This window comes from Pollicipes pollicipes, unplaced genomic scaffold (assembly GCF_011947565.3).
Source record: "Pollicipes pollicipes isolate AB1234 unplaced genomic scaffold, Ppol_2.1 Scaffold_4881;HRSCAF=5763_pilon_pilon_pilon, whole genome shotgun sequence".
Classification (NCBI taxonomy): domain Eukaryota; kingdom Metazoa; phylum Arthropoda; class Thecostraca; order Pollicipedomorpha; family Pollicipedidae; genus Pollicipes; species Pollicipes pollicipes.
The window spans coordinates 48448181-48514543 of NW_023596576.1; the positions used below are offsets into that span (position 1 = coordinate 48448181).

General features: G+C 50.7%; 2 protein-coding genes across 2 annotated transcripts; both read left to right on the forward strand.

Moving 5' to 3' along the window:
* Positions 1 to 6328: 6328 nt before the first annotated feature.
* On the forward strand, positions 6329 to 29003 carry LOC119100515 (sodium-coupled monocarboxylate transporter 1). Its single transcript, XM_037223602.1, has 12 exons — positions 6329 to 6441; positions 15098 to 15313; positions 16166 to 16313; positions 17061 to 17235; positions 19784 to 19962; positions 20356 to 20472; positions 20794 to 20923; positions 26113 to 26320; positions 26707 to 26861; positions 27154 to 27350; positions 28342 to 28442; positions 28826 to 29003. The coding sequence occupies exons 2-12, from the start codon at positions 15112 to 15114 to the stop codon at positions 28987 to 28989; spliced, it is 1776 nt and encodes a 591-aa protein (XP_037079497.1). The 5' UTR covers positions 6329 to 6441; positions 15098 to 15111; the 3' UTR covers positions 28990 to 29003.
* Positions 29004 to 50491: 21488 nt separating this feature from the next.
* On the forward strand, positions 50492 to 60474 carry LOC119100793 (uncharacterized). Its single transcript, XM_037223930.1, has 4 exons — positions 50492 to 50715; positions 56418 to 56555; positions 59559 to 59762; positions 60143 to 60474. The coding sequence occupies exons 2-3, from the start codon at positions 56426 to 56428 to the stop codon at positions 59756 to 59758; spliced, it is 330 nt and encodes a 109-aa protein (XP_037079825.1). The 5' UTR covers positions 50492 to 50715; positions 56418 to 56425; the 3' UTR covers positions 59759 to 59762; positions 60143 to 60474.
* Positions 60475 to 66363: the final 5889 nt, after the last annotated feature.

The following is a 66363-nucleotide window of genomic DNA, read 5'->3' on the forward strand; positions in this document are numbered from 1 at the left end:
CGAGCGCGATCGGGTGTGGTGAGTGCATTGGTGCACTTCTGTGCAACGAGGACGACCCTCCGTCGCATGAAGTGATGGGTCTCGTAAAAGTGCGGGACAACGGCGGGCTGCTCATCCTGTCAGCGTCGACGTACGCGATCGTCACGCCAGCTGAACGGCATTTGGCCGTTTTGCATAAGTGTGGTAAGATGGACCGAGCGAACCTGTCACTGAGTATCCAGTGCAGTGTCCTGGCGCAGTTAACGACTGAACGCAGCCACGAACTGTTCCCTGGTGTGGAAGACCACATGTTCGAGCCGCCGGCGGATGAGTGTCATGCTGTGGTAATGGCAAAGCAGATCGTGGCCAGGTATCTGCGTGTCCGCCTCCATGCCTATGGACAAAATGCTACAGTGAGTGGAATGCTCCGCACCCATGTGAAGCACAACCTGTACAAGCAGATGCTCTTTGCGCACCAGTAGTCAAATACATCAGTAAATACCTGTTCTGGTGACCGCAAGTAGATTTACTAGTTACATAGTTGTGGGGCTGTAAGGTGTGTGGACATGCAAGTCCTGCGCGTTAGCATTGTTAGTAGTACGGTGTGCATACTCTGAACAACATAATATACTATGCGTAGCTTTGGGGCTGTAATGTGTGTCGACGTGTAAATCCTGTGCATTAACGTTGTCAATAGTACAGTGTACATATTTTGAATAACATGATATACTATGCGCATATCTCGGTGCCTACACAGCTCGCAGGAGTACCGAGCCGACGGTGCTGGACATAGCTTATATTCTTGTAACGTACCAAATCGAGACATGAGCTCTGGTCTTATCTGAGTGTGGATGGGGACAGACCTATTCTCTCACGCAGGTGAACAGCATGCATGCGGTGCGTACAAAGCGATAACCATAGCCTGAACTCCAGCAACCCACCGGGGCAGTTACTTCGCCCATAAACGAAGACGTAAGAATGTCCTCCATCTCCCAACAGACTGATGCAAATGATGACACCGGCGTCGGTCGGAGTGCCGCCAGCGAAAATATTCGCGCTTTCCAACGATTTTGGGTCGTCGATCCGACCTGGGAGAACCCAACTGTCGGACACATTTAAAGCTGGATACAGTTGACTAACCTTCATGACAATTATCTTGCTCGGCTTTGCTTCTGACTGTCTCAAGCCGAAGCCACAAGCCAGGAGAGGGTGATACGACTGACCCGGCCCCTCTGCCCGCTGGAATGTTGCAAAGGACCACATACGGATGAGGGTTAAGAACAACTGCTTCCAGCGTTATCGTTGTGGCATATTTTCTGTCTTAGAAGGACGATCTGTTTTCCTCTGAGACCAGATATTACCCTGCCCCCCCCCCCCATTTTTGCTATGACGCAAAATTGCAAAATCAGTATATCTATATTAATCTGTCAAGCCGCTACCCATGCCCTTGGAGCAACCTTTGCCGTGCCGTATTGCGTAAAGTTGATGTCTTAAACAGCCCCAGAATTTTCAAGGCTCTCGCTCCCATCATTTCCAAAGTACACGCCTCCGAAGGCCGGCCATCCGCCATAGGATTATCATTGCGAAGCTAACTCTTGCCCCTCTCCGCGTGGTAGCGCTAGTGTCGCAAGACGGGAACAATCGGGCGGTCGCCGCGCCAATGGGAGTAGGATGTCTAGACTTGTATAGGTCAATGATCCCATGTCACATCAAATTGCTATCACCGCATTATCCTTCTTCGGTATACAAGTGTCCATAAGTAACATTATGTGATGGAAAAGAAATCATTCCCATAAAAGTGATCAGATATGGATTTTTGCAGCTGTTCCATCACATGCTTTGAAGTCCAGGCCCAATAATTTGCTGCATGAGTCCAATTATATCAAAGGCATCATGAAGGCTAGTTCTTCCCTTGAGAATTGATAAGGACTACATCACTGGGAGTTGGTTTCCTTTTGTTGTTTTTTTTATCTGCCAGAGGCTGTGATAAAATTGGCGGGGACAGGCGCCTGACGGAGAGGCATGAAAAGAGGGCGCTGGTGTCTTTACAGTGAAAAGAACCGTCAGAACGACTGGGTTGCTGTGCAGAGATGTTGGGACAAATATATGTGCCAACATGCCACAAGTCATCAGTATTGTGATTTGCGCATGCTGTTTAGAAAACGGATGCTGCGACCAGGTCTTTTATTTATGCCCCGTTATTGGTGTTGTTAGAATAAGAACATCGTGTGGCTGCACTTGGCAATGATGAAATAATGCTGGGACGTTTTATTCGTGCATAAATAACGATGCTCTGTTTGAGTTAGACGTTATTTAGCCATTTTGCAACTGTTGCTTTCCTTTCCATGGCTGTCATGTTAAAACTTCTTCATTTTTGAATATCATAAAATATGCATTTTAAACAGGAAATGACCGGAGTGGTAGCTATTTACGCAGCATGTTCAAACTCGACTTTCTTAGCCTGCCCATGGATATTGAATGTGTTTCAAATGTCAGAGAAGGTTGTGACAAACAACAGGCTTTGATCACTCCCGGCCCATTCTGACCTGTAGATGGCTCATTATTGACTGTGGCGGGGCCCATTCTGGCCCTTAGAGCGGTCATTCTGGCCTTAAAGGGAATGCTCCACATTTGCATGGCGTTTTGAACTGAAATAGCCATCTTGAGGACACTTTGATGCAGTTCACGGATATGTCTTTTTTAGGACCCAAAACGCTCTGGTTCCGGAGTTACACGCTCGCGAAGTACAAAAAGGCTTATTTACAGTCAACTTCAAAATCGCCTTCTGCTTATTGACGCCATAAAAATGGCATTAGATCCCCGTGACATTACAGGCTTTTTTTGTTTATGGTTAAAACAGCATGGCTGCTGACACATTCACAAAGGCGATGATGCTGTACATGCGGTACAGTCTGCGGAAGATGATTGGCTGTCAGTAAAATTTTGCTGCTGAATACGTGTCGCGAACACAAGCGTGAGCAATTTTGGGTTGTGCGACACTCGTCGTGAACGGGTCATTTTCCTTATTTCTAGGCCACAGGCCAATATAATAAAAAAGAACGCCATTGTCTGCAAAAAAAGGTACGGCACCCCCAAAAAATGGGCATTCTCCCAAAGTTATAAAAAAGACGCGATGGCAAATCTGTCTTTTTCTCCTGATAGCTGTTTTTTCTTCTACTAACGTATCTCTTACAGACAGCTTGGTCGGCGCCTTGTGTACCGGAGCACAGAACCTTGCACGGGGTTATGGGTTAGCAAGGCATTATTAAATTGGGGAAACATTACAGTAATTTAAGACATATATTTATCTAAGTATTTCACACATAGGGTACGACAAATTTAAATATTGAACACAAAATTGTGTTTTACAAGAAGAACCTCTTGAGCCCCGTTACCATGAACCCCCGTTGGGATTTTGTTTTGAAGGGGGTGACGGTGAAGTCCGGTGTTGTGACTGGAGATCTGTGCGGAAATTGTGAGAAAACCTGCAATTTGATTGTCCCGGGAGCTGTGCAAATATGAGATCACACTTATTTGACAAGAGTGTGAATCGGGGGCCCCGGTGCGTGTGATCACTGGTGGTGTGTGCCAGTGGCTTGCATTGGTATTGATGTGATGGGGAGTGTGCGTGCGAGGTTTGTTCTTCTGAGAGAGGACATTGTTTCGGTATTCTTTAGTCTGCTGACTCCTAACACGATGTGATATATTGATGCCTGATATACGGATGCCTATTGATATTGATGCCTGCCTCTACCTTTATGTTTGTGTTTGAACATGATAAAGGAATGCTGGCGAAGTGAGAGAAACGCTAATACTTATATTGCAAGGGTGTACAGAGGCAAGTACTGGTACTGGTACTTCATTATAATCTTGCCAATATTGTAAACCTATTGAGGTATTACAGCATGTAATTAATCCACTGCATGTCATATCAGCAATTCATTTTGGCAGTAGGGACTGGTGTGTGCAGCTCATTAATGGACATGCTCAGTGCAGGCTCACATATGGCTTTGCAAAATTGTCTTTCCTTAAAGAATTCTGAAAATATAGAGCTTTATTGTTACTGATGCACATTGCACTGTCTTTACAAATATTGTATGCAGGCGAGCATTGGTCCTGAGTAATCAATGTCATAGCCACTACAACTTGCGTGGGATGCTGTGTGCTGAGAAAGGTGGAGCAGTATTGCTGTTGGTTGGTTGGTTGGAGCAGTATATTGTTGGACAGCACTTAATAAAATGTTTATCATGAGCCTGGTGTACACTGGCAGCTTCATCACTTCCTTGCATCTTGTCCATCCAACCATAACTACATGCATTTGTCATGTCTCCAGCCTTGTGCAAGGTCAGTATGTTTGCAGTGTCATTTCATCACATGTAAAAATGTTCTCTTATTCTTTAGTAAAGCAGCCTGATGGCTGCAGTATGTTGCATGACCATGGAAGTGAAAGCTGTGTTTGCATCTTTCTCACCTGCGTTTTCTGGATTGCCGAAGTAGGCTGAGCAAGTGATGCCACTTTTTGGTCGTCTGCTTTGCTGAAAGTCATTTGCATATTGTATGAGTTTTTGGCCAGTCGTACGTCAGATGGAAAGCCAACTCAAGAGTGCATGCTTGGCCCATCTTTTCATGCTGGAACTTATTATGAAAGCGGCATGGATTGCAGTAGAAGAACCATATTATTGTTCATTATGCCATGCCACAGAACAGCACCGAGATAGTGCCAAAACGAGGTTATTGACCAGTGCCATTACACGATGTACCACATTGGGTGAGTGCTCTCTGTCAAGCCTATGAGATAGCAGCTTTTAATTTATAAATGGCTGGTGAAAATTTATTTGACAATACCAAAGGACTGTCTGCTGCAAGAATGTCATTGCACTACAATGGTTATACCAGGGTTAACTATTGCATGAACAATCCTAAACAAACGAAAAACATTCTTGGTAGCCCAACCTTACCATCTTTACTACAGCAATAGCAATGCTTTGATAATCAATGCATGGCAACTTTACCAATGTATTAATTTTCACATGACACCCATTTCCAGCTACAAACAATAAGGGCAGTGACTACTGTACACATCACATGATATCAATGTGAGGACTACAGCACTGCGCACAACGATGGGTCGACAATAAAGTATTGACAAAATCATCAACAGGAAAGCAGCAACAGCAGCAGCACGGCATATCGTGCTTTGATATTAATAATCTGTCATAAAAGCTGGCGATCGCTACGTTGCGCATGTCAAACAGTCCACAAAAACTTTTCTTACGACCAGCACCAAAATAAAAATTCACAAATAACTCACCCACCCATCCCCCCCCACCCCCCCCCCACACACACACACAGACACATCCCCGCGACGAGAATGGCCGGTTGGCGTCAGCTTTCGTGTGTTTCGAGGTATTCTTTAGGTCTGGCTGCCAAATGCTGCCAGGTTTTGCTGTCGTCACAAGCCCATTTCATGACGCCATCAAACAATGACGTAATGGGGCCCATTTTTACGAACTTCGAAATTTTGCTACTTAGCGTCGTTTTTGAACATTGAAAGCTTACAGAGAGTTACAAGGAAGCATTTCCCATGATATCTGATCCCTAGCTCAATATCTTCAAATGTGGAACATTCCCTTTAAGAGGGTATATTCTGGCCTGTGGATGGCCTATTGTGACCTGCAGAACATGTATTAGTACTGTCGGCAGTTTAACTCCGTTATGACTTCTTAAGGACCCATTCGGGTCTCTAGCAGCCAATTACCCAATGTTAAGAGGGCCCATTTCGGCGTTTCGGCATTGAGAGCCAATCGAGGGCCGCTTTATCTGGAAGTCGCGTTTACAAACGTCAGATATGACCACCTCGACCATATTATTTTTATGGGTCTTGATCACCGCATGACGTACGGAACGGCAGTGTTTTAACTATGTTATTATGACGTCATGAATGCCAAGGTGACTGAAATATCCCCGATATGCCTTTCCCAATTTGCGCCGGCGTATAGCTGAGAACCTGGAGGGGCTAAGGTCTTAAGAAAGGCAGAACTGTAAACAGTACCCAAAAGTCTTCAAGATAGCTATTTCAGTTCAAAACCCCATACAAATATGGTGCACTCTCTTTAATGGATAAGCCCCTCTTTTTCTGAACTTGATGCGCGCGAACCTGTCTAGACTCTTTCGTGCGGACTATCTTAAGACTACCCAGACGTTCACGACGCCGTGCAAACCTCACGCGAATACCGCCAGTCCTGGACCCACGCCAGCCGTGCACGGGCCGCCCGCAGGCCGCGCGTGAAACCGTGGTCAGCGGTGCCGCGCCAGACGCACAGTTCTGTGACTGGGTGCGACCGTGGAGGGCGTGAGCTGCACCCTGAGGAGACGACGGCGAGGGCGGACTGAAAACTGACTGCGAGCGAGTGGTGAGGCGGATACAGCCGAGAGGAACTCCAGGAGGCTCGGCAGTGCCAGGTGAGGCAAGCTGACGAAGGGGAAGAACTGCAGGTCACTTGACATTGTCATGTGAGGAGGGGCAGGCGGAAGACAGAGCCCCCAGTGACCTGGCGCTGCCAAGTGAGAGGGGCAGACGGTGAAAGGGAAGGCGTTGTGCAGCGGCCGGCGCTCAGCTTCAGCTGGGCAATGGCGGTCGGGCTAGAAACCCCAGCCAGGCAGTTCTCAGCTAGCCACGCCACCACCGACGATGTGACGTGAGACGTGTTTAAAAGGATTTTGGTTTCCATCCAGGCCCTCAGTTGTGAGGACATCATCTCACTCTTTGACTAGTAGCCCAGATTCTAGCCCGCTGTCTGCATTCTTGCCCGCGGTCCACAGAGGAGCCGCTTGTGGTTTACGTTGTAGCCGCCGCCGTCCACAGGGCTGCCGCCTGCGGTCCACATCCTCGACCAAGGTCCACCTTCTAGTTGCTCGCGGTCCACGTTCTCGCCCGCGGTCCACATTCTAGCAGCCCGCGATCCACATTCTCGCCGCCCACGTTCCACGGTTTGGCCGCTCGCGGTCCACAGTTTGGTCGCTCGCGGTCCGCAGACTGGCCGCCCGCGGTCCACAGTTTGGTCGCTCACGGTCCACAGTTTGACCACTCGCGGTCTACAGTTTGGTCGTTCACGGTCCACAGCTTGGCCGCTCGCGGTCCACAGTTTGGCCGCCAACGGTCCGCAGCTTGGCCGCTCACGGTCCACAGTTTGGCCGCTTACGGTCCACATCCCGTTTGCACGATGCTACTGCCCGAGGGTCAAGGACAGGTTTTGCAGCTTATTATGCCGCGCACGCTTCTCCGTCCCTTCACAACTGCGCAAGATGAGTAGAGTCACGAGAAGACCACTGACCTCTCGCTGGTGTTTTTCTCGTGCTACGCCGGTCTGTCGTTGTAGGGACCGAGGAGATGACTACACGTCTCCTGATATTTTTGCTCGTTTGGATGTCAAGAGACCAGGCGTGATCATCAGACTGGGTTTTGACACGTGGGAATCAATTTTCGCAAGCCCCTTTGCTTGAACAACGCGCGCAACATTGGAGAGGGGCATGCTCCCGCAGCCTCGCTCCCATGCCTGCGCCCATACTCGGTTACATTCGTTGCTACACCACCAGCCGAGCACGAAACTCACATCTCGGCCCCACATCAGCTCCCTCCCCGGCTGTGGGTAACGCCGGTGGACGCGTCTGCAGAGCAGGGCCTCACTGACGACAGCTGAGGACCGGCGCGTGCGACCGGCGGTCGCGTCGTACGGCGCCGCCGTCGGCCTGACCCGGTTAGAACCGGTCCCATGGCCCGCCGCTGGACCGGACAGCTGTAACGTCGGGACGCCGGCCTCCCGCCGTAAGCCAAGATGCTATCCGTTCAGCGCGCCGGGGCGCCACGGGAGATCGGGTATTTGTGTAATAGAGCTCTCGAAAGCCAAAAGATGGTGTCATCGAGGCGGCACCGATCGAAGGAACATCGGCCGACGGATGGGGACGACACCTATCCCCGGTGAACGGGTGATAGCGCGCTCAGAAGCCGTGGGACATATGCAGTCTGGCAAGTCTTAATGCTATCGACCACGGCCAGGTGTTTTTCCACTTTCCCTGGTCAAGGTGCCTCGCTGGCCATCACTTCTGTGGAGCAAATCGGATTAAAGTTGACATAAACAGGTCAGGGTCACGCGAAAAGCGGTACCGGAGCATCAGCGCAGGGCCTAATCGAATATGGGTCGACGCATATCAGCGCAAGCAAGCGACGGCAAAGGCATCCCACAGACAAGAACGGGACTTGCACCCTTCCAAACTCACCGATTTCCACAAACAGTCGGGCCCTCTGTTGTTTGTGCTCATGAAAAATGGGGAGACATAAGCTCTGTTCACAACACACAACCCGCGCCAGCTGCCTAGGTGACTTTCATGGGCGATTCCAGGTTCGCCTTACTGGCAAGTGGAACAATGCGATAAAATTCATTTCAAAAATATTCTTCCTTATTGTGAAACTAAAATGTTCAGATGTTCTTCCGTAGTAGCTGTCCAGCAAAATGTGTTGCCTAAAACTCCCCTTAATTCCACTCTCCGCACCACCCTGGGCCCACTTCCGCCCCTGCGCGTCCGCGCTGGTCACCATCGTCCGATAGTGGCCAGATTGTAAGCTACCTAGACGGGTCACGTTTTCGATCGATCTCTGAGGAAAATGAAAGGGTAGCCCAAAGAATGCGATAGACTACGGATGACACGGAGAAAACTTTGCGTGTATATTACGGTATCTCGCTGCGAAAGCAGCGGTTATGAAACAAGAGGAGCAACGTTTGTCTGCGTTGTAGGTACCATTTGGTTTGCAACGTGATTGCAAGTGATCGTGTGGCACGCAATTTAACACGCGCTCTGGGGGGGGCTCAAACTGCCCCCCCCCCCCCCAAGGGTTTTCGGGAATGGTTTCCGAATGGCGCAGCGTAGCCGCGCCAAATTCTGCATAACTGTAGGCAATTGAATAGCGGATCGTATGGCATCATAAATTTAGACGTACCTTGTAAGGTCGCTGCCTTTTGGCAGGTCAGTCGGGCAATGGTTTTAGCGTGCGGAATTTCTGGTGAAAAGGCAACGCAACAATTAAATGAACAAATTGCATTGATCTAAAGTCAGGTATGAAGTTCAGACTGAGGTCAAAATCAACCTGTTATATTACCCCGGGCTTTCCGTATGGGGTAGTTTCTGGTGCTCATTTCGAATGTATTCATAACAGGAACCGCATTATACACCTTTCATAGACTTTTTAAAGTTTAGAATAGGGCACTGACCTAAAATGATCTTGGTCAACATTTTGTTTTTACCTCCTACCTAGTTTCACCTACCACCAACCACCTACCTAGTCTTTGTTGCCTATCCAGCTGCAAAACTCAAAGTGGTCTTGTATGGTTTTTGCCACAATGGCCTTCAAAACGTAAAATAAGGTCACTGACCTTAGATGAACATGATACTTTTTATTTAGTACAGTTATCTGGGCTCCAGGGGCCTTTTGGAAACTTAACTGAAATTTCACCTTGTTTGCCATACTTGACCTGAAGGTCATGCCTTAGGAGCCTCAAACTTTGACCTAAGTGCGTTTACGTACAGGTCAACACACCCTCTGAATTTGGTGTCTCTGGCTCTCTTAGTTCCTGATATCTCAGGAGGGTCAACTTGGCCTCCGCACCCGAGCGAAGGGTATCCAACCGGCCACCCGGCCGCCTGTTGAAGATAATTTTGAACTAATCAATGGGTTACTTACCTCAATTAATTGCCTGTTGTGCTGACATTGGTGTCAGGCTGTTGATCACATAAACAGGGGATGGTGATTGGCTTTTTATATGGTATGCACCTTCCTTGGTGCTCAAATAGCAGTTAGGTGGTGTTCAAAGGCGAGGCTTCTGTTGAAATTAGGACATTTCTGAAACATCAGCTTAACAGACGACTTGCAGTTTTCTAGGATTTGCTACTGGGACCATGTATGGAGCATCGGGGACCCCCCCCCCCCCCCCCCCCCCCACACACACAGCTTACTTGGCGCTTACTTACACCTTTTAAGCATCCACTTCGTACCTTAGACATACCGCACGGAAATAATTTTTCAGGTGGGAATTCGAACTCTACACACACATCCAGCATCACCGACCCTCCCCCACACACCTCGCATCCCTTCGGAAGCAGCGTGCCCACGCACTCCGAACTCGACACCGCGACAACAGCTGGTTTAGAGATAAAATATTGTTGGGTAATAGCCCGGGACGTAAGAACCCAACAGTGAGCACAATCACGACAGCATTTGATGTGAAGAACGTAATATATTGGTGCATTAGTACAGTACTTGTCACATAAAATGAAGCTCTATCCGTCAAAATAAGCACAAAGTCATCCCCATGGTTCACTCTACGCGAGCAAATCCGCGCCCTTAGCGCTGACAACAAATCATGGCCGCTGCCTAGCATTATTAGCACATTTCATGGTTGGCTGCAATATCACAATTGAAACCCCTCGAGATGAAAGTTGTGGAAAATAAATTACTTAAATTTTTTGGTCGTGAGCTACATGTTGTTTCAACTTATCTGAAAGTTCCTTTACTGTAATCAATTAACTTCATCATGCGTAAAATCCAGTAAGAGCTAACAAATACACCAAACAAGTTACCAACCAAAGGTTAGGTAAGGTAGCTTAAATAAGCTGTGCGTTGTGAATGGGGCTACAGTCATCTCCCTCTGCTCTCCAACTGCGATTACGGGCGGATTACGGGCGGATCCGAGTGCGGGCCGACTTAGTTAGGGACAATCAAGAATCGATAAAGCATGGAACAAGGGGTTCCGAAGAGTGCATTAGGTGCCTATAGCCGTGCCTCGACAGGACGAGATGGCCTCACCGCTCATCAACTGGCGACGGCATCTGGCCCCGCGGACGAACACCGGCGACAACATGCACGTGCGAGTCCGCAGGCTGTTGCCCCCCCACCCCCCACACCCATACTTACCGGACTTCGGACGGCTAGCGCTCAAAACGCGTCCCTTGATCCCTCCCCACCGGGCAGGCGCGCGCTACGGATACCTGTTTCCTCCCGTGTAGTTGAGAAGGGGGGGGGGGCGGCACTAGCCGTGCGACCCTCCCAGCTCGGAACTGTCTGGGGCGTTCTCCCATTATTGAAGGGGGGGAGATGTGTCACGCGGTTTGGCGCTGGGCCAGCGTGAAGCGACGAACTGGCACGTCAATGTGTGAGTGATTTTTGTACACACAGGTGGCGGACTGCGTTTTAAAGCTTTAGTACGAAAGTGAGGCTGTAGGTGACTTAGCCAGGCGGCGATAGGGCACTATCGCCCAGCGTTGGATCGCACTGGGTCCGAGGACGTTGACGCGCGCTTCGGCGGGGCGGCTCACATGTCAGCCTGCTCCGAGGCTATCTCGATTTTGCCATTGGGGGCGGCTACGCGGAGGCACAGCGACTCGTCATGGCCTTCGCCGGTCCCGCGTGGCGGCCTGGCGTGGCGCACGGGCCACGCCTACATGCTCCTGAGGGTGCTCTTTGGATATGGTGTTGGTCTGTTTTCGAGTTGGACGGTTTACGACTTCTGGTTCTTTTAATTTCTCCCAATAGCTCGGGGCGACCGGACCCTCGCGGAAACCCATCCAGCGCATACGTACAGGTTCCTTAAACGAGCACTGGTGCACTCCCTTTTCCATGTTTTTTTTTTCTTTTGTATTGTTTGACCCGGCTCTATTCACTGACTGGCCTGTGCATGATGTTCATGCTCGGTTGGCAAGAGCCCCTCTCGTCCTGTGGGGATTTGCTATGGACACGGGAGGCTTGGTGCGGGGGAGTATGACACGCCGTGGGGGGGGGGGGGTGCCTTGCAAAGCTCACTCCGGCAGCTTCGCACTCCGCAGAAGCGCCTGAGGCGACGCCTAAGTGCTGGACGAGACGCTGCCTAAGGCGCGTGCGAGGCAGTGGAAAGCTGCGAGCGGTGGGCGTGGCCGAAGGAATGGTGTGCCGCCCTACCGTGGACGAGACGCGGGGAGCGTTGTCCGAATAGAGAGACGTCACTCTGGAAGTCAGGTGGGGCAGCCAATCGTCGTCTAGCTTCAGACATATGGTGCCTGCCCAGTAGCTGCATCGGAGCCAAGGTGATAAACTAGCTTGGTATGTTTTAAATAGGGCACTCACGTGGTTTCACTAGGTGTTTAAAATGCGTTAAATGAATGTAACTTAGCTCAACGAGGACTTTCGCAAACGGGTCAATTATAATAACAACGCGCTGGAAAGGGTAAAGGGTACCACCCGTGTGCAAACCAAGAATGAATGGGATGACGTGGGCGCCAGCCGATGTGTATGCTTGAAGCGAGTGTGTTGGTGAGTGTGGTGGATGCATGAAGTCCGTGTGTATTGGTTAAGGCCGAGGGACTCCCAGGGTTGTTATCTGGCGGGCCCTTGCCAATGTAATTCACCAGTTGTGTGAGATCTCTGCCAAGCTTAGGGTATTATCAATGCATCTGGTTCCGTTTTTGCCCCGTCGAAATATTATTATTAGCTTAAAGGTGCAGGTGGGGTACCGTGGTTAAGGGCACACAGCCATGGACGGGGGGACAGCCGTTCGTGGTGTCTGACCGGACCTGACCTCGCTCTTGTGGAGAGGCATGGCAGCGGCAGCCAGCGGCGCACAAACATCCAGCCGCGGCCCGGCAGCGGCAGCAGCGTACGCATCCAGCACAGACCCCCCCCCCCCCCCCGCCTACTTTCAAAGTAAGCCTGACTGAGCATCGACTATCGACTTCTCGGAGTCTAATCTATCTACATTTATTTACTCTGAGAACACTAGGTGACCTTCCAAGCCACACTAATGACGATAAACGGCCCATATCGAGAGTAAGACTTCACATTTGAAAATCAAAGTAATTACAACAGCACCACTCTGTTCCTTGCCTTCTTACGATGGCAGCAATTTCTAAGTTATTGGGTCTGGGTCAACCGAACGAACCCCACGTGGTGATACACCATCATAGCTGGGATGTTCACTGGAGTGCGTGACATGCCGTCCCACTACGGGCGGTACCCGTACTGAACACGGTGGAGTGATTGGGGAAAAACAATGAGGAAAACCCGGAAAATTGATGCACAGTGATATCGCCTTAGCTACTCAATTGTACCAATCTTTAGTTTGGACCAATTTTTTACCTTTGAGGTCGAGCTTAGTCGTGGGTGTCACTATTTTGGGAGTTTGTTAGGGAAGGTTTAGCCATTTCCCCTGCTCAGGCCACTCTCCTTCCAACTTAAAGCAACTATTAACACACACGCACACGCACACGCATACGCACACACACACACACACGCATACACACACATATATATTATGTATATATATATATATATATATATATCCAAAGCCGGCTGTCCCCAGCACAGTCAGAGGTAGGACCAGGCACCGTGCTAGGTGCCTCAGTTGTGATGCTGGTGGCTAGTGCTGTGCTGGGCCGGCAGAGCTGCCTCGGGGCCGGCAGAGCTGCCTCGGGGCCGGCACAGCTGCGATGGCACGGTGACATTGCTGCTGCCTGCCGTCCAGTGTCCTCCCCCCCCCCCCCTCGGCTGTCCCGCCAGTGGCGCTGTCTAAGCTACCATCGGACGGCGAGCATTGGGGAGCCGCCGGTTTCTCTAGTAGAGGCGTCCGCGCGGTATTTAAACGGAGTCGGACCGGCGTAAACGTACCGCCACCACGACGCAGTACGATCCATTTTTTTGGCGCTGAAATCCTGGTCCTCAATCGATGTTTCGGTCAAAAGTTGGGGAAGAAGGATGTGTTGGCTTGTCATGCATGAACCCGACTCGAGCGTCGTACACAGGTCTGCAGAAAGCTGTAAACGCGCTGCGAATAAGACCGCTGCGTCCGCCACGGTGCCCGAAACAGAAAATGCACCGGCCACCTGTTGTCGGTCCATGTGCGGACTGCGTAATATCAAACAAACCGATGACCATCAACTCTGAAGAATGTCCTGTAGCCCGTCCTCTGCTCCCCCCCCCCCCCCCGTATTCTTCCGCCCGCTGAGGAGAGTCTGCCATCATGGGCGCCTGTTTCCCAGGTCTTGGGAAAAGTGGCGTACTTGCAAAATAGTAAATTCGGCAAATGGTGGAATTCCCTCCCCAAGTCGGGGCTCGCACCACTATTGGGGGTGAATAGAAAACTACAACCCTGCTTGGGAAGCAGTCGCACTTGAAGCCAGGACGGTTGACATGATAACGATAAGGGCGGTGACGGCGAGCTAGTAATGCGCAGTTCTCCTGAAATGTTATGATGTGAAAGGCTTCTCTGAATGATCTGAAAGACCTAAGACACCTGACAGACCTATGGCCTATGTGACTATGCTCCCAAAAGCGTTGGTAGAAATGTTTTTGGTATAAGGAGAATCCACATGGTTTACCATGAGCTACACTGAATAACTGAACCACAAAAGCCAGCTTTCACCGTAGAAAACATGCGCAATAGATTATTCATCGTTGAATATGTAACTCTACAGATATATATTCCTCGCCAAGCTTGTAATTCTCAACTTCCATTTCCATTCATTTATTGCAGGGTAGGAGAGCAACGCCACAGTGGCTGGAGAGGAATAGGCAACTAGGATAGATTTAGAAAACATGTCACGATTACAAACATATGCAGCATTGGCTCTTCCAGGCAATGAGAGCACTGAACGGACCTAAAACTGCCCTGAACCACACCCCAGCTACGCACATTCTTATAAAATTGAAGCGTGAGTTGTGCTTATATATTATTATCTTTCACTAAACATTTACTGCAATTACATCGTAATGTTGTGTAATAGTTGTAATCATCAAAAGCAAGACGGTTCAGTGATGGGTTCTCATCATATCTGATCACGCCGAACACTACGACATAATTTACTTAAGACTTCTGTGCGTGCGACACCTCATTACGCTGGAGCACAACATTCTGTTGGGCACCAACAGAAAAGTGTGATAGATATGGTGATTTCAATTTCGTGCTACATCCAGCCATTCCGAAGCCAGTGACATGTACGGGGTTCCCAGTCACTCTGACAGCACTTCAGTCACGTGGAACCAAACCATATCTGTACCAATCTTTCTACGCGGAACAATGAACTCCTTACGCCGTTTCAGACCCGGCGGACAGCATGACGGCCCGCCAGACCTTCAGCATCGTCGACTACTGTGTGTTCGGAGGTGTTCTCCTCTTATCGCTGCTCATCGGCGTCTACCATGCCATCCGCGGCAAACATACGAACGAAGAGCTGTTGCTCGGTGGCAGGAAGATGTCCATCGTGCCGGTGGCCGTCTCCATCATGGTCAGCTTTCTGTCAGCCATCCTCATTCTGGGTAAGGCAGGGCCGAGAACGAGACGCATAAATGTCGTGGTGCAGGTAAGTGGGCGTTAAGAAAGGACTCAGATGTATACTATGTAGGATAACGTCATATAGGCATATGATGCATAATAGAGAGAGCGAGAAAGTGGGAGAGAGAGAGATTTTCGTGTGTATATGTGTACATATACCTGTATACGTATACCCAAAGAATATTACATATCACATACCGTAGATACAAATTTAATGTAGGATACGTCCTACTAATTATAAAATATGAAAAATATATAACATAATATAACACAACCTATACCACTTAAATGCCGCTTGCTTCCAGCGTGCTCCGTAAACCATACTTGCCAAAGACTCGCCCATATAGATTTCACGGCACTACAGGCAGCTGCATCAGGACTGGGTCTGGAACGACGGGATGATTTTCCCATCTATCATCCCGTTCGCTCAAAAAATTGTGCGAGCTCTCCGGCTATCGTTTCGGTACGCTTCGTGGAAACACTCTGCGAGCTCTCCAGCTGTCTGATAAACACGGCTCGCCACCGCTTCTCATGAGACCACCTCCGGCCGTAGGTAACATGGGCGCAGCACCGCCAAACAGCGTTCTGCCTCGCCGGTGCCATTGGACGCGGGTGGCGCCGTCAGCCGGCACGAGCCGCCACTGGATTTTTGGGGCATTCGACGTGCGTTGTTACACAGGCTTTTCTTGGGGTGCCAATGACTGGGGTGTTCATAAAGTGCCCAGCGGACATGGCAGGAAAAAGAACCCGCCCGTTCGATGCCATGCTGGCCTCTTGGCGTCCGCTCACGCGCAGGCGCGATGTCGTACTAACCGAGCTGCGCCGCGCTTGGGCAGGCTCGCCGGCGGAGATGTACGTGAACGGCGTGCAGTACTGGATCAGCGTGCTGGCCTACGCCGCCCTCCTGCCGGCCGTGGCCATCCTCTTCGTGCCTATTTTCTACCGCTGCGGCATCACCACCGTCTACGAGTACCTTGAGTTCAGGTCAGTGGCGACCGCCGTGTCGGCCAGGTCAGCTCACCACTAGTTAGAGCGTTGGATATTTTACATATATGTGTCACGTTGGTCAGCTTTGCTAGGCTCCGCTTAAGCGACCTTATGCCGCGTAGATGCCAATACCGGATTAAGGTGTATCGAGTTTATGGCAGTTGCAGCGGTAGATGATTACCTTTAGCTCAGGTCGGTAGCAATCCTGGCTGAAAGCTTATCTGAAAGGCAAGGTTTTGGCTTTGCTCCAGGCTGGACACTGAGTTTTCTGTTCCTATGCCAGGCTTGCTTTCGAAGATATCCAGCACCTGATTCCGAGTCTAACCCCAAGACTGAACGCAATGCTCTGTGCATTTTGTATCCGCAGATACGTATGTTGTTTCTTTCGTTTTCGTGCTCATCCGGCACGTGATGTGATTGCTGAAAGGCAAGATGTTATCTTGTCCATTTTATACCAGCATATACCTACACAAGCTGCTCATCTTGGGATGTCTCAGTTTCCTTTATGGGTTCTTTGATGCACCCGCACGTTTTGTATTTCCATAAAGTTCTGCATGAAGCAAGTCGCTGAGAGGTTGCCATGATTGGACCGCATGAACCATCACATCACGTCTAGCCTTGTCCATATTGAAAATAATCTGACCGCACAAATCATCTCGCAACCTCCAGCTATGTACAGGTACGCACCGGTAGCATGTACAATCTGACAATACAAACCATCTCGTAACCTCCAACTCTGTCCAGGTTTGAAAATAATCTCCTGCGAGCCCTGTGCGTGCTGATCTACCTCGTCCGGACGTCTCTCTACATGGCCATCGCACTCTACGCTCCCAGCCTCGCTCTCAGCTTCACCACCACTCTGTCCCTGGAGGCCAGCATCATCGGCACGGCAGTCGTCGGCACCCTCTACACCACGTTCGTGAGTTGCATGGCGGTTTGTTCTTGCACATCTCGACGCCGTGAGATGCTATTTTACTGCCACAACAAATCAAAATTGCTGGCACATGGGAGTGGGCTAGGCTCGCCGCTAAATGTGATCAAAGAGAAGCCCATCGCTTCAAGATGGCTCTGACATGACAGGCGAAGGAGACAAATACCACCATCGCTAAAGAGGACTCTGAGCGATGGTATATGCCTCGTTCGGAAAGACAGCGTAGCGGGACATGGCATGGTTCGCACCATGATTTCCAATGTGGAAACCGTTGTGGCTTGCTTGCTTGAGCTGTCATCTAAGATTTCTTGTTTTGTATTAAAGGACAACTTAACGGCACCACCAAATACTGTACCAACATATTTAGCACAATATCTTCTGTCAAACACCCTGAGCACAGTGGAGTGTTACAACTGTCGCAAGGTTGGCCACACAGCTCGTGCATACCCCACAGAGAAAGGGAGGCCAAGACCAACTCAACAAGGCCATTCCAGGCTTCGTCGCCGATCACGATCCAGTGCTACAACTATCGCCAGGTGTCTTACATGGCCCGCTCGCGCCATGTGGCCAGCGGGAGACCGTGGCCGCGGCAGAGGCGGACGCTCCGTCTTCAGAGAGAAGTCCTGCGGGTGCAGTCGGATGAGCCACAGGGCGCGCGACTGCACGGCCGGCGAGGACGTGCGCTGCCGCTGCGACCAGCCGAGCCACATCGCGCGCGACTGTCCCAACCCGCAGGTGGAGCGGCGCGGCCGCGAGGCCCTCCGCCACAACTGCAGCGGCACCGGCCACCCGGCGCGCGACTGTCCCGACACCGACGCGACCACATCAGCCGCGAATGCGAGATCGACGGTAGTATGTGCTACGTGTGCGGCACGAGCGGGCACATCTCCTCGGACTGCACGAGGCCAGCGGCGAGGAGAAGAGGCGCATGTGCTACACGCGCGCGTCGACTGAGCGCGTCAGCCGCGACTGTCCGGAACATCCGGCCGCCGGCGAGCACTCGTGCCACAGGTGCAAGAGGGCCGGCCACATCGCTCGCAACTGTCCCATGCGTCACACGTGCGGCTACTCCGGCCACATAGCTCGCGACTGCTCCCGAGATGGGCAGAGGTGTCCGGACGCCGGGGCGGCCACTCTGCCAGAGCCGAGCGCTTCAGTGGACTGCCGTTGGTCAGCGACGTTCCGCGCGCGGTCCAGCGCCACCCGCCGACGCCGCCCATAAAATTAACCGAGGAGAAAGTGGGCGGAGAAAACGAAGGAGACAACGAAGCCACGCGCGCGCTCGCCTGCGGGAGGTGCACCCGTCCGGGAGGTGTTTGGAGAGTACGGTGACGTCACCGGAGAGGACGTCACGGTGCGACCTCAGCCCGGTCGGAGTAGGGCGCCGGGGTCTGACGAGGGGAGGGAATGGCAGGCCCCAGCAGCTGCGGCCGCCCTGGAGTTACTAGCGTTCGTTGGGAGCGCAGTTTGATGAGAAACAGTACCTCGCTGTCGGACTTACACTGGCCGTTGAGTTGGTAGCACACTGCTCACGCTATTGTGCGTCAGCTCTGCGCCGTCCGGCAGCTGCTCGGCGGCGCGGCCTGCGCTGTTTGGGTTCTCCTTTACACTAGCAACTCACTGCAGGCTTTCGGTGGTCGACCTCTGAAAATCTCCGTGCTTGGACTCGGATATACGGTTTTGGAAGCCATAAAATGTGTTGCTACTTCAAAACAAAAAGGTCTCACCATGAAGTAAATAGCAATACATGAATGCCCATACAATGAAAACTAGCAATGTCTATTTTCGGTATTTTAGATGGGCCCCAGGCTTGTACATAATCTGTACTTGGTGTTTTCAAAACAGCCCACATATCATGGCTGGAGGTTACTCCCCGGAAAGTGTGGAGGATTTCCAGGCCCCCGGGGTAATCGGCCATTGAGACCCAGTTCGTTACAAAAGGGCCCATTTACCTCCCCCCTCCCCAAATTCAAGAAAGCCCTGGTTTTGACCACCATATTTTGATGAGAACATTGATCTCAATTCTTTAAAAGAAATTGTGTGTTTGTGAAAAATTACCTCGCATGCCTGGTGGCAGTTAGGAACCTACTACAGTTTTTGACAATCAGAAGTTGCACAGCATTTTGGCTTTAACACAAGCATTGGTCACCGTTAGTATAATTATCTGATATATGTTTACACCAGTTCGCCACGACCGAATAGCCACCGGTTCCATTTGACTCTATCGCTTTTTTATACTGAAGTTCCATTCGTTTTGCGTTGCTTATGTTGACACACCGAAGGCGCGCGTGTTTGTTTTACTTTAGTGCCTGGCGTCGTTTTAAAATACCCTGATACCCCTTTCCAGATTTTCCAACTTGTACCCACCTTTCATCGACGTAACTACGCCCGAGCTGATATTGGGATAGCTTTCCGTTTTGGCGTCTTTCTTTAAAGTCACAATAAATTGAGCACCTTTGCACCTCCCTTGCAGCTCTTTTAAACTTAAGCTGTCCAAACTACCCAACTAGCTCATGGCCTGGCATCTGGTTCTCAGGGGGGTCTGAAGGCCGTGGTCTGGGCTGACGTTCTGCAAGCTATCGTCATGGCCGCTGGAATGGTGGCCATCGTCGTCCAGGGCGCCATCAACGTCGGAGGCTTCACCAATATCTTCTATATCAACGCAGAACACCAGAGAATGACATTCTTTGACTTTACCCTCAACCCTTGGCAAAGGTAATGATTTTATGGTGAAGAACACTATAAAAGTACGGCCCATGGCGCTCACGCATCAGTGTCGTTGCCGCAGTACTCAGCTGGTCAAAATGATATCGGCATGCAACTGTTCACGCTTATCCGACGAGGGGAGGAAGGAGGTCTACAACCGGCAAAGCTATGAGAACTGTGTGACCGCCAACGCTTAGCCACCATGCACCAGTGTTGTGTCCCCCCTCCCCTCCCCCCCCCCCCCCCGTTCAGGGTGAATCATAGGACAGTTTGTGCCTCTCCATCCATCTATACTAGAAAGCTTCAGATAACTGCAGGAATATGCAGTGGACGAGCACTCGAAATGGTTGGAGGTTGTCATCACCTTTGCGAGTACTGGGACATCCGCTGCACCACTTTCAGGCACAACTTCTGGAACCTGTTCTTCGGCACTCTGTTTCTTTGGACGACCGTGTTCGGCGTAAATCAGAGCTCCATCCAGCGCTACCTGAGTCTGCCTACCCTCAGGGCCGCCAAAGTGTGAGTCAATGTCTGCCGGACCTGGACACCTGGTGCAACTGTCTGCGAAAGTTTTGCCATATAAGGCTTCCAGTCGGTATAACACGTTTAGTGCTTCACTGCACTGGATAGTTCGGTAAGACAGCGGAGTGGGACTGCGATGTTGCTGTTCTTAAAAAAAGGCAGAAAACAGTTAAGTTGTTAACAATTACTCCTGAGTTTTAATAATGCCAACTCGTATCACTAACGGAATAAATGATGCAATGAACGAAAAGTTTTGCCCAGCGCTTGCACCTCAAGTCGCTCAAATCTCATTGCATGATGTTCAATCATTTGTTGCAGGGCGTGCCTTCTAAATACACCGGCCACTATTTTGTACAAGACGCTGGGGTGCATGACCGGCCTGGCCATCTTCGCCACGTACGCCGATTGCGACCCGCTCAAGATGGGTCTCATTGAGAAGAAGGATCAGGTGCGTGCGGTACAGTGTCTCCAACAGCACTTTCTGATACATTTGAATGCGCGGCTCAGGATTGCATGTAACTCGCAGTCGGATTCCACTCAGTTTTGAATCCCAACCACCCACACGCTATGAATTGCAGATTGTTGATCAGATCATGGATACTTTATCAGCAGGTCAAAGTGTTCAGATGAACTCAAGGGGATTGGACCCGAACAAAAAAAATCGGGTTTGCATTCATTAAGTAGAACACTGCACAGCTCACCCTCTCCTTCCCTGTCTCCCCTTCCCCCCCCCCCCATTTATCAGGTTTTTGAACAAGGGTTTTCTCTTCAGTCTGTACTACTTCTGCAGCATTTTGGCCATCACGACGGACCCAAGGGAAAGCCAGTGTCATCTGATAGTGCCAATACCATGGCACAGCGTATTGGTCCGTGGGGTTATGACTGAAGGCAAAACGCAGGCTTGGAATATCTTTAGCTCTGGATTTGTAAGATATTAAAACTGCCAGTTGAAATCATAATTGTCTTCTCGTTCCGAAGAACGATGAAAGCACGAATTCGCTCTTTCGCTCTCTTTCTTCATGGCATGCGTCAAACCCACTTGACCTTCCACACTAGACTTGTGGCGTGAGTTGCAACTTCAGTCGAAACCTGGCAGGCGACGACGCTGATTTCAAAGGTGTCCCATTTTATTGCTCACTTTCGTTACTATTTTTCGTCACGCGCTTTCCCAAGTTTTAAGCGTTGCAAAAACGCCGCCTTATAGAAACACAATCACAGATGATTAAAGCGCATTTCAACATGCACCACGCATCAGCGCGCTTCATCGCAATGACTCAGTCGTGAGGAAGACCATGCATAATCTGAATATTGATTTCAAATATTATGGACATCCTGCATAGCACGCTAACGAAACGTTACAGCCAAAGCAAATGAAGGGTATTTTTCCAACCAATTTGGCATTGCCTTTGCAGTTAACTGCCATTTTCGGGGGTTCCTGGGATGGGGTGCGTGCTCTACGCCGCTGCCAGGCCGCCACTGGATGTTTGTGCGCCGTCGCCTGCTGTTGTCACGCCTCCCCACAAGAGCAAATTTTTGCTGAGGATCCCATTGGTCAGCATACGAGCCAGATGATGTTTTTGCACGACTTGGCATGTTGTGACTCCGACACACCTGGCCCTAACCCACAATCATGTGAGCCACAGAGCTGCAATGAAGCGGGTGACCGGGGCATTGGCGGGATGGTAGGTCTGGTCAGGTACCATGAGCGGCTGCCTCCCCGTAGAGGGCTGTAAGTTCTTAACCACGGTGTCTCACCTACGCCTTCTAGCTGATGACAATATATAAACGGGGCAAAAACGAAATCAAATGCATTAATAATACAACCGAATCAGCAGGGCCCCACGCAACCGGCGACTCACATCGGTAAGTGCGCGCTGGATAACAATCCTGGGAGCCCCTCTCGGCCGTAACTAATCCACACAGATTCTATGCATTCGACACCCCACCACACTCACTCCAAGAATCCATCATCAAGATGAATCAAGAAATCCCATTCATCCACACCAAGAAGCCATCGACCTTCCCATGTTGATGGTTCCCCCATTCGGACTACGCTCTCCCCAAATCTCGTCCACGGTGGGCGGCCCACCACTCCTTCGGCCATGCCCAGCTCTCGTAGCTTTCCGCTGCCGCGCACCAGCCGTAGACAACGCCTCGTCCAGCACAGAGAAGCCGCCGCCGGTGCCTCGCCTCCCGCCTGCCAGAGTGAGCTATGCATGGCACCGCTCCACGGCACGTCCCTTAAAGGCCTAGAGGTAGACAGTGCGCCTGATGGGACGGCGGAGCAGCTGGGCGGACAGCGAGCGCCCGGCGTGAACTGCGTTCATGCCTTACGGTGCCCACGGCCGGCGCGCTCTGGAGACTCGGCCTGAACGGCCAGTGCGGCGACCCGGTGCCTTGTCACCCTCTCTTTAAGCGTCGATGGCAGGATCTCTATCTGTCCAGGACACATCCCGCTATCTAGAGCTCATAAGGCCTGGCGTACACCACGTCGGGAGAATAAAAGGCGGTGTTCTGTTCTCTCCAAAGGCGTTGTACACCAACGGATAGACCCAATTACCGCCGTGCATAATCCGGCATCCCGGGGGGGGGGGGGGGGGTTCTAACTGGTCCTTAGTCATACTCTGAGATATGCCTTTTCATGCCGTCACGCCTAAGGTCAAGTGAGAGTGAAAAAGCGGGTCCACCGTCTCCCAGCCAAAAAGGAGCGAAACCGCGCATCCGGGTCACGCTGGACTCCCTCCTCCGGCCACACTGTAATATGCTGTCCTCTATCGGCGGCTCGCGGGCGTCCGCGTCGCCCTTGGCCATTGTTGAGTGCTGTCCCCTGCCGCGTTTGCCGATGCCTGCCAATTGATGGCGTCTGCGTCTCCCTCTGGAGCGGTACCCCGGCTGGCGCCTCGCGAGAGACCCTCCTTGGTCTCGCGGAGTCGCGGACGGTCTCTCCAGACGTAGCGGCTCGGTGCATCTCGCCGCAATGCCTCGGCATTCACGGCAGGCGATGCTCCTCCGACCGCTGGCTACAGGCCCGGAGACCCTGTGCGCTTCGGGAAGCTCCACGCCGTACTCCCCCTGCACCAGGCCTCCAGTGTCCGAAGCGGATCCCTCCGGAGCGAGAGTGGCCCTTGCCAACCGACACCGTGCGCAGATCGGTCAGTAAATCGAGCTGGGCCAAGCAATACTAAGAAAAGTAGGGAAAGGGAAAGGGAGACGTGCTCGTTGAAGGAATCCGTGCGCATTCGCTGGGCCGAGCTAGACTGCACCGAATTAAGGAACGAAATTAGCAACGATCAAATAATACACAGATCACACGCGCACGGATAACATGCAAATTCTGTTGATCGGGACGGACGAATGAAAAAGCAAAGGAAGGGGACAGCACGCGCAGGATGAAATCCCTGCGTGCGCGCTGCACGGAGCTTGGCAAGAGATCAGCGTCTCTCAACAAAAACAAAGGAAGGGAGGAAAAGTGAACGACTGCCTAAGCGGAAAAGGAGCCGAAACGTGTACGGACGCCACACGATACCAACCAGTTATACGACCAAGGCGAAGCAATCAGCAACGAATGGGGAGAAGACAGCGTGGTCGTCAGGGAGATCGCGCATGCGCCCTGGACGGGGCTCGGTGATGGTGCGGCCGCCCCGAGCTGTCGGGAAAACTAAGGGAACAAGAAAGGATGAACCGTGCAACTAGCCAAACAGATTACCGCCATAGCCACGGGAGGCCTTCATGGATGCGCCGACGTGGCCTGTACGCCGCGGCAGGCCGAGACGCGGGACCGGCGACGGCAGGAGGCCTTCATGGATGCGCCGACGTGGCCTGTACGCCGCGGCAGGCCGAGACGCGGGACCGGCGACGACAGGAGGCCTTCATGGATGCGCCGACGTGGCCTGTACGCCGCGGCAGGCCGCGACGCGGGACCGGCGACGGCAGGAGGCCTTCATGGATGCGCCGGCGTGGCCCTGTACGCCGCGGCAGGCCGAGACGCGGGACCGGCGACGACAGGAGGCCTTCACGGATGCGCCGACGTGGCCTGTACGCCGCGGCAGGCCGCGACGCGGGACCGGCGACGACAGGAGGCCTTCATGGATGCGCCGGCGTGGCCTGTACGCCGCGGCAGGCCGAGACGCGGGACCGGCGACGGCCATGACGAGCCGCTGCGGCTCCACGTGGCCGCCTCCAGCGGCGAAAACAAGATAGCCTCGGCCAGGCTGACAAGCGAGCCGGCACGCCGAAGCGCGCGTCATCGGCTTCGGATGTCATGCCCACTCACGCCGGGCACGAGAGTCGTTCCGTCGTCTGGCCAAATCACCTTTACCATCGCTTGTACGTTAAACCGTTAAAATACAAAACATCACCTGTACTTACAACAAAAAATATCTCGCACATATTCAAATACCAGTTTATCGCTTCACGCGGACGCAACACCGAGCCTAGTGGCACTCAACCCTCCCCTCTCCCCTTTCGCAACTATACGGCAGGGAACAGGCGGCCGTGGACCGCGCCCGCCCGTTGGGAATGGGTTCAGGGACTAGTTTGCAGCGGACGGTCCTGCAAGGCTCGGTTGGGCTGGGAACAACAGCCCGCGCGCTGACATCGTGCGCGTCGTCGTCGGTGTTCCGTCCTCCGCAGGTCCTGATGTCACTGCCAGGGGATGGGAGTCGCGGTCGTCTCGTCCTCGTGGTACGGCTGTGGGTACCTGACAGACTCCTTGGCACTGACTGCCCTGCAGCGCCTATTGTACCATACTTTACTAACCGACTTTTGCTAACTGGGTCGGCCCGCACTCGTCTTCTTGCATGGTCCCATAGTTTTGACGCGACGCCTCCTCCGTCCAACGTGTTGCCTGGCCGGTCACGCTTCTTCCACGGCTCTGCCACCAACGTACCCCTGGGCCAGATCTCTGGCATGGCGTCGCCAGCGACGGTGCAAGACCCGCCCGCTGCCTTCTTGCCTTGCTTCGGGTGAGCCCTGTATGTTCCCTTATAGTCCAATTATCACGTGGCGTGGCGATTCTGATGCCAGCTGGGGTGACGGCGGCGCCGGCGCGGCGGGGTTTTTGGTGCGGCGCGGCAAACATGTTCAGAACATGTCAAACATCCCTGCGCGCACGTTGTTCCCTCAGCCATCTGGGTTTCGCGCCCATTGGTCTTAACGTGGTGGTCCATTTTGGAAGACGGGGCCATCATGTCCGTTCTGGGGGAAAACGGCGTCTTACGCCGCCTGGCAGGGCGACGCCCGGGGTTTTCCTCGCGGAATCGACCAACAGTTGGCGCCGCTCTGTTGTTGCGGGCCGATCGGCTGGAGCATCGGGCCGAGCCGCCTCCATCTCTTGGCCTAATGGTTCTGCTCGGCGGGGGGGGGGCCCAGACCATGGGGCTCGCCCGCTGTCCCACGCTCCGCCAGGAAGCCCCACCGATCTTGGACGGGTGGCGCGCAAAATGAAAAGCATGACAATGTATGCCTGAGCAATACAACACGTGTGTACGTTTGTTTTTTAGGAGAAAGTATGCAATGGCGCAGGATAATTCGCACTTCATTTCTCCTGATAAAGCCTGATACCAACCACTGCTGACAACAGAACCCCACGCTTCTCGGCAGTAAGGTTCAACTGCCACATGATTCTTTATGTTCCAGCTGGTGCCCTACTTCGTGTTGGACCAGATGTCCTACATCACGGGCCTGCCGGGCCTCTTTGTGGCCTGCATCATGTCTGGAGCGCTCAGCACCATTTCCTCCGGCCTCAACTCGCTAGCAGCCATCACCTGGCAAGACTTCCTCGTCAAAATCAGCTTCTTCAAAGACATGTCGGAAGTCAGGCGGTCGTGGACAACACGCCTCCTCAGTAAGAGCCTATTTACTGCCTGCGAAGCATCGTGCGGATATGTCAAATCAAGGGACGTTGTTTCACACGTCCGTGGGCAGTTCAGCCAAACAACAGCACCTTTGTGGTACTACTTAATCGTCATCAGGATCATGATGGCGGTGATCATTACTTCGCAAGCACTGCCCCGCATGATCATTCGTGACCAATTTATCTGATACCAACTTGCGCTGTCACAAATACGGTCACAATAGCCTCTACACGACGACAAACTTTTGGAAGACGTTTGAAAGAACGGGAATGAAACTGCGTCCGCAATGCCGAACTGCAAGACAAAGCCAGCACAAAACCGGCCATCTTTGCCTTATTGCTGCTTTGAGCGCATAGTACAATGTTTTCTGCTGCAGGTTTCCTTTACGGCTGTCTGGCTGTTGGCCTGGCCTTCATGGTCAGCCAACTAGGAGGAGTGCTCCAGGCGTCACTGGCCATTAATGGAGCCCTCAGCGGTCCAGTTCTGGGCGTCTTCTGTCTGGGCATATTCGTGCCGTTTTCCAATGGCAAGGTAGGCAACCATGTCCCTGACCTAATGTCTTAACGTGTGTTCTGCTAGTACTGTACGTTCCCTTATGGAACGTCTTAGGATCGCATGCGTTTTTTTTTAATTCACTGATGGCAACCAGACCCAGGACCCGGGAACAACCGCATCTGCACTTACGAGTTCCACCAACCCCTAGCTAAACTCTGCCCCTTTGATGGCAAACGAGCCATTCACATGCACAGCATGCGACGACCTGGACGGTCGAGCGCACGACCGACTGGGGCTCGGCTGACCTAGCACCGTGTCGTTCCGGCAGGGCGCGGTGGTCGGTATGCTGACCGCTGGCGCCATCAGCACGTGGGCGGTGTTCGGTGCCTACGGCTCGGGAAAGCGACCCGAGCCGCTGCCCACCTCCATCGCCGGCTGCACCGGCAACATGACGTCGCTTGTCCCGTCCACCACGCCGCTACCAATCGACACCAGTCCAGTGCCAGCAGTGGAGGAGGATGAAAGGTATGGTGCTGACACAGATTCCCGGCGGCTTGAGAGTATGGGTTGATTGCTGTTTGGGTGAACACATATCCATGCCGTTAGTTCTTTTGTCATCGGAGTGCACGGTAAAGCCATTGACGCTGGCAAATGTATGAATGCGCCAAGTGAACGCCCAGAGCGTTACCGCACAGCCGTTATCTGGTCGTTTGTACGACGTGCTCTAAAATATTGCTCCAGCTGGTCCAGCACGCCAGCAGTGTGTGTGTGTGTGTGTGTGTGTGTGTGTGTGTGTGTGTGTGTGTGTGTGTGTGTGTGTGTGTGTGGTGTGTGTGTGTGTGTGTGTGTGCGTGCGTGCGTGCGTGCGTGCGTGCGTGCGTGCGTGCGTGCGTGCGTGCGTGCGTGCGTGCGTGCGTGTGTGCGTGCGTGCGTGCGTGCGTGGTGCGTGCGTGCGTGCGTGCGTGGCACATGTGTTTTGTAATTTGATCTGATGTGTGGATGCATAATCTGTTAACTGATGGCTCCCAACCATTATATATCGTAGAGCATGCCTCGAATTTTACTACATTCGAATGTTTTCTGTCCGACCGTGTTGCATTGCTTTGCGAATGGAGAACGCATGCCCTTGAAAAGTTAGCTAGTTTTTCAAGTAATACAAATGATAATATATATATATATATATATATATATATATATAACTAATATATAAATATGAGTTATATCTTATTTGTATGTAAGTGCGTATATATATATATATATATATATATATATATATATATATATATATATATATGCGTGTATTTTCTATATATATATATATATATATATAACTAATATATAAATATGAGTTATATCTTATTTGTATGTAAGTGCGTATATATATATATATATATGCGTGTATTTTCTATATATATATATATATATATATATATATATATATATATATATACGAGGAAGATACAATGGCGCCAAAGCGTAAAAGACACGCATCTTTCAGACCATCGTTTTATTTCAGCTTTCTCCACCAATACGTTTACGGCATCTCGTACCAGTTGTACAACATGATCGGCTGCCTCATGTGCGTCATCATCGGATCCATCGTAAGCCTGCTAACAGGTCTGTATGGTAGACTGCGATACACCTGAAGTTGTTTGTCCAATTTGTTTGCGATCGGCTTTTGACAGAGCTGGCTCCATTTTTTAAGTTTCTGAGGATCAAAGTTCAAACCACATTGCAACGCATCATTCAGACCACAACGCAGGCATAGGAAGCTTGCGAAGAGCCAGCGGTCTATAGAGGTCTACTGCTAAAACGAGTGGAACAACAATAGCATTTGCTCTGGACCAGACGGTTTGAATGCCCGGTTAAACACACAGAAACGACAAAGAACCTGTCCATGGCATCAAAGCTTGCACTTCCCTAATAACTCGACTTGCACATCTTCACCGTTTTTAGCACAAATGTCTGACTTCTGTATCTAACTCACCATCAATCCTCAGGATGCAATCGACGGGAGGTGAGCGAATCGCTGGTGAACCCCCTCGCTTACAAGCTCTTCAACTGGATCAACCGCTTCACACGTGACGATTCCTCCGACCCGCGATATGCCGCCGACAACCCCATCTTCACCATGCCCACGTACAAGCAAACTGAGGCGAACTGACATCATTTCGACGTTGAATCACGTGTGATGTTGCTCACCAACTGAACACAAGCACGCTGGCCACCCGTGACAATCTGGCAGATGACTAGCCTGACAGATGGCAGCACCATCTCCCACGTGAGCGCCAGCATCGAGCAGGTTTACGCGAATCGCGGGCCACGTGCATGCAGCGTGTGCGCTCCTCGCGATCTATGGATCCACAACGACGCGCAAGCTCCGCCGGAGCCAAACCGCCGCGTGTCACGTGTGGGCACCTGCGGACGATGCGCTCTGCCATGCAGTATATGCCTTATGCATAGGTCTTGACCAGTATAAGACCAGTAGAAGACCAGTATAAGCCATGCCTTATGCCACCTGCCATAAGGCTGGCTTGACAGGAAGGATGGTGCCTTCGGGAGTGGCGGCTGGTACTCGTGGTGGTCGGCTGTGTGTGTGTGTGATTGCTTGGAATTCAACGATGCTCGCGAAAAAAACTGGCGTCCGTGGTGGAAACGGGAGGGCGTTCGGGCATGGTTGCGAGCATTGACGAAGTGACTGGCGATTGAGTGATTCTGAAACGAAAAAAGATGTGGTTCATCAAAGAGTACAGATACAAACGTCTGTGATCAAGTGTTAAGAACCACCGCAGCTTTCTTCACCAACACATCTAGAAATATGCGGAGGGAAAGTAGCAATCTGTGGCTGCCAACGTGGAGTGTGATTATAGCAGGGCTCCGTGAATTCTCGATTTGGACAACTTGGAATGATAAACACTTATAACCACTTGCGATCATTCTTGCCAAAATAACTGAACACCGATGTTATACTATTGTCCTGTCTTTCCTTCAGTACATATTGAACCATCTCGCTGCTAAAATCATTCAAGAGCTTTACTGACCACTGTTCAACCAACCCCTGAAAAGGGATCAGGTCCAGAGCTGATTCCTCGTGCGACATGTAAGTTGAAATATAAGTACAGATTCAACACATATGCACGCATCCTTCTCTGTCAGCACTGATCAGTGAGAAGAATACTTGATGCTGTCCTGGCCGGTACCTGGTGCTGGTCAATTGTCCAATGTTACAGAAACCAGACAACTACTGGAAGCTATTGAAACTAGCCTGGGCAAAGCGCGGAGGAAGCCGCGTATTTCGTGAGGTGAGCCATTGGTACGTATATCGCTATCAGCTTACATGGATGATAATATTCGTGCTCTAGATGTTTTGATCGTTCAGCAACGGAACTGGCAATGGTCGGGCAGTCCCGCCGTGCCTGCGGCTGCGCCGGGAGAGCGCCGGACATGTGGCCACTGCGAGGCAGACTAGCGGTTAAGGAGTGGACAATGGCCGCGACCAAAAAGCAAACTCAAAGGTTGAGTGGTGCGGGAATTGTGAAAACTGCATTGCGTAGTTAAAAGCAAGCCGTTGTTTCCCTTTAGGAACACAGGTGGTTTCTTCGCACGCACAAGTACATTGTTTTTGCAAGTGGGTGAAAAGCCCCGGTGACTGGCAGTTCATTCGCCCCACAAGCAAGTTTGTTTTGCGGGTCGCACGAAATTTCTGCATGAAATTGTGCTACTTAGGGTCGTTTTGGAACCGTAAAAGCTTATCGATAGTTATAAGTAAGCTTTTCCCCATCATATCTAATACTTATCTCAATATCTTCGGGTGTGGTTGGTGTTTATCTCAATGTCTTCAGATGTGGAGCATTCCCTTTAAGAAATCCGCAGGGATTTCAGCGGGTATAACTGGCGATAATACATGCTACTGCACAAGCAGATAATCATGGCATATGGTAAATTCAAGAGTAAACAACCACAGCCAAATAACTGGACCATCTACAGTTAGGCACAATCATTTAAAGAAAGTCTTCCACATTTATATAGGGGTTTTGAACTGAATTAGTGATCTTGAAGACCTTTCTGTGCTTTTCAAAATCCTGTCCTTCTTGAGACCCAAGCCCCTCTAGTTTCTGAGCTGCACGCCCGCGAAAATAGGGAGAGTATTTCGGGGAGAGTTTTTCAAAGTTACCCTTGGCATTCATGACGTCATAACGTCCTGCAAATCCTGCCATTCCATAAGCCATGCGACGATCAAGGTCAAGAAAATGCAATCGTCGAGCCAGACGCTCTAATCTGGCGTTCATGAGCGCGATTTCCAGATCTAACGCTGCCTATTGGCTCTCAATCACCGTTGTGCACGGCACGATGACGTAGTCAAACAGTGACGCATTGAGGAGCATATTTATTACACCGAGACTTGTGCTGCATAGAGCAGCCATGTAGCCAACAAGCATACCAATAGCTATAATTTGCTTGTTTCATCATATCTGATGCTTGCGTCAATATCTTTAAATGTTGATATTCCTTTTAACTAGACATTCTGGGAAGATGAAATCTGAATACAACAGCGAGTCTTTCAAAAATAATGGTACATTGGTGCCAGATTCTGTCATGGGTGAAGTCCCTATCTAATTAGGGCACTTCAGGTCCCCCGCCCCCCCCCCCCCCCCATATCAAACAACTTAAGCGTGCTCCCTGTTCAGCTTGACCTGACCATAATTTTCAAAACTATATTCCTGGATATTGCGTGCCATTTATCAACTAAATCATATATCACAGGGAACACAGGTCACATGGAAACACAACTATTTGCAGGCACATCTGATGGATGCAACTACGCCACACGAGTTCAAACAGCAAATGACACCATTCTCTCAACAAATTCGCCGTAATTCGAGAAGTGCGCAGCAATCAATGGAAGCGAAACTGAACCTATGGGCGACACTGCATAATTGGGTGCCATGGAAGGAATTATCGTGTCAGTGTTCATGAAATTCTTGCAAATGTGAAAAAAGCTCTCTGGATACGCCACATTTTTGAGGTGGACATGAATAAAAAAGCGTGGGAAAACGTATTTCAGGATTTTAAAAACGTTTTCAACAAACATCATATCGCGCTCATGTTTTGTTCTACACACTGAAGGATAAGTCAGCTAAAATAGCTCTGACGCGAAGGACATACTTAAGAAATACCATGAGCCGGACTCGACTTGAGCCCGATATTGCCATCTGTAAATCCTCTGCTTGTGATCAACTGTCAGCAGGATGCATCCACTGCATCATCACGAAAGAGAACAAGGCACTAGTCTCAGCTGGGACGAAACCCACCTCCACCTTCAAGCCGGTTTTAGAGCCCGGTAGGACAATGCAATGCGCGGCTATGACGCCGTGAGACATGAACCTTACACTGCTGTGCGTATAGCATCTCATGCGTCCCTCCTCTCAGTTGTGGCCGTCATGGATCATATCCAAAACAGCGGCGCCTAACCGCAGTTGAAGCTTCACGGAAACCCATTGCGTACAAACTTGGGTCTCTGGGCCTGGACGCAATCACGGGAAACGGGAATTGGATTTTCCGAAATTATATTGTCATTGATATGTCGTGCCTGCATGACGCTCGGCAATAGTCGATAGCTTCCCCCCCCCCCCCCCCCCTCCTTTACCCGGACATAGCGTATTTGCTGTCTGGCGTCACGTGGCTGCAACTGCAAACGACTGGCCGTGGACAGACAGAGCCCATAGCGCTGTGTTTGAATATTTACACTATTGAGTCCAACTCCACTAGAAGCCTGACGATCCATTCTGACACCGGCCAGGACCTCGCTTCGCCACCGTGTCGTGACAGCAGGTAAACACATCAAGCAATCGTTCGTCTCCGACGAATTTAACCAACATTGTCCCAGACCCCCGTGTGCAAGAGGCCCTCAATGCTGTTTTACACTGATGTTTCGGGCGCCATTGAGTCTGCGAGCTCCTGTCTTCACAGGCAGCGGGCAGCTGGCCCGTGCCAACAGCCCAACATCGCAGTAAAAGCCAACACCAGGCAGCGATGCGAAATGGTTGTAACGATCCGCGGCGCTGGTCGCTCCGAGTATGCCCCGCTGGCTCCAGTACTGCCCGAGCCTCCGACGACTGCCGGGGCAGCGGAACCCCAACCGAGCGCGCGGAAGCCAGGCCGAGACGGGCCACGACGGGGCGCGGAGCCTCTGGTGAATACACCACGGAAAGCCGACAGGTCGTCTGCATCGGCGGCGGCAGCCTCGACAGCAGCGTCGCACCAGTCATGCCCGGGCCGCTGTACAGGCCGCTGGCCGTCCTCTCGGTGATCCTGGGCGCGCTGCCCGTCTCCAACGTGATCAGCGGGCGCGCCCCGCCCCGACACCGCTTCCTCAGCGGCCCCAGTCTGATGGCGCTGGCGCAGGCGCTTGGGTACGTCGTGTTCTCCTCGGGCGCGCTGTACGGCGTTTTCGGCGCGCCACGCAGCGAAGAGGGAAGTCTTCTGTTAGTCGCTCTCACGCAGGTGTCCGTGCTGGTGCCCCTTAATGTAATCGGCATCGTCAACTTTCTGAGGGGCGACGGCGTCGCAAGAATGCTGGCTGCATGCGAGAGCTTCGGGGGCGTCTACAAGAGGAGGCTCAGTGGTGCTGTCTTTGCAGCATTCACTTTTGTGATGGAAATTATTGCAATGCTCCAGGGTTTCCAGAAGTTTGACAGCATGGTCGCTGCCATCCTCGCCTTTGCCATATTCTTCTCCATTTTCCGAGCCCTTCTGTTCTGGCACATGCTGGCATTCATGCTCTTTATCTCGGATGTCATTGAGCCCCTCTCAGAGGACGCCAAGCAACTGGCGGCCCCGCGACCTCTAGTGGATGCTACTAAATGCAGCGGGAGCGAAGACAAGCTATTTTTGGTTGACGGCTCTAGCAATATCCGCTCGGCACCTCCCAGCGACCCGCCTACCAAAGGTCCCGCCAATACCCCGGATGTATCTTCTGTCAAACATCGCATTAGTCTCCTTCGTCAGAAACATGCCGCTGTTGTTTGTCTGGTAGACATTTTCAACAGCACCTATGGCATGCAGGTTCTTGCCCTTCACGCGTTTCTGTTCGGGTACGCTATGCGAGGTATACATTTGTTCGTTCAAGATCCGTCGTCGGGTGTCAACATTTATTTCGTGGCGGTCAATCTGTTAGGGGCTTTGGCCAGAATGACCGCTCTCTGCCTGGCGGGTCAGAAGGTCGCAGTTTCCGCCCAGCGGCCTCTGACCCAGCTGACCGAGCAACTGACCCACGACCCCGCCACTCAGCTGGAGGTTATCCAGGCCATCTTACAGCTGCAGGCCGCCGACTGCCGCATCAGCGCGGCCGGCTTCTTCGCCATCGGCCACGGCACGCTGCTCTCCATGCTGGCCGCCTTCGTCACGTACGGCGTCATCCTGATGCAGACGAGCGCGTGAGGGGCCGACCCACCCTAGACGGACCCGGGGCCGCCTATCTCGCGGCCGTTACGTACTCGCCTGCCGGCGGGACCTCGGAGCGCGGCGCGCCATACACGCCTTCTCTGCACCTTGTAAGCCGCAGCTCTCGACACGCAGCGAATTGCAAATGATGCTGTGGTGACGCAATATCCGGAAGCGTTTTGAACTAACAAACCAAATGCACGTATGCAAACGCGTGCGCGTAGCACATTTTACATACGCAGTATGCAAGTGTTGAAACAATTTGTTTGCTGTCCGTTTGTCGTGGCTCCAGGTTCAACACGCTGGTAGCTTATTTCAGTCCCAATATATCGCAATGAACTTTGCTTGTAATTTTTAGGTTCTTCCTACATTTTTTTCACCACGTCGAATGGATTGTTAGGCGTCAAACACTGTGCAGCACGGGTGGCTGTCTGCACCGCATGCAAGTTTAAAACCGTTCGTTAAACCGTTAACCGTCCGTGCGCAATGGGTCACGCAACACACGATCTAAAAGGGGCTTGAGCCTCTCGTTTCCGTGATTATGACTTAAACAGTCTTATGCTGACTAATAGTCGGCTTTCACTACGCTAGGGGATACTGATACAGCACGTCTTATTAAGCAACATTAGTCACATTTTCCTAATTTGACGTCTTGAGTTGCGCTCACGGCCATACATGATCATGAGCACAGCATGAAATATCGTTTTTTGTTTTCTTAGTAACGTTGTTTAAAGGGAATGTTTCACATTTGAAGATTTTAAGTACGCATCAGACATGATGAAACACGTTCACTTAGAGCTGTTGTTATGCTTTTAAAATGTAAAAAGCTGCTCTAGACAGCACAATTCTCTGTTAAGTAAATGAACTCCTCAGTGAGTCATGGTTTGATCACGTCATAGTCCCTTGCAAAACATTGATTGAGATCCAATTGACGGCCGTTATATCTGGAAATCGCGCTCACGAACGCCAGACATGAACGCCTCGACAATTACATTTTATTGGCCTTGATCTCCTCATGGCTTATGGAAGGGCAGGATTTGAATGACGTCATAATGCCAAGGTGATTTTGAAATGCTGCCCCCGATAAACCTCTCCCCATGTTCGTGGGTGTGTAGCTCAGAAACTAAAGTAGGTTAGGTTTTACGAAGGGCAGGATATTGAACAGTGCCGAAAGGTGGCCACTTCAGTTCAAAACTCAATATAAATGTGGAACACTCCCCTGAACGAGCACCTCCTGGTGTGTTGAAGGTCGCTTATTTCAGCGTTAGAAATGTGGGCTCCTGTTACCAAAATCAGCTTTACTTTAATTTTGTGGCAATTCAAACTTCAAAACTCCCGTGTTTTAAACCTCCGATTTAATCTAGGCATTTAGGAGGATAGTGGACTTGGATATTCTAGAAGTGTCGACTTAGGTCAAACGTTATAAATGTTTCTTCTTTGCATATGGTGTTCTACTCGTTGGATTTCTGGACATTTTCAGTGAGCAAGTGGAGCCTGGCGCCATGCGGCACGCGTTTGCAATTTAATCCACACGTCTTCACGTCACAATCGGCAATATCACTGGACCGTGGGTCACTGCCACTTAACTACGCAGTACGGCACCAAGATCGTCAAATTATGCCGCGAATCAGGGGGCGGCGTCACAGATTTTGAGTCTAAATCCGTTTTTCCGGGGTACCTCCAGGACCTCGGGCCTCCTCCCACGGAGGCCTCCTGGGCATTATTGTATTCAAGGGAGAACGCAAAATGGCCTCGTCCGTCGCCGTGCCCTTAGGCTCCAAACATCATATCAAGTAAGGAGGACAGGCCCCATGCTCCATAAAAGGCCTTCTGGTGGAAAGACAAGCCTCCTGATCTAAAAAAAACCATTTCTCCGATTCACAAAAGGGCCAAAGGCCCCTAGTTTCCAAAAACAGCGCATCCTGAAACGGACCAGCGGCATTCTGCCACATGTAAGCGTCTTCTGGTCTAGAACAGAGCCTCCTGACATAAAGAGACGCCTCTTTATCCAAACTGGACACTCTTCGTTCATAACAGGGCCCTCCGGAGTCAGAAAAGGGGCCCCTTAACATAAATTAGGGCCTTTTCATCCAAAAAAGATGCAGAAAAGTGCAAATACAAAAAATTCCTCGATGCAGAAAGCCGTTTTCTGAGCCCGACTTAGTAACGCTTAGCTCAGAATGGGGCCTTTTTATCTGTTATGTTTGGTAAAATATCATACCTACAAAACCTTCAGTCAGGACAAAATGAACTCAAAGGTTTTTTTGGGGGAGGGGGGGCAAAAACATGCTCTAACTCAGTGTGAGAGAAGCAGCCGCCCCGTTTGCCCCCCTCCCCTCCGTTGCTGCACCGCTCCTGCTACGAATGGCCGTGTGGCACCAGTGGCCGCGTGCACGACTTCACCGCGTGCACGGCCGCCCGGTGACCTTTCAGCTCCGGCCCCGTCCCCGTCCCCGTCCCCGTCCGGGGCGGGGGGGGGGGGGGTCGCGGCTGCCGGCCGTGGTGCGTGGCGGGTGGCGGGGACTCGTCCAGTTCAGACCTGTTTGGGTCTGCGCGATGTGCGGTCGCGCTGGGCATATGCGCACAGTCGAACAGCGATCCCCAATATAATTGCTGGTGACGAACGGTGTAGAGCAGACTTACACTATCGGCCAGTGTGGCGTTCGGCGCCCGTTAACGCGGCAACTGCCACTCAGGGGACGACCTGTGTGTACGTGATCTGTGATCTGTGATCTGTGATCTGTGATCTGTGATCTGACGATCTGTGATCTGTGTGTAATGTTGTGAACAGCAGCAGTTTTGACTGAATAACGGATGATGTTTTGACTTACCAGGCCGGGATTCGGTGGATGTAAACCAAAATGCTGATCACTGGAATTAACATGCGTACGTCAGAACCGCTGGTTGCGTCAGCTAAAATAGCGCGAAATAAAACCACTGGGCTCTCCACCGTTACAGCGAGCGCCTTTGTATTCTTCTGTGATGACGTGGGCGATCTTATTGCTGACTTTTTTAAAGACACCATAGAAATAAGTTACTGAAATCCAAGCAGCACATACAGGTGTCTAGCCTTACTTGTATTCCCCAAACAGGATGTGAGATGCAGGAAAAATAAAACCTGGGAATCATCTGTTAATCGTATGATAGAAGTTTAAAGCTAGGTAAATCACAAATAGACCCAGTTAATTCTTTGGTAAGATAGAGCACGAAAATCAAACGGTCAAGTTAAGTTAGATCCGAGCTAAAAAAAAATGTACGCTTGATTTCTGACGTCATAGAGCAGTTATGATAAGTCATGTTGATAGCGTAATATTAGCAAATTAGTATAGGAGCGCCTTCATTTCCCAGAACATGACTCTGAACTCCGAGCTAGAAATTCGTAATTTTAGCTTGCTTTCGTCTCACGGATCCACCTTTATTACGTGAAACGACGCGCTTCTATCCCTTAGGAACATGGGAATCTGGCGCAACCAGAATTTGCGACGGGGAGGCTAATTTTTACGAGCGAGTCCCAGTCCCATTGACGGTACCTACGCACTGCGAACAGACTAATAGACCCCACAAAAACTTAAAGAAGCGGCAGCTAACGTTGGAATGAGCTATCGATTTCTGTTTCCCGTGGTGCTTTTCACCATTGTCACAGTTGCGTACCTTTCATGCGCAATCAGCCATCCGTTAGTCCTGCACTAAATTACGACGGCTGGGGTTTACCTGTAGCCGTCATGGTGGTGTCTACGAGATACGAACCAAAACAGCTTCTCTGATCATCAGATACTGGAAATATGTTCAATCGTGCCGCGATCAAAACCGCGCACGCACTTGACGGGGGGAGGGGGCTAAAACCGTCTGAGCCTGCTTTGTTCCGCCACAGCTTCCAGCTAGTGTATATGTTGCGGACTGCGGTCCGATCACAATAGCAGATTTCAAAGAACTAAAATACCTGACTATGCAGTCCATATGGCACAGTAGACATCCGGAAGTTGCGCGCAACACGCTTGTCCAGGCACAAGATATGACGGTTTAAATACCGTTAACGTGAATAGTTTGAATAAGACACTTAGATTAAAGGGGGTTCCCACCTTTGGGGTGTGTTTCCAACACACATTCCAGTGAAACCTCCGGAACAGTTACGGTTAAAAGGAGCACTGTGTAGTGCTTTTGTAGAACCGCCAAGACACGACAACGATATCAATCTTAATCATTCTGGAGTCAGAATCACGCTGTCAACGCTGTCAACGATCTGTAACAGCACTACACTTCTTCCTCGCAGTCGCGACTACCGTCGTCGCGACGACAGTCATGGAACGTTTACTGAGACTATCAAAAGAGCACTCGCGGTTCGCCCAGCGAGCGGCAAGGGTCTGGTACCGAGAACTGTGCTGGTTTAAGTTTGAACCAGTGCGTCACAATGGATCATGTGATGCTGCCATTCCCGAAGCCAAAAGTGCGCCTCGATAAGAACCACTGTGGTAAACGCCATAGGGGAGAATTCAAAGCCATAGCGTAACGTGTCGTTGAATTCGCGAGATAACCACTAAATATTCGCATATCTATTTGTGCTAAGCATTTCAAGCTTTGTTAGTGTTTACCACACAAACGTCTTGACACATTAATGCATTGCTAGCATTTTTGTATAAATTTATTCCGAATGACTTGCGTGGGTGACTGGGTTCATAGAACCTGCTAAGCATAGCTTGTTGCGTGTACCCCGAACCCACCACCCAAGTCGCGCCGTCCAGTTCAACGGATAATTTTGCCTCCGCCCTTGCGCCAGACAGGAATGCGGAGGGTTTTTTACGTGCCGCACAATGCTGCGACACGGCCGTCCCGAAAAAAAACATGACAGAACACACGCTGGAAAAGCAAAGCAAGTGACATTCATAAATTCCTAGTCCAATGATTATAGTCCTAGTCCTAGTCCAATTCCTAGTCAAATTCCTAGTCCTAGCAGGGAGCCCAATGACATTTCTGCCGCAGGGGCGATTACTTAAAATCGAAATCCTGAGCTCATCAGAAGGATTTCGAGAAAACTGGCATCGCTGATCAAATCGTACGCATCTGATCAAACAATAATTGAAAAGCACAAAAACGTGGGAAACTTTCTTCAACCCACCTCCAACTTTTGAAACAGATTTCAATAAGATGACCCGGTGAACTTTCCGGATCCGACATTTGTATCAATAGCGATGGGGAGCGGAGCTGTGCCACCAACAGGAAATTATGCGCAAATTAAAACTTTCCTTTCAGTTTTATACTCAAAAGATGACACCCTTCTCTGCACACGCCAAATCCTAAGTATGTATCGGCCAACCAGGAGATTTCGAAGAAATCCCACAAAAGGCTTCAGTTTAACACTTTTATTTTTTGCCCTTAAGTGTGCAACTAGCAATTTTTGATACAGTTAGCCAATTGTATGTGGTCCCACAGTACCAGCAGTACCAGGGTCATCTACATTATAAGCCGTCCACAAATTTTCAATATATTTATGTCAGGTTTCCATTGTATCTGGGCCTATGAAGACCAGAGGCATAAACAAGAGGGGGGGGGGTGAGGAGATTACAGCTGGTAGCAAATCCCAAAACTCCAAAGGTGTTATGGCGTTCCTGTGGGCATTGACTGGACATATATCTTCAAAACCTTTTTGGAGAATTCATGCTGCCCCTGCTTGTACTATGAGACTGTAGCACACTCATGTCTTGCTTGAATGACTTGCAGAGGCCTGACTGTCGTTTTTGACCTGCACATCTGAGGGTTTGCGCGGCTGTTAACTTAATATTCTGAACTGGGGGTCATAGCTGCACCGGCATAAGATTTAAAACAGTTGCGCATGGCTATGGCGATACACATAAGTAGAAGTCCAAAAAAACACACACTCTTAGCTTTTGCTGGGAAGTCTCTGTTCCAGGCTCATGCTCAAAAAGATTCACGCATCGCTATTGCTGATATTATGCGAAATTAGATTGTATCTGCATTCCCAGCCCATCCACCCAAGAAAATTTCTAGCGCCTGTCTTAGCTTTGAATGCAATCGTTGCCTCTTTCTTAGTGGTTGCGCACTTGGGTATTTCCTCTCCATCGAGATGACCGTTCGTTTATGGTGTCACCGGTTTGAAGCAACCCGCATCTGGACCGCGCGTCCGAAACTGACAGTTAGGGTGATTATCATCTGGAACATCGGTAAAAGTCGCCCTTATTGGATACAGCCATGGTACGGGTACAGGGGCTGGTATTTGGGTATTTGACCAACCTCAGCTAGGTAATCACTGTTATCACAGTTACAGCGATTATCATCTCGAACGTTGGTAAAGGTCGCCCTTATTGGATGCAAAGCATGGTACGAGGATACGGAGTGATGTTTGAACATTTGACCAGCCACATCTGTTTTAACCCCGGGTATGGACTAGCCGACGTCTCGACTCATTTTATGGGGGGGGGGGGGGGGCTTGCAAGTATTTGAAAACGGTTCTTGGAAAATCCATGTTGGGATGCCCTTCAACATGCAAATGCCCGGGAGCATCCCCATGGTGACGTCACTGTGGGACCACCAGGCCTGGTCCCGACTAGGTTTCGACTCCACTCCCCCCCCCCCCCCCCCCCCCGCCTGGGCTCAACCGCTCAGGGTTCACCGCTTATTGCTCCTTCCCTCGTTCAAGATCGGCCAATCAGCACTGAGCCGGACGGCGGTCAACCAAGCATCTTGGCGGCTTGGCAGATCGGACGGGCAGGCAGGTCACATGTCAGGGTTCAGGTCAGAGAGCAATGGATTAGCAGCCAACGAATTGCTGTGCGTGAGGCCGCTGGGGAGCCAGAATAACGGTTTGCTTTGTGGTAACATTATAAATAAGTGTGACGCTTCCAATAATCAGCACCAGCTTACATTTATGGTACAGCCATCTTGCCTCACTGTAAGCAGCGCAGTAACAGCAGCACGGGCGCTAGCAGCGACATAAACGCACCTTTTGGAATAGCCCAACGTCGAAACTCATTTATGTTTGAATGAAATTGAATGAAACTCATTCATGAAACAGTGCGTTACGGCCCAGGTATAAGAAAGGGGTGTGACAATTCGTGCAACAGCGAATCATGTTAAACAAAAGTACCCCGACGAGACGCTTCTGGGCTTTCGCCCTACTATGACACGAGGTTTCGCTCGATATCATTTTTGATCCATGTGAATTGAGCATTCTCAGCTGGTGTCAGGAGTACGGCAGCAACTTTTCTTCGTTCTGTGTGGTGAAATGTTAAAAATAAAGTCGCGCACATTCTGCGTGTTCGATTGCGAAATATACCAGGTGTGTGCGTTCTTTTTAGAATGCACAGGTCACATAAAATCGGTGTCCTCTGCTTCCTAGTCAATGGTAAAAGTGAGGCAGACGACACTAGACCCTCATAACGCTGCGTAGAAAATGAACCGTGAGAATTGTTAGTACATAAGGTCCGTCGAGCCATCTGAACGTCTGGGCGTCTGGGGCTGGACTGACACGCTGGTAAGCACACCGGTTCAGTTAAGACACCTGAATGTCTAGGCGTCTGGGGCCGGACTGACGCGCTGGTAAGCACGCCGGCTCAGTTAAAACACCTGAATGTCTAGGCGTCTGGCGCCGGACTGACACGCTGGTAAGCATACCAGGTCAGTAGAGACCTCTGACTGAGCGCCTGAGCGCCTGGCGTCGGACTGACACTCTGGTAAGCACATCGGGTCACTGGCGGCACTTGAACGGCTGGGTCTCTAGTGACGGGTGAACATGCTGATAGTGTGCCAGACCGGCTGACCTACCTGAACATGCTGATCGCGTACCAGACCGGCCGACCTACCTGAACATGCTGATCGCGTACCAGACCGGCCGACCTACCTGAACATGCTGATCGCGTACCAGACCGGCCGACCTACCTGAACATGCTGATCGCGTACCAGACCGGCCGACCTACCTGAACATGCTGATCGTGTACCAGACCGGCCGACCTACCTGAACATGCTGATCGTGTACCAGACCGGCCGACCTACCTGAACATGCTGATCGTGTACCAGACCGGCCGACCTACCTGAACATGCTGATCGCGTACCAGACCGGCCGACCTACCTGAACATGCTGATCGTGTACCAGACCGGCCGACCTACCTGAACATGCTGATCGCGTACCAGACCGGCCGACCTACCTGAACATGCTGATCGTGTGCCAGACCGGCCGACCTACCTGAACGCCGGCAGCGCGGCCTCGGCTGCGATGGGCTAATCTGTGCGGACTGTTGGAACTCTTGTGTTCTGTTTTGATCTCCAACCGAGTTGTCTTCAGCGCACCAGCTTGTGTGATGTCGGGTCAGTTTGTGATATTAGGGACCGAAGTGGCTGCCCCACTGGTAATTCACTGCCGGTTCACCTAGCCCTGTAAGCCACAGTCACTGGTGGACTACTTAACTCACCGTCGGACACCTTGCTCACTGTCCGACCACCTCCTCGCGGTTGAAACTCTGTTCACTGTCGGACCTCACGTTCAACGTCGATCCACCTCGAGTTCGGGCCAGGCCGTCCTCTGCCCTCCCTCGACGCCGACTCCTTCTCTCGCTCCACACCGGGCCCGCCTCCGACCTTTCTGTGCCCGCCGGGCCCCGGCCCGACCACGCAGGTCGTCAGATCGATTGGCTCTCGTCTTCCGCCCTGCCCGCCTGCGATTCAGCACGTCTCGCGGGCGACGGTCACGTGACAGTGCCCGCCGGCGGTGGGCCGGTCGCCCCGGGCGCTCCGCGAGATCGCCAGATAATGGCCGGAGGCGGACCGCAGCGACGAAACCCGAGCCGGCCGGCGCACTCATCGGCGCTCGTGTTTCCCCGGCGGGTGGGGGCGGGTTGGGAACCCCGCCGAGGATGTGCGGGAGCCGTGTGGAGAACGCTTCAATCAGCTGGATTTGTTTCACGGATGGTGCTGACTAAGCAGATCCTAATCTCGCACGGCTTTAACGATGAAATTAGATTGAGCGGATAAATCTACCGGCTTCTGAGTGTTGCATGTTCCTGTATGCATATCATGTCCACGCCTGCATCATTGTACAGAACCACTGCATTGTAAAAAATTAGTGCAGGGCTGCAGCGAAGACGTCAACCTGTTATGTGTATTGATTGATAGCTTCAGCCGTCAGGTACTCACTTCTAAGTTGTTTGCAATGATAAGTTTGTATGGGTTTGTTAGTTGTAATGGTGGCATTAGTGCACGCTGGAGGTGTGGCTCACCTGTCATGTGTGGCTTATAATTATCGTGAGAGCAAAAGTATGTGGCCTTGTGTGACCTTGTGCAAAAGCTGTGTGACTTGTGTGACCTTGTGGCACACAACAATGAGAGCGGACAACATGGTCCGGTTTAAAAAGAAATCAGCAGTAGCCAGGAACCAGGGCTTGACTTTGTCGAAGGAACCAGCAGGAGCCAGGAGCCAATGCTGGAAACCAGGCACATGTTTGGCAGCGAATAACAGTAACCCATTGTTTTTGCTACGCCGTTCTGTTTGAGTGATGTCGTGTATAACTTTCCAGAGATTTGCTTGGTTAGGTGTTCAAGAAGATGTACGTGATGATCACGAAATACCCTAGAAAACGACCGGTCGAGAGGATGAAGCTGTTTATTTTGTCTTGTTTTAATTTTCAAAGCTCTAAGCCAGCACAGAACGTATAATGAGTTTCACGCGTTTGACGATCATTGTACCAATGTCCACAGTCATGGCAGACCCTCTGTATGGCTAAATATTATTTCTGGCAGCATTAGATCACTACGTCCATGATCCAGCCGGTTTCCGTGATAGTTGTATCCAAAATCAGGGACATGCGGGTTTGTCTATTTCTGTGAACATTGCAAATCTTCAGTGGGTCAACCCAAACTAGGGCCTTCAGGGGTCCTGTGATGACAGGTATCGTATCGTGCCACGCGAGTCATGGGCGAGGTCCTTTTAGCCCCTCCCGCTCTCCAGCGTCTAGGAAGCAATGCAAATTAATATCTTACTCAGGTGACACCACTAACGAAAACAGCTTGCAAGCATCCAAAGAGTAATATTTTTATCGAGATGTTCTGAGGAGAAGGGATGGAACGGCGAGGTTAAACACGGTTTTTACATTGACGTATCCTACGTAACACCCTGCGGCTACTGCCAGGTTTCGTCAAGGGTTGGTAAGGTGGCGGCTGACCCTTTCCCACCAAACTGCGACTCCGTCAAGGGGCCTGCTCTCGGCCGTTACATGAGCTTTGAACGGGCTGAGTTGAATAGTATGTCCTGAGTACGCCAGGCATAAGACGCGCAGGCTGCGTTTAAACTTGTTGCAGTGAAGTGCTGTCGGTAAAACCAGATTTTTTGCCAGTTTTGCGAGAGTTCAAGAAGCCTCATCCCAAAGCAACACGACCTTTAGAATGTTCCTCTGCTCCGGTATCCTTCCCAAGCCAGTCCACACCTCCTAAGCCTTATCGCTGCCGCACTTGCTTCAAGATTCCGACTTTCGGCATCAGCAAAGTGGTAATGTGTTAAAGGCAACCACGACGCATAACAACCCGGGAGGCGGCGAGATCCGGCGCAGGCGCTCGAGGTGACCTGGAGTCGCCTCAGACCGGTTTGAGCGCACCCTCCACGGCCGGTGGTGACGTCACAGATTGGCCGATTCGACGACGGCCGCCGCTGAGGCTCGGGCGCATCAAGTGGCGGTCCGATCGCTCGCTGGGGATCGGCTTGGGCTTTGGTAATGGCTCGGCAGACACTCGCAAAACCTAGGCATCACTTTGAAGTCGACCGCGGCCGGAGGCGCTAGTCGTGACCCCGTTCTACCCCGACTCGTGTTCCTCCCAGGCTTGGTTGTCAGTCTTCGCATGCTGTCTAATAGACGTGGACAAAAAGAATGCGCTGGAAGGCTTCAGAATTCTAGACAAACCCTTTTTCAGTTATGTGGCTCGAAATCAGAGCAGCTGCATTCGATCGTGATTTAGGAGACAAATCCCTCCAGCTACACTTATGACGCTTGGATTGGAAAAAAAGCACCGCTGATCAGGACATGTAAACAAAGGAAGAGCACGATCGGGGGTGCTCACAAAAACTGGAGAAGACGGAGACAGCACGCCGCCCAAAAAGAATCCGCGTGATGCCGATGTCCGCCGACTCGCCAATAGTGGTATGCACCCACCACTGGACGTTAAAAACAGAGTACCACATTGCGTAGCTGTGTGTGGATTTGTGCAGTTTGTGCAGTGCTAGGACATGATTGATGATCATGATGGACAAATGCAATCCTGTCCATAATTGACAAGTTCGGTGAACGCAGTTATCTTCTAGTCATTCAAGTGAGAGGACTTGTTTGCACGGAAAGATGCCTGACCCGGCAGCTTGGTCTTATTTTTGGTCTTGGCATGCCCCAACCAGGACGTTCTGTCTGAATCGCTGCAACAGTCAATATTTTTTGGTCACTCTTGAATGTTATTTTCTCGCACGGCTTTCGCAGTTGTTGCATACTTGCGTTTGCCACCACCGAAGTCTGTCTTTCAATAAGTAATAATCCTAAGTTCAGTACCATACTCTACGCTACAAATCCTTGCGTTGAGTGCGTTGCCAAATTCAGCAAGGTTTGTGAAAGATAATCTCTGTCGTATATTAGTTTATGGCTTTGAGAATTTCAGGCAAGCTTGTTGTGCATATTTTTCGTGATTGAACATTTGCGTTATAGTTTTAGGGTCTGGTAGTTTGTAGCAGTAAATTGCTTAGTTTTGCTTTGAAATATTATATGACATGATAACGCGCCAAAAACATACCGTTTACACAAAAAATCCCGATCTACGCCAAAAATTACGATTCACGCCAAAATATGCGACTTTCTGTTGTGAGAAACCGGCTACTAGTGCATTTTTTATAAGGCGAAGCTCATTTCAAAAGTCTTTAGGGCAGACAGTTTTGAATATGGGAGCCCGACAGAAGGTAACTTCAAGGGTTGACTAAACCCGTGGGAATCCATATGGAATGGGAAACAGTTTGCATTTGTACTGATTTGTGGGAAATACAGACACGAGTACGGGTAAGACTTTTACGAAATGCTAGGTAGATACTTCAAATAAATAATACACAATCTTACTGTATGCACTTATTTTCGTCTTTTTCATCTTTGTGCAGAAGCGGCGCCATCAATGTTTGGTATGAGGCCAAGGCCGTAAAACGACCACGACACTTCAATAAGAATACATGGGTGAGAAATCAAGCGTTTAGTAACTGACAATCGCCTAAAAGATCATTACTATGAGAATGTGCCTGGCGCTGTTCCACCGTAAGGCACGGAAAGGGCGGGACCTGTAAGGCGCGAGAACCTGTAACTGTACCTGTAAGGCGCGAGAACTGGCAAGCAGGGCAGGACCTTAGGCCCGAAACTTTCAAACGGGTTTCTTCCTTTTCCCTCCCAGCTTGGATGGACGTCATGTACTTCGGCGGAAATATGTTTGCAGTGTCGTGGCTTCTTCGCAGCAACGTGCATGCTATCACCTAGGTCAGTAGGCCATAGCAGTGTATATGTGTGGTATGTTCAGCGACAAAATATTCGCGGGGTGCTATTTTGTGTATTCCCCGAAGCTACCCAATGGCTTGACCACCCGATTAGTAACATTTTTGCCATTTTATTCGGCCACGGAAACGCTAATAAAATTGGCGAGTACAAAAATTACCAACTACCGGGGCTACAGGTGGGTATGGGTATGGGGGGGGGGACCATAAACCCCTCGAGTTATGATGTCTAGGTCAGCACCAGTTCAGGTACTGGCCGGCACGAAGAACAGCATGCATGGTTTTCAGCTGTTGGCGCTGCGCATACGGAAGGGCTGGACTCTAGAGTCATCATACTCGTACCAGTCCCACAAAAAGGACTGTTTACATTGGGCCGTGTAGTGGTCCGAGTGCAACACGCCAGGTTGGTTGAACACACCGTACATGTTGTAGTAGCGGTTCCTCTGTACGGCATAGCACGGTGACAGATCCAAACTGCTGGTGGAGAAGTCAACGGTGGAATTCCACTCGCCTCCGTTTTGATCTCACTGCAGCGAGAGCCGTTTCAGGTGCACTGAAGGGATGCGCGGATGCCTCTGAATCCGGAAGTTCTCTGAGTACTTCCGGCATTTCTAGCCTGTGGTGCACGTCGGCTTTTCATTTCTCTCAAGCATCTCTTCCCTGGTGAAAAGGTCAAAGCAATCCTGTAACTGCACCTGACCCGCTGTAACCTGGCTCTGGCTCGGCCCACCTAGCCTGCTGGCCAAATGGTCTTTGTTTGTTTATCGAAAAATGTTAGCAGCGTAAATTCGGCTCCTCAATTTCAACGAGACTTACTGACCGCTGCCTGCGAACCACAAAGTTAATATGCTTCTCCCATGTCTATACCACTAAGCGGAACCAAACGTTCTCGAACGTGACGCGCTTGTACTAGCAGCAGTGATTGCGGCAGTCATTCCTGCTCTGTTACACTAACTGCCACTCTGAAGTATCACTAAAACTATAATCCCACCTTTTTGTACTTTTTTCTTATTGTTGCATCAAACGCCTACGATTTGATGTAATGTCAGAAATGCCAGTTTCCTCGTAACCCTTTTGAATGGCTGAGGCTTTTCATTCGAAGTAGTCTATCCTGCCGGAGAAATCTCAAGCACACCACTATGAAAATGATATATTTAATGTGCCTTGCTTTTCTGCTGTGTGCATGTTCTGCACTGCCTGCAACAAAAAATATGAAAACGTTTGTGTAAAAAATGCAACAAAAGTTTCAAACCCTGCTTTGACGAAAAGACATGCGAACATGAAGCTATTATCGCGCGAGGTCAACGAAACGTCATATTATGGCTTTGATTTCTCCCCTGTGGCTTGTTCCACAAAGGCTCTTTTCGATGAGCACTTTGGCTCAGGGAATGGGAGTATTGCATGGTCCACAATGACGCACCGGCGCAAGCTTTAACGAGTGCGCTTCTCGGTAACAGGCTCTTGCCCGCTGGGATCATCACAAACATCCGTTTATGTGCACCAGTAGAAGCGAGCATTGTGGTTGCCATGACGACGGCGTTTGCGACTGCAGGGAAGAAGAGTAGTGCTGTTACAAAGTGCTGGCAGCGTAGGTTAGATTCGAAATTAATTAAAATTGGTATCCTTATCATGGTCAGATGGCCCTGCAGCAGCACCACCCAGTGTTATTATTAGACTAATTAGTCGCTAGATGTTTCCCTAGAGTATGTTTTGAAATATGCCCCAAGGTGCGGAGGTCAAGAGAGTTCAACAGGACATGTTTTTTCAAAATATGTTCCAAGTGTGGGACGCTTCATTTAGAGGAAGTCCTCAACATTTGTATGTTGGTTTTGAACTAAAAAAGTAATTTTGAAAATAATTTGGTGCAGGTCACAGCCCTGCCTTTCGTAACACCTAAACCCTCTAGTTTCTGATCTAAAACTCGCGATGATGTGTGCACGTTTTCGCCCAGACTATTTCAAGGTCATCCAGGCAGGTATGACGCCATAGAAAGGTCATTTGCATCCTACCACCCCATTGGCCATGCGACATTCAAGGCCAAAAAGATTATAATCGACGACCATTCATATCTGGCGCTCGTGAGGATGATTTCCAGACATAATGGACGCCAACTGGCTCTCAACCAATGATGTGCAAGCTCGGTGTTTCAATTACAAGTCATGTGTTGTGCTACATGCTGTAAGAATTTGGACATCCTTGCTAGTTATTACGAAACGAGGATTTGAGACTTATGCTCCAATGATATTTAGATATAATGGACGCCAGTTAAATAACACCCAATGACGTACAGGCTGGGCAAGGTTCAATCACGAGTCACGTTTCGTGCTTCCTATTATAAGAAGCTGGACATCCTTAATAGTTGTTGCGAAAATAAGACTAGCAATCAAATAACTTAAAATGGTCATAATCAAGTGTGAGAATGCAACGAAACACCTTAAACTAACGGAAAATGTGCAACAGCACCATGAGAAAGGCCAAAACACGAGCGCATGCGATATTTGGTTCAGCAAACGCCTCCATCACTACCCCGACCATCTTCAAGCAGATTTAAGTAGTACAAGTGAGTGGTAAATAGCCATTTCGTACGGCCAGCTTGGCAGCACCTCAACGCAAACGCTCCTTGACGCAATCCAAAAATGACGTATTGAGGAACACATTTACTAAATAGAGAAAGCTTAAGCAGTCTTATCGGCCTAAAGCAGTGTTATTCACGTTAAAGTGTACCAATAATTATGAGTATGTTAACTTCATCATATATAGTGCCTGCCTTATTTCTTGAAGTGTAGAACATTCCCTTCAGCACACGATTTTGCCTCCTGATTTAGAAGATGTGTTATCTAATTCATAAATGAGGTCTTGTGACAAAAAAACTGGTTTCTTGTCCGCTTCTACGAGCTTGACAGTCATTGGCAAAAGGGGTCTCCCAATTTTGTTGGGGGGGGGGAGGAGGGATAAAAACATGCTCTTGCCAGTCTGCCTGCCGGCAGGGGATTAACTGCCCTCTGCCCGCTGCTGCACCACCCCTGGCCGTCAGCAGTTTCAGCCAGCCGGTTTTAACCGGTAACAGCTGGCTAGAATAAACTGTTTCAGCCGGTCGCTAGCAACCCCATCATCACCCTGCAGGCCGCAGCCCCTCTGCAGATTTCTAGGTGTTTTATATCTTGCATAAGGCACCTTGTGACCCTTCCCGTTGACGATCATGGCGCGTCTGATGGTAAATATCACGGACTCCTCGCGCCGTGGATTCTTTAGTGCCTTATCGTTCGAGAAACCGTGACAGAAGAGTGACAAACGCACCTATAGTCACCGGTGCAGATCTGAGAGCTGCATGCGCCTCTAGTCAGGCCCTCAGCATCTTTTTAGTGTGCAGCACGATTTGACAAACAGCTGTTCCCCTGCATTCAAGATACAATGCAAACGCAAGCGCACGCACGGCCGCGGAGGCAGCGCCACGATCCCGTGACGTCCCTCGGCGGGCCCTGCTCCTGAGCCCACTGGTCCGGGGACGGACCCCATTTGACCTGATCATATGTTGGCGACCGACGTCGACAAGTCGGACGGCTGCCCGTGACCCACTCGACACGGTCCTCGTCGACGCCGACGACTGAGCCACGCCGCTGACGGGACGCCCGCCGGCCGTCGCGCGTCCCGGAGCTGTTCAGCCCCGGGTGGGCTCAACGGGCGCAATTGGCGCGCTGTGGCGAGGCCGGCTGGCTGGCTGGCTGCCGGCCGTCTAGTCTGGTCCAGCCGGCCCAGGTGCGTGTCCGGTCGCCGAACGCAGTCCGCCGTCTTTCCGTCAAGCCAAAGCGAGCAAGTGCTAGTGCCGAGCGCCGACGCTCCCTCGCACGATTGCTTGTGCAGTGAACAGTCCAATCGCCAACATTTGGAACCCGCCACCGGGACGTGTCCGTCGTCGTGGGTCGGTCCGCTGCCGCAACTGTGGTGAGTGGGGCGCCGTGCACTGGTCTGCGTCTGGCGGGTTGCATCAGAGTCCGGGCGCCGACTAAGCAGGGACATGTAGGGCAGCCCAGCCCAGAAGTAGGAGTTTGCAATGCCGTGGCGCCGAATCGGCCAGACAGTGGTTAATCTACACGGGTGAAAATTTGGAAATCTCTTTGGGGAGTGGCGTGTTGTTTACCTCCATTCTGCCCGCACAACGCTAGCGCAGTCGGTCGCATCCTCAAATACGGAAATGAGGGGGGGGGGACGAGAGACGAACCTAGGGGTGGCTGCCACCTGATATTCATTTCTAATGTTGACTTGCCCAGAAGGCGCAGGGGCAGTTGTGGTAAGTGGAAACGTAGGGCGCTTTATGGGCGTCGAATGTGCAGCACATAGGCCCACAGTTCAAAATCTGAAGCTCTGCCTACAAACGTTAAGGAAATCCATCCGCGCTGCGGTGGTGGGCATAGGCTCTCAGTTTCAGAATGAAGGTCAGAAGACAATGTTAGAAGTCTGCGAAAGTCAAATTCCATTTATCCAGTGAGAGGCAAAGACGACATCGTGCGATGTGCCGAACTGGTGACTAAACCCTGCTGTTATTACTACTGAACTACTAACTACTGCTTCTAATGAACTAACAACTACTACTTCTACTACTATTACCATTAAACCCTGCTGAACTAACCGACGAAACCAATCACAAAGAGTCGGATGGCTCTCTATCCCTGGAGCTATTCGAAGCAACGGATGACTGGTGAGGTGTTAAGGGCGGCTGATTGAAGGGAGTATCGAATCACCCTACGGATGACACCCATAGCTTTAGGTTCCGACGGAACAGGTGGCTTGTGGCGAGTGCTCTGTTCGTCTGACGCCTGGGCAGGAGAGTCGGCTGATGCAACCGCGCGCCTCCGGGCGGAGGGTGTCGCCCACCCGGCGGGTCCAGCCAGCGGTCTTGTGGCTAGCGGACGGCGGCTGGCGTAGAGCTGTTAAGCGGACCTCTTGTTGCCGATAGGTGGACTTTGATACGGAAGAATTAGAAAGTCATCGCAAAACGTGATAAAATCAAATGGACGAGATTCAAAACATCGAAAAGTCGAAAGGACGAGGCCAAGTGTTTCCGGTTCGAGTATGTGTGGTGTAGCAAATGCGTCTGGCTAATGGACGGCTTTGGGGAGTAGGAAGAAGGAAACCTTTGCGGACTAAAACCGTGCTGCCACGGTCACAGGTCATACGATAGTTACGACGATTTCAGGCTCCTTGATTAAGAATGGGCCAGCCAATCCTGGAAGACAAGTTCATATCCCCAAACGGGGCTGTCTGATCTGAAACGAGAGCCCCTCGATGCACGCAGCGTCCTCCATTTTCAGAACAGAACCCGTCTGATCCACAGAGGGTGACTTCTGATCTAAAGCAGTGCGTGCTGGTTCATATGGAGCCTTCTGAGCCAGCTGCACTCCCGCTAAAACAGCACAGGGCCTGACGAGACCAGTGGCCACCAAATTCACATCGGAGCTTTCGTGGCACAGAAAACGGAGCCCTAAAATAGCCTTCTAAATCCGATGAAGGTCAGCCTTGCTCAGTTATAGGGAATTTTTACCTCGATTTTGATAACATGCTCGTAACCGCCACGGTTTCATTTTGGGTTAAAGGGCGCCTCCCAAAATGCGGGAAATATGCTTGTTTCCCCGCCATCAGGCAGAGGGACAACCGCTAGGGAGGGGAGGTCCCTCCCCTCTCCTACCACATTGCCCCTGACCTCGCCGGCTCAAAAGGGTCCCCTGGTTTTGACTGCCCTGTTAGTGGGCCCCCAACTGGCATGTAAAAGAGTGACAGTCTGGAACTAAAGGGAACAAACAACCTCGTGACTGCGTGGACGGTGCAGATGCCCCTGGCTGTGGTTCGGAAGGGACTCGCGCATGGGCGACGAAGGGATCCTGAAGGAAATGGATTGGCTTCAGCTACGCCAGGACCTCATCGCATCAGCTAACTTGTGACTGAGCTGACTCGTTGAATGTTCTTCTATCTTTCTGGCTTGCATTCGTTTCATCTATTCTTTTACTGTTCACTTCTTACCATTTTGACTCCCATTCACCTTTCTTTACCTACTGTTCTGCCAAAAAACACTGTGGAAAAAGGCGACTGGTTTTCTCAAATTCATTTTTCACAAGCATGGCATAAATCTAACACTGAATAGTTAAGTGAATTCTGGGCAACATTTGGCGCGTGTCAGCACGACTCGCGTCATGAGCGAACGTCAATCGGACTCCAACTATTTTAACGCGTTGAATGCAAGTTGCGAACATTAATCACGTTTCGTGCTACATAATGCCACAATTTTGGCCAGTGGTACGGGTTCTGACGGAAATGAAACTGGGAATTGGAGAACGTAAGAATAGCGCCACAGCTGGGTGTGTTCATGGAAATAAAAAAGTAAAATGAAAGACAAATACGCAAGAAACCACGAAAAAGGACCAAAACACAAGTACGCAACGATAGTGCGGTCGAGCAAACACTGCCACCTCTCGGCAAGTTTAAGAGCTACAAATGAGTCGGCCCACTTTGTTACGAAAGCTTTTCCGACACGGCTAGGCTGGTAGCGACTCTGACGTCACAAAAAGGTTCTATGACGTAATCAAACGATGACGTATTGAGGAACATATTTTATGAAAAGAGAAATTCTGTTGTCTTAAGCAGTTTTACGCTTAACAGCTAGCCAGTAGTTACTAATGCGCTGATTTCACCATATCTTAGGTTTGCTTTAATGTCTTCAAATGTGAAACACTCCCTTTAAATGGCTGTGTACTGTCGCATTAGTAGCGTTGTATGGTGATGTATTTTTCATGCAGGGGCGTGCGCCCATATTAGCCCGAGGAGCGTATCACGTGCCCCGTACAGAATTTATATCACGTATTGGCATGCATGTTTTAGTATTACAGAGGATCAAAACATAAGTTGTTACGTGCATCGGCGAGGAACATTATTCACACAGATAAAACAGTAGTATTAGCCTTATTCCTTGAAGAAAACCAGGAGAATGGAGATATAGTTGGGCTACCCAACTACATCTCCATTTTCCTCGTTTTTCCGAGGAATAAGGCTAATACTACTGTCTTATCTAAGATCGAAACATGCCATGTTTGACGACACACAAGAAATTGCGCGCACCTGCAGCACACCAAGCTTGGTCTGGAGAATAAAAATAGCTATGCCCCACCTCCACCTCGACTGGAACTCTGCGTACCTCCCTGCTTTGAAAATACAACGTTTTGGATTTTACCCTGAAACTAGCAGTTCTGTTTTTAACAGAAAACACACCGGCACGAGGTAAGTACTAAGACCATTATTAATTGGTAACCAAATATGTCCTAGCCAAGGACTGGTTCATATAGCCCAACATCGGGAACAATGGAATAAGACTTCCCCATTTTACGCAATCTGTTTTCCTGCTGCCGTGCGCTTCTGCCGCTGACGAACCTTTTCTCAATTATTGCTCACCTCGCTATAACATGTAATTCGAGCCACCAGGTGTCCATGCAGTGAGACGGTTTTAACTTGGGGAAAGGCAAAAGCGGTGGTTACGTGATTCATAATTGTCTTACCGATCTCGGCCAGGCCCATTTATTGACATGAACCATGAACCAAAGCTTGCAATGACTTCATTTATCGATGTTCAGGTCCGAAACACGCTTAGCATGTCTTCCGCACGCACACAAGGCAATCGCATAAGTAACTAAAAGGGCGATGGTCGCTGCGTGGCGCACTGATATCGGATACCATCGTGAAGAGACTGCACAGAATCTCAACACGTTTATTTTTCCTGGTGGAGATTGTTCAACACTACTGTGATAAAATGTATCTCTTTCAAAAAGATGAAATAACTTTGCGTATTTGGCGAGTTCATATTCGGGCTTCTGGAATTACGGTCGTGGCGAAATTATGCTCCACATTCTTCATTCGATGGGCCTGAAAGCAACAGCCGAACCCATTACGTTCTCACTTCGGCATATAGGATGTCGGCGCCTGGGTGCTCGGCACATTTTCACTCTAGCCTCGTGCGCAACGCCTGGCCTCCGGCGCGTGTGACGAAATCATGAGCGGGGCAGCGAGACGTCAGGTCATCTTTGTTTCCGATGACACGGCCTTGTGTGGACGGGAGCGAGCAAAATGGATCGAGGTCAGGTAGTACGAGGGTTAAAAATATGAGTTTGCCGCAATGTTATTGTTGATTTACACGTGTAAAACATCAATATGTGGTCTGCTCATTTGATGTCTTCCTTTTCGTTTGATTTCTCTATTCGCCGTACTAACTCTGCAAAACATGCATGAAACCTTGTTCTTCTTTTGGCTGGCCTTTCTTTCTAAATTTCTCTCGTCACCCATAAATATTTAACCCATGCTTATATATTCGCATTGGCGGGTACGACGCGGCGGTGTTTTCATGGTATTGACAATGTTTTGATTCACAGCGGTGCGGCCAAGGACAACGCAGGAGTGTGGACACTTCAATCTGTGGCGCTGAGCAGTTACTGGAGCACAAACGCTCTAGACGTAGTAAAATATAAACAGAAAACCGGTTTGGTGGGTCCAGCCACCTGAACACATTGGTCATGTGGGGTTCTCAAATGACTCGTATTTGGAACCCTCGGGCCACAGTGTCGCATGGCTCCCCCGAATTGCTGCCCGCACCGCGCCCGCGCGGGTTCTTTTCGGAATGGCGCTGGCCTGCTATCATGGTTCCATTACTGGCTGGCGACCGCGGGGTCGGTACTTTTGTTGCAACCTGGTCAATGTCTTGGGCGCTTAGCTACTTTTTATCTGTACAGCTTTTTAGGTTTGTTTCTCTCAGCCCCAGCTCACAAATGTGATGTAGTTTTAAGATAGGGAGCAATGTGTCGCGTGGGTACTAATGTCATGAGTCAACGCTGTGGTTGCTGCTTTGTAAACGGAGTAAAGCAGCAGGGATTAATGGTAATGGATGTCATCCGGCCTTTGAGAAGTTTTGTTGGAAATGCGAAACTCGCGATTGTTGTGCCTGAAGGTGATGCGTAAATCGTTCACGCAATGCAATGTAGTCCGTGTGCCGACTGTGACGTGGATTCACCCGATGCATTGTTGTCCGTGTGCCGACCGTGACGTGGTTTCACCCGATGCAGTGCTGTCCGTGTGCCGACCGTGACGTGGATTCACCCGATGCATTGTTGTCCGTGTGCCGACCGTGACGTGGTTTCACCCGATGCAGTGCTGTCCGTGTGCCGACCGTGACGTGGATTCACCCGATGCAGTGCTGTCCGTGTGCGGGCCGTGACGTGGGTCCACCCGATGCAGTGCTGTCCGTGTGCCGACCGTGACGTGGGTTCACCCGATGCAGTGCTGTCCGTGTGCCGACCGTGACGTGGTTTCACCCGATGCAGTGCTGTCCGTGTGCCGGCCGTGGCGTGGGTCCACCCGATGCAGTGCTGTCCGTGTGCCGGCCGTGACGTGGGTCCACCCGATGCAGTGCTGTCCGTGTGCCGGCCGTGACGTGGGTTCACCCGATGCAGTGCTGTCCGTGTGCCGGCCGTGACGTGGGCCCACCCGATGCAGTGCTGTCCGTGACGTGGGCCCACCCGATGCAGTGCTGTCCGTGTGCCGGCTGTGACGTGGGCCCACCCGATGCAGTGCTATCCGTGTGCCGGCCGTGACGTGGGTTCGCTGTGCCGCAGGACGAGAGATGTCCGTGCCGTTCAGCTTCCACGCGGTCAGCAAGGTCCGCGAGAATATGAACAAGGGTGACGGACAACACCAGCGGAGCAGCACCCCGCAGGCCAGCGCCAAACAGAACAGCTGGACCACCGGTCAGGGTAAGCACAGAGATGTGTCCTGCTCCAACGGGCGATCCGCAGGAGGTCGCGGATAGCTCTGTGTCCTGCCCCGCCCGGGGATTCCTGGTGGTTACGTCGTCACACCAGCTGGCGATACGTTTACAGCGAACGCGTTCCTCGGATCGTAGGGAAAACACTCACCGATGTCATATGGTTGCTGATGTGCAGTGACGTTATGTGCATTGAGGTTCTTTATAGACGCATGTGTTTCATGAACAGCTTCATCGGACTTGATAAAGTGAGTTCGTGAAGGAGAACTATGTAAATGTATTCAAGTATGGTGACCATACCATATTTTATTTCGTTATTTCATTCGAGAAACCATATCTGATGAGCGTGACGTAGAACACCATATGCTTTGATCGCTGAAACAAGGTTGTATGCTAAGCTCTACAACATAGAGGGGGCCTTCAAAGAGTCCAGAATGGGCCATGAACGAAAAAAAATTCGACGAAAAAAACGCGCCAGCCTGTCCATTACAACACAATTCAGGGCGGGATGTACGCCTGTGGTGAGGTCGATAGGTAACTGGTTCGGCTCTACATCAGTAGCTGTCAGGGACGACTTCTACTACGTGGGGAGGACATTCACGCGCGAACAGATTCTCAAGGGCACTCGTGACAGGAGTTCCAGGAACAGGCGCCGGAGTGGTCGCGCGGGGGCACCAGACAGCCTGGGGATGAGGGGTTCGCGTCGACGGCGTATCCCGGGAAAAGGAGTTCTGGGATCAGAAACGTCCATGTATGCATGCGCCCAAGGAATGTGATTGTCTGCATACCTTTGTGTGACGTGATTGCTGTAAGCTCCCGAAACAAATTATACCAGTATTTTACGTCGCGCGATGGTGGTCATCCATTGGACCGCATTGCTGGGCCGATTCCGTGAAGCAAAGGCTGGTTCCGTGATCTGGCTCGAAGTTCGGAAGTCGCGTGAGTTCCGCGATCACGGGCTTTGAAAACAAGCGGCATCCATCTCAATCAGTCCGTTTGGACCGATCCCGTTTCTCACAGCCACCATGCGCTGGGGCGATCCGTTTTTCACAGCCACCATGCGCTGGGGCGATTCTCTTTTCACAGCCACCGTGCGCTGGAGCGATCCGTTTTTCCATAGCCACCATGCACTGGAATGATTCGTTCCTCACAGCATAGCTGCGTTTTGAGTCCAGGATTTCATGAAGAGACGAGAGACAAGCCAGCGTGATGTTCGCACAGCCTGTGAGCTCCATCTAAAGGTGTGGGTCATGACTCGAACTGGATGGCCCAGCCAATGACATCCTGCCGCCGGGTAGACGGCCAACCAAGGCTGGGCAGTATCGCTGGGGTCACTGGGGAACAAGCGCTTCCGCAAGCAGTGCTCGCCAAGGCCCAGTCATAATATCGTCACAGCTGACCGCCCTTCCTGGAGCCTCTTTCCATCATGCCCAGGATCGTGCCGCATCAGACGGGTACTCCGAGAGCAGCTCACGCAGCTCCAAAGTCCCCCTGCACCAAACTGCCCTCCTCCAGAGTGTCTCAACCGTCCCGGGCCGCGCGGGGTGGACCCCAGTCCGGTCGGCTCGTTCTCGGCCGGCGCCGGCGCCCCGACACCGTGAACTATCGGGCCGATCTGCGCTGGCGCCGCGCGCCGAGGTCGGTCCGTGCTCCCCCAGCTGCCGCCGCCGCCGCTCAGCCTCGGCCTGGTTCGCTTGCAGCGCCGTCCGCTGTCGCTAACAACGGCGAGACACCGATGGTCCGATAATTGGAGGGGAGCCGGTCCACTGGCGCCGGGAGCTGACAGCCACCGGTTGCGAAATGCCCACAACACCAACAAAGGGATGTTTTTATTGCATTGCATTGAATTGCAGCGCTGAGGTCTTCCCTGGAGACGACGCTATTTGCAAATGCGATGGCATCCCTACTTACGAAGACCTCGACGAGCGTTGCTGTTTTGAAGATGCACTTGCCCTGCTTTCTCGGCAAAAGTGATTTCTGCGCAGAATAAGTCACATAACGAGCGGTAGTGGGCTCATGCGCCTTCCAGTGTATGAACCCACGAGACGGACCGCACGTTTTTACCTGAAACTAATGGCACCATATCATAGAAGAGACCAGGGGCGACAATTTGTGTACAGGATTATGGGGTCAAGTTGTATACCGACAGCAAAGTCTGATGTGTTTTCCAAAGGTGCATTTTCAAACAGCTTAGTATATTAGCCCATTAGCATAAGCATACCATAGCATTAAAATTTCGTAGCGCACTAGCATTTAACCATTACCCATTATCATAGCTCATTAGCTCTTTCTTGTTTTTACATTATCTTTTAAATGGTTGTTTATTTCAGCAACATAGCAGTTCTGACTATGAAATGATTCCCAGGGAATGCAAGCCGACTGTGATGTTGAGCTTTCTCTTCGTTTTTTTAATATTCTATCAGACATATTGTGCGCCCAACGTCAACATAGGGGTGGGGAGCGGGCAAAGCTGTCTACAAATCGGCATCCCTCAAAGACACCCGCGCCATAAGGCTGATTTCGTGGTCTGCTCCAGGATATCGGGCGTGCGAAGCGTGGCTGCTTACAACCGGTGCTGACGTGACTCGTCTCCCGCACTGACGTGACTCGTCTCCCGCACTGACGTGACTCGTCTCCCGCATTGACGTGACTCGTCTCCGCTGACGTGACTCGTCTCCCGCATTGACGTGACTCGTCTCCCGTGCTGACGTGACTCGTCTCCCGTGCTGACGTGACTCGTCTCCCGTGCTGACGTGGCTCCGGTGCTGACGTGACTCGTCTCCCCTGCTGACGTGACTCGTCTCCCACCCTGGCGCGACTCGTCTCCCGCGCTGACGTGACTCGTCTCCCGCTCTGGCGTGACTCAGCCCCCCCCTGCTGACGTGACTTGCCTCCCGCGCTGACATGACTCGGTCCCGGTGCTGACGTGACCGCCTCCCGTACTGACGTGAGTCACTTCCCGTGCTGACGTGACTCGCCTCGCGTGTTGCAGTGTCTGCCGACCTGCAGTCTTACTCCAGCAAGATGATGAAGGCCATCTGGGGTCAGTACAACCAGTACTCGGTGCACAACATCAAGTCCAACCAGGCCTTGGCCGGAGCCGACGCCGCTCGGTCCCAGACTAAGTCTGGGACCGAGCGCGCGCGCGGCGAAGACCGCTTCTCTGTGGCCGGTCTGTTCTCCTCCCAGTGAACAGGTACGCTGCTGGATGGTGTCGGGAAGTGTGAGGAGAAAGCTTCTCGAGGCGGACGTGTCTCGCAGGTTATGTAGATCGGAGACAGCTGTGAGCGAAACTCGACGGTGGAGTGCTTATTTCTCCTAGTGAGAATGAGTCGCACTTTTTTCTTTTGCGGTATGTTTGTGCCCGCGGTTGAGTGATTTTTGCTGTATGTGTGTTCTTTTGCAGGTTCGTCAGTCTTTAAAACATGCGGACTCGACAAACGTAGGTCAGATTCACATCCGTCCGCTTAAGATCGGGAAGAACCGCAACTTAACCCGGTTTCCGTCCGTCCTGCCCGCTCGTGACGACACGTCGGGGACGGATGGCATGAGGTAATCGCCCTGTCTTTGTTTCAGGGAGTCGCGAGGACACGGCCACCACGGGGGATCGAAGGACTGACGCCAGAATTGCGTTGACTTTTGAAGACCGCTGAGCGCAAGATACGCTAGCCGGCTTCATACAGGGGTGCATAGGGATAGGCTTCAGGTGTGCGGTGAAGTTGTTTATGCTTGATTAGGCTTGGTAGCGCTATGTAATATATCTGTTCGCCTGAAATGTATTCATCACCAGCGTAACCGGCTTCTATTCTATTCGTTTATTTGTCACCGTTTGGAACGTCTTCGCTTACGGACTTATATTGTGGAATGTTATCCTGTAAGGTGTGCGGGAATAAAACATGAAAACAGCTGCCACCAGGCACATGGAAACGTCGCAGCTCCGGTTCTGAGACCCATCTGCCCACACTCGGCGGCCATAAGTCGGTGCCGCCGGGCCCCTGCACGCGGCCCGCGTCAGTCTCAGCACAGCAGTGGGAGCTTGGTCCTCCGCCGCGTCAGTCTCAGCACAGCAGTGGGAGCTTGGTCCTCAGCCGCGTCAGTCTCAGCACAGCAGTAGGAGCTTGGTCCTCGGAGGGAGCCTGTCACTTAATCAGGAACACGCTGGTGCCGCTGGAATGCCGGGACACCAGACGGTGAATGTGCATCCCATTTTGAGTGTTTTGACACTTCTGACATTTTGGCGATTTTTGGACAGGATCATGTTGTGCCAAAGATAACAGGCCTGCATGACATTTCGTTGTTGTTGTATCTTGTTGCATTGAATAATGATTGCTAGCGGATCTGGCTACACAAATCGATGTCCCCCATTTTTATTTTTAATGATTTGATCGATTCAATTTGTTTTTGCTATGTAGGAATGAAATTTCATTTCACGGCGATGTGGAACAGCATGTTTTGTGATCGAGCCATAGTGATCGACGAATATCGATGTTGTTCATCGAAGGTGGCCCAGGGCGCGAAGAGAATGTTTTATGTAGGATGGCGTGGCCTAACGTGTACGGGTCAGAGACCATGGAAAGTAGTTGAGCACACTGTCACAATGTGTTTATATATAAGAGCAGAACTGGTGCTCCCTTGTTTGTTAAAGATGGTTTCCTTTGTTATCACGATTTGATAGCCGTGAAAATCACTTACGACACCGACAGCACTGGCTGGTGCTTTGCGATTCCATTCGCAGTCTAATATCACCATACGTCACATTGTGCGGCACATGCACTTTCCACTGTTGGGGGATCATGGTTTACGTTGGCTTGGGCCACCTTGTACTTTAAACGTGAGCCTTTACTGGGCCATCCCGTGCTTTTGTGATGTTGGCGCGCCCTACAACCTAAAATAATCATCACTTCTTTTGAATGATTTGCACATCGCAGTCCTTATGTACACATTTTTCGCATAATCAAACATCTGCAGTTGCCATGTGAAAGCTGGTCATACATTTGCACACGCCCAACCTTTGACGGATTTGGCATCCTAGAAGCATTGGGTATCTACAGGATCATTTTTGGTACAAATGAACAGGTACTGGTGCATCCTCTACTAATCTCATGTACTAATTTCTCCATTGCACTGGCCCGGGAGAATGGAGAACCGGAACTAGCAACACTGATCATTGCTGCACCTTGTTCAGGGAGGCTGGGAGGCGCCGCAGTGGTCATCATTCGACGTTCGAGTACCAAATCGATCTATTGTCGGCAAAAAGTGATCAGGAATTGTTCGGTGGTAATGCTTCAAATAAATCATTGATCAAATATCAACGTAGAGGGAGTATGCCATCTTTTTGTGTCTCTCACTTTTTGTTAGATCCGACACGTACGATTTGGTAAGCCAATAACTAGTTTTCTCGAAAACCTGAATAGCTCAGAATAGCTGTTCCTGCGAGAGAAATGCTCACTGGGCTTCTGCTCGCGGATGTGGACGGATTACATTTTATTTGACTCGATTCTGTCCAATGTTTGCTAACGTTCCGTAATGTTTGCAGCACACCAATTTGTTGAAACGCTGGTGTAGTAAACGCTACAAAAGCTTTAACGTTTTGTAGAGAGAATATCTGCAAACATGGGGCTATTGCTCCGCGAACTGGATGAAACCTTATACTAAGGCTTTGATTTTACTCCTAGGCTTACGGCACAGTGGCTCTTTTCGAAGAGCACTTCGGCTATAGAAACGGGATATCAAATGGTCTTAAGTGACGCACTGGTTCAACTTCAACTAATGCGCTTCTTGGTATCTGGCCTTTGCTGCCTCCTTTGCCAATCACACAGATCCATCTGTACTGCCGTCATTCATGACCAGCAGAGGCGCCACTTTTAGGTCCACAGGCCCACAATGTGCGGAGTAAAACAGCTCAAATGTGATACTCTAGTTCGTAATGCTTGGCAACGACCCTTAGCCGATTCTGCCATCGTCATGACAACGGCAGTCGCGACAACGGCAGTTGTCGTGCACTTGGGTTACATTCTGGGGCGACCAAGAATTGTAGTGCTGTTTAAAAACCCTGGCATCGTACTATGTATTCATGTAACTAAAATTCATACCTCTAGTCTTTATGACGCGGCAAGTGGCACTACCCTATGCCATTATTAACGTAAATGGCCTTGAGGTTTCACCAACGTGTTTTTGAACTATATTTCAGAGGGAGGAACACTCCTTTTAAGAGATTGGCGATATGCAGCTCCCCTGTGGCAATCCGTGCTGTAGATGGGAGGTGTTGAAACGCAGACTCGCATCTGGCACCAAACGGTTTTGTTCCAAAAAGAAGTCCAACGAGACAGTGTGCTAAATGGCCTCTGAGCCACAACTAATGAAGCGTTAAGGTCAGTGCAGGTTTAAGGGACATGTCATGGGCACGGCTAATGTCGAGGGGTTCAACAGCGGTATGATGCCATTGTTAAAGGAACGTCGAGTGCCCGATTCCAGTCGGAAAATGTGGCCTACTGTGTTGCGATTGCGTCGAAATCCACCGAGATTGTTTTGGAAAAAGACCATCTGGTTCCAGTAACCAAGAGATTTTCTTCACCACCACGCACCTTTCCGAATCAGTTCGTGAGTGCAATGTGATACTAATTTTATGGGTCCTAGGCGTCTTTTCCTGATTTGGAAAAGAAATGCTGATCGTGTCGCTCTTATTGGAATGATCACAAATCATTGAACACCGCAAAAAATGGGGCAGGTTTCTAGGGAGACGAGACGCGCCGAAAACAAATCGTACAACTGATCATACTTGCCAAGGTTTTGACCACCGACTCCCACTGGCCAGCCTGGAGGGGGCGTTTTAAGGTACAGGCTAGCATCAGCTCTCCACACAGAAGGTGAGGTACAAATATCGGCAATGACCTACAGCATGGGACCCGAGGTCGAGCATGCGAAGCAATCGTCGCTCTTTGTGTAGACAGAGCGCACAATTTTGACACGATGATAAGTAATCTGGATAGGCATTTTATCCCAAAACGCAACTTTGTGGAGGCGTGACATAACTTTGAATTTAGGAACCAAACCATAGGCGAGTCAAATGAGACGTATACCCGGTCATGGTTCATCCAAGCTGACAAAGGCAACTTTTCAGGCAGAGAGGGAATAATGAGAGACCGTTTGGTCGCCGGGGTGACAGATTAAGACCGATGGAGGAAAGTCCACCTCAAACCGCCGAAGAAGACGTAACATTGCATGCTGTGATCAGCATGATGAGGAACCTTGACATCACCAATGGAAGCACGGAGCGGTCCGCCAGCTGCAGCATAACTCCGGGGCGACTGATGTCGTCAACAACAGACATCGCAGGTATACCCCGGCCGTGGGCAGAGGCGTTGGCGGCCGTCTTCAAGGACGCGGACCAGAACGGCATGTGCAGGTACTGCGGGCGCACGCGCCCCGGCGCACCTCACTAGTGCCCAGCAAGAGGTCGAGTTTGCTCGAACTACCGCAAGCGCTATCACTTCGCAGCAGCATGTCGTTCAAAGAGAGTGGCCGAGGTCAGCGACGAGAGGTGAGCCTGGTGAGCATGGTTTTCTTTTAGAAGCAGAACTAGATGGTAAGCGGGTAGTGAAGCTGAACATGCAAGACAATGGTGTTACTTTTAACGTCGAGCGCGGCGCAGATGCAAACGTGTAAACGTGTTGGGCCAACACCAGTACCAGAAGCTGCCACATCCGCCTGCTCTGCATGCAACCAACCGCAAGCTATTCAGTGTAGTCTACCTTCTGTAGGTGTTCGGACAGTTTAACATGGAAGTCAGTTTCAAAGAAAATGCGATGCCAAATCGAGAGGTTTTGCGTGATTCAAACATGCGCCAACGTTCTCTCTCTAGAGCCACAATCACCAAGATGGGTCTATTGTCCTCATGAAGACATCGCGGTAACAATAAGCTCCAAGAAGGTGTCACACCGTCTGCAGCGGAATAGCCAGGAACATGCCGATGCCCTTTCAAGAAAGCTGTAGAAAAATAGTTGAAATGACTCCAAGAGCAAGGCATCAATTATCAAAGTACGTGACAGCCAAGCGACTGGTGTGCTCCTTTTATTTCGTCATGGCACCAAGTTAAACAATCGGACGGATTAGTGGTAATTGTCATGAATTATAACGCTCTGAATCGTCGTCAATTCGTCGTCGTGTCGTCAGAGAAAAGTGATGAAGAAACACGATGCAATATAATGAAGAGTCCCTGTGGGAGGCCGTTCCTTAGATAATGGGTGTCAGAAGCGGTGGAGCCGCATCTCACACGACATGATATCGTGCCAGAAAGCAATCCAATGAGAAAATGAGCAAAATAAATGGTCTCTTAACCCCAGCTGATGGAGCGTGAAAATAAATGCAGGTATAAAGTAAATGTTGTAGGCACGGCTAATATGCGGGAAAACGGCAGTCGTATGACGTAGAAGTTTAAAGGAGCGTCGAGGGTTAGTCTCAAGTCGTGCGATATCTTCTATTGTACTTACATTGCGCCAAAATCTGCATACCTTTCTGAAATAAGACTGTCATTTTCCACTAGCCATGCTTTTCGCTTGACCACAGTCAGCTCAATAAACTTTCTCAGGCAAATCGTATGCCAGTGGAGAGATAATTTGAGGGATTTTGCGTGTACTTAACCGGCTTAGGGAGGGGAATAACGAGCGTGTTTTCCGTGCCTCGGAAAAGACGTGTCCAGACGCAGATCATCAAACACAGTAAAATGAAGGTGAGCATGTTGTCCGAAAGATAACGGGAAAAAAATGGTATAATTGAGAATTCCCTGCCGAGGTGTTGCGGGCAGTTTAAATTGCTCTCGGGGAGTTCCACTATCGAAAATGGTGCATTATGTTTCTGCATTGTCTGAAACAAGGCAGTTAGGTAAGAAACGAAAACGGACTTCCACAAGATCCAGAAATTCTGCTTGGTACTTCCGGATCCCGCTTGGTAATTTACGGAAGAGCCAAACTGAGCGAGGTTCTCAATGAGATATGAGGCGTTGCCGAAATAATACGGTGATTGATGCGTGAAGTGGACAATGAAAAGAAGTGTTTGCCGAAGAGTGCTGGAACCAGTCCCCAACCTCATAGTTGGCTCACGGGAGTAGCAGAAGTGAACTGCTGAATAAACTGTCAAGAATGATTTTTGGCATTCCTTACAATTCGCCGTGCTTCGAGCATGTCCAATCACATCGGGCAGGGCTGTTGTTGCCATTGAGGCTGGACGACGTACCCAGCTACTGAGGCTTTATGGCGTCGCCTGCTTCTCACCCTGGCAGGAATGGCGGGCACCGCGGGGAATCGAGCCTCTGGTTTCCCAGACGCGTGAACTACTACACTATCGGCGCCACTTTCGGCAAGATGTGGTTCGCCGTGATGCCTTTGAAAGAAGAGGAAGGCGCGTTTCCGACGTGCAATAACATTTTTTAGTTCAATGGTACTGTCCCATGGTACTGGGACGCGCCGCGATGCAGGTTAAGTAAGTATGATTGTCGAGGTCGCTGCAGCATGAATAATATGTGCAATAAGGTTAACACTCTGCTCTGGTGATTCGTAACGATCGTGGTTGACCGAACAAAGTTCCTGAAACTCGGCCCAGGCTGCTTTTAGTGGATTCCAGCGAGATATGAATCACGAAGCTGCTTCAGCGGCTGGATCAAAAGCGGTGCAAAGTTTCAAACTGGAAGCTGGTCACTGTCGTGCATATCTCCCTCAGCAGCCCAATCAAAGAGTCTCCATTGAGGGAGAGCACGGTGACACGTCGGTGGTGGCTTCTGTGCCACCGCGTGAGTGGTGGTA

Excerpts from the sequence above, each read along its gene's own strand:
- LOC119100515 (XM_037223602.1), top strand. The coding sequence starts at position 15,112 with ATGACGGCCCGCCAGACCTTCAGCATCGTCGACTACTGTGTGTTCGGA. Across the intron at positions 16,314-17,060 it reads TACGAGTACCTTGAGTTCAG|GTTTGAAAATAATCTCCTGC; the intron begins GTCAGTGGCGAC and ends AACTCTGTCCAG. Across the intron at positions 17,236-19,783 it reads GCACCCTCTACACCACGTTC|GGGGGTCTGAAGGCCGTGGT; the intron begins GTGAGTTGCATG and ends TCTGGTTCTCAG.
- LOC119100793 (XM_037223930.1), top strand. The coding sequence starts at position 56,426 with ATGTCCGTGCCGTTCAGCTTCCACGCGGTCAGCAAGGTCCGCGAGAAT. Across the intron at positions 56,556-59,558 it reads CAGCTGGACCACCGGTCAGG|TGTCTGCCGACCTGCAGTCT; the intron begins GTAAGCACAGAG and ends CGCGTGTTGCAG.